Genomic DNA, 60948 nt, shown 5'->3' on the forward strand with positions numbered 1-60948 from the left:
ACACAACATTGCTGTATTTAGGTTTTATTTTATTTATTTTTTATCTTATTTTTGGGGAAATGTACTTCCAGGTCTTTTTACTTTAAATTTTTTTTGGGGGGGGCCCAAGAGAGTGGGGCCCTAAGCTATAGCTTGTTTAGCTTATACGTAAATCCGGCACTGGGTTGCATCTTCTGGCTCACGCCTGCAGGAAGAGAAGGGGATAAGGTCACCTTGCAAAAGGAGAGGGCAAGGGGAAAAGTGGAATGGTGCTTAAAAGTCAAGGAAGAAGGAAGGATGTGAGTCACCGGCTTTGGAGATGGATATCACTTTACTTCTGCTTTTGATGCCTTCAGAGAAAGGGGGGAAAGCTTGTTCAAGCAAGAAATACTTTCAAGCATGGGTAGGCAACCTTAAGGCCCGGGGGCCGGATCCGGCCCAATCGTCTTCTAAATCTGGCCCACAGACGGTCCAGGAGTCAGCGTGTTTTTACATGAGTAGAATGTGTGCTTTTATTTAAAATGCATCTCTGGGTTATTTGTGGGGCATAGTGCATTATTATTATTTTTCCCCAACAAGGTCTGAGGGACAGTGGACCAGCCCCCTGCTGAAAAAGTTTTCTGACCCCTGCTTTAAAGGGTAGTGATGTCATGTGCCCCAGGGCTCAAAGTGGGAACTGTGTTCAGTGGAACTGGCCCTGTTATAGGTGCCACATAATGCCCAGTCCATATTTGTAAACACTCTAACTTTAAGTTTGGCAGCATGTGCCCTTTGGAACTCCCTGCTTCTTGACACCAGGCCTTTGCTGTGCTCTTTTTGGCCTCTGCTGAAAAACTCCTTGTTTAGAGGAACCTACCTGTATGTTTAGAAAGCTGGTGCATGTTTTAACCTGTTAATTCTCCTTATTGACAGTGCCTTTTTCTTCAGGGGGTACACAGCGCCGGCCCCTCTTTTTGTTGTTAAAAAGTATGGCGCTTACTAACAGCTTCATGGTAAGTACTGGCACCTAATTTTCTAGAAAAATGAGCACTGCTTATTTATATATCTTTTTTGTAAGCCCCTTGGAGGGTTATGTTGTTGTTTTACAGTGGAGCAGTCTATAATTTTTTATGAAAGTTTACATTTTATAATTGATGGCGCGGCTGAGGGCATTGGCTCTCCTTAGGCAGCTGTTCAGGGGAGGGCATGATGACAGACATAGCCCCCCCCCCCAAATATTGGGATGGGGCTGGAAAACCGCCCGCCCCCCCCCAATCTTGAGGGGCCGGCCCTCGCTGGGCCAGCCCACGGCTGCCATAGAATGTATTTGTTATGTACTGAAGTTCTCACCCTGGGCCAGCAGGGGGATACGGTAGATACCGTATTTTTCGCTCTATAACACGCACCTGACCATAACACGCACATCGTTTTTAGAGGAGGAAAACAAGGGAAAAAACATTCTGAATGAAACAGTGGATGTATCATTTTTGTGCTTCATGCTGTGGCCACAGACATGTGATCTGATGGTGAATTTGGGGTGACCCAATGCAAAAATCCTGAGAATTCCTGTGGATCCATGCTTTGTAACCACGTTTTTGCACCATTGCAGTCCCAGGCAACAATGGGTGCGTGATTTTTCTGGTGCAGGCTGTAGCCATGGACATGCTATGTGATCTGATGCTGAATTTGGGGTGACCCAATGCAAAAATCCTGAGAATTCCTGTGGATCCATGCTTTGTAACCACGTTTTTGCACCATTGCAGCCCCAGGCAACAGTGGGTGCGTGATTTTTCTGGTGCAGGCTGTAGCCATGGACATGCTATGTGATCTGATGGTGAATTTGGGGTGATCCAATGCAAAGATCCTGAGAATCCCTGTAGATCCATGCTTTGTAACCACATTTTTGCACCATTGCAGCCCCAGGCAACAGTGGGTGCGTGATTTTTTTGGTGCAGGCTGTAGCCATGGACATGCTATGTGATCTGATGGTGAATTTGGGGTGACCCAATGCAAAGATCCTGAGAATCCCTGTGGATCCATGCTTTGTAACCACATTTTTGCACCATTGCAGCCCCAGGCAACAGTGGGTGCGTGATTTGGGGGGGGGGCAGGCTGTAGCCATGGACATGCTATGTGATCTGATGGTGAATTTGGGGTGACCCAATGCAAAGATCCTGAGGATCCATGTGGATCCATGCTTTTTAACCACGTTTTTGCACCATTGCAGCCCCAGGCAACAGTGGGTGCGTGATTTGGGGGGGGGGCAGGCTGTAGCCATGGACATGCTATGTGATCTGATGGTGAATTTGGGGTGACCCAATGCAAAGATCCTGAGGATCCATGTGGATCCATGCTTTTTAACCACGTTTTTGCACCATTGCAGCCCCAGGCAACAGTGGGTGCGTGATTTTTGGGGGGCAGGCTGTAGCCATGGACATGCTATGTGATCTGATGGTGAATTTGGGGTGACCCAATGCAAAGATCCTGAGGATCCATGTGGATCCATGCTTTTTAACCATGTTTTTGCACCATTGCAGCCCCAGGCAACAGTGGGTGCGTGATTTGGGGGGGGCAGGCTGTAGCCATGGACATGCTATGTGATCTGATGGTGAATTTGGGGTGACCCAATGCAAAGATCCTGAGGATCCATGTGGATCCATGCTTTTTAACCATGTTTTTGCACCATTGCAGCCCCAGGCAACAGTGGGTGCGTGATTTTTGGGGGGCAGGCTGTAGCCATGGACATGCTATGTGATCTGATGGTGAATTTGGGGTGACCCAATGCAAAGATCCTGAGGATCCATGTGGATCCATGCTTTTTAACCATGTTTTTGCACCATTGCAGCCCCAGGCAACAGTGGGTGCGTGATTTGGGGGGGGCAGGCTGTAGCCATGGACATGCTATGTGATCTGATGGTGAATTTGGGGTGACCCAATGCAAAGATCCTGAGGATCCATGTGGATCCATGCTTTTTAACCATGTTTTTGCACCATTGCAGCCCCAGGCAACAGTGGGTGCGTGATTTTTGGGGGGCAGGCTGTAGCCATGGACATGCTATGTGATCTGATGGTGAATTTGGGGTGACCCAATGCAAAGATCCTGAGGATCCATGTGGATCTATGCTTTGTAACCATATTTTAAGTGGGGAGCGAAGGAAAAACAAAGAAGGGACATGAGGGGGTGTGCAGAGAAGCAGCTGGCTAAGAATGCAGGAGAGGGATTTAACGGGAGGGAGAAAAGAAAGGCAAAAGTTTTCCCCCACCCAAGCCAGCCATCTCTCTCTCTCTCTCTCTCTCTCTCTCTCTCTCTCTCTCTCTCTCCCCCTCTCTCTCCCCCCCCTCTCTCTCCCCCCCTCTCTCCCTCCCCCCCTCTCTCTCCCTCCCCCTCTCTCTCTCCCTCTCCCCCAGCAGCACCGGAGCACAGAGAGGAATTAGAAGGAACACACTCTGCTTTCCCCTCTGCTTGCCTGGAGGGGAGGGGCTTTCCCTGCTCTTTGTTCCGTTTCAGCAAACACAGCAAGGAAACAGAGACGGGTGGGCAGTAAGACCCTGAGGCAGAATGCAGGAAAGCAGCCACTTCCTCTTTTCAGGTTTCCCTTCTCCGTGAAGCGCGATTTGATTTTTGCCTGATTTTTCGGCTCCAGGGACCACACATTCGCTCAATAACACGCACAGACATTTCCCCTTCCTTTTTAGGAGAAAAAATCTGCGTGTTATAGAGGGAAAAATACGGTAGTTTTCACACAGGTCTACATATGCAAATAAGGGATTGAAAGTGACGTTCAGTGATTGGATAGTTACAGAAAGTGGTTACTGTTACGTTCTAGTGGAGCTCTATATAAGTAGGCTGGCTGAATCCTTCAGTTCAGTTCTGTTCTGTGAATAAACAAGAGCTGTTTGAAAAATCGCTGTGTCGTCTGATATGTTCACCCACAACTTAACAGTATCGCACCCAGTACTTTGTTTCTAGGGGTACGCATACCCCTAAACATTTTGTGAATCTTTGTACTTTTGTCCATTTACTGTATTCCCCCCCCCCGATTTGAACTATAAAATAGGGATTTTCTTCAGTCAAAATGAGAGTACCGCTAAACATTTTTTTTTAGAAAAAAGCACTGTCCTTCTTTTTCATTTTCTTTTTCTTAATATTATTCTTTATTGATTAAAAATTTCCATATCTATACAAACATTATATGCTATCTCTTTACATATGAGGAAAAAGAAAATTATGTAGAGAATAGAAAATTTCTAAAGGAACAAAAAAGAGGGGGGAAATAAAGAAATAACAAAGATACGAAGTAAAAAAACCTCAAAAGAGGAAAAGAAAAGACAAGACAACACTGTCTTTCTGATGCGCCCAAATTCTGCATGCAGAACAGCAGAATTCTGCAATTGGTACCCATTATCATTAGGGCTAGACTGACAGTTCTCCTCAAGGAACTTCCACCTGAATTGAGGGTGAGAAGCGGACAAAAGGAGGCCTATTTTTTTTGCTCTTTCTTTCACTGCTTTTTCTTTTTCTTTCGCTGTTGCTCCAGTTTCAAGCACTAATGGCAGGCCTCCATTTTAACCCCCACCCATGCTCTCATGAATGAAGCTACATTGTCACCTAGCATTTTTCCAAGGGGAGTTGTGGGTAAAAACAAGTGGTGGCCATTTTGGGAATACTCCTTCTGCAGCCCCAGTAAGATCCAGACCTCATTTTTGCTGCCTGGAGAGCTGTTCTGGTTCAGAAAAACAACCGCCACCACCATATCATTAAATACAGATGATAAAGAGTTTCTCACCCACATTAATCACACACCTTCTTGCTTCTAGGCCTGTTGACTGGGACAGTCACTGCCTCTCCCTTTGGTGTGTGGGTAGTTAGGCATGCAAATAGATCTGTATACCTGAAGGAGCATCTCCACGCTCATCATTCTGTCCGGACACTGAGGTCCAGTGCCGAGGGCCTTTTGGCAGTTCCCTCACTGCGAGAAGCAAAGCTACAGGGAACCAGGCAGAGGGCCTTCTCGGTAGTGGCACCCACCCTGTGGAACGCCCTCCCAGCAGATGTCAAGGAAATAAGCAACCAACTGACTTTTCAATGGCATCTGAAGGCAGCCCTGTTTAGGGAAGTTTTTAATGTTTTATGTTTTATCGTGTTTTTAATATTCTGTTGGGAGCCGCCCAGAGTGGCTGGGGAAACTCAGCCAGATGGGCGGAGTATAAATTATTATTATTATTATTATTATTATTATTATTATTATTATTACTACTACTACTACTATTATTATTGGTAAAGGGTAAAGGGACCCCTGACCATTAGGTCCAGTCGTGACCGACTCTGGGGTTGCGGCGCTCATCTCGCTTTATTGGCCGAGGGAGCCGGCGTTTGTCCACAGACAGCTTCCGGGTCATGTGGCCAGCATGACTAAGCCGCTTCTGGCAAACCAGAGCAGCACACGGAAACGCCGTTTACCTTCCCGCTGGAGCGCTACCTATTTATCTACTTGCACTTTGTGCTTTCGAACTGCTAGGTTGGGAGGAGCAGGGACCAAGCAACAGGAGCTCACCCTGTCACGGGGTTTCAAACCGCTGACCTTCTGATCTGTAAGTCCTAGGCTCTGTGGTTTAACCCACAGCGCCACCCGCGTCCCTATTATTATTATTATTATTATTATTATTATTATTATTATCTGAGGGGGAAGTTGCTGCCAGTGTCGCTTCTGTCGCGAAGGTACAGGTGGATTCCTGAAGCACTGCGAAGCAGGGAAATCCCTCTTCACAGTCCCTAACTAAGGTCTGGGGGCAGAAATTGCCTCTCTAGCGAAAGTTGGCAGGGACACAAAACATCCCAGCACTCGCTGTCAAAGCGATTGTGGAAGAGGCAGGCAGAAAAACCACCTCGTGAGCATTTTGGGGAATCATCGCCCCCGTAAACAATGCATTATTTATCTCGATTAAATCTGCACCTCGGAAGACGCCCGAGGCAGTGTGCGTTGCGCCAATCAAATAACTTTTGCTTAGGGCTGCTTATTTTGCAAACCGGTTGATGGAAGGGAAGAGCAAAGGCAGACAACCTTAACATCTCTTCCCCCCCCCCAACCCCAGCTTCTCTGGCCTCATCCGGCATTGCCCACCCGCTTCCTGGAATAGGGGACATCCCGGCAGCCCGGAGGACAATTTCCACCAGGTGCCAGAGCAAACCAGAAAGGGATTGCGAAAGAGGCAAATGAGATCCATCGGTGCGAGTGGGTGGGGGCCTGTTTCTAGGGAGGTTCGCGGCCCAGCTGCTGCCAGGATGTCTGGCTGTCCATCTGGGGAAAGGTCACAGCTCTCTCAGCGCAGAAGTCTGCTCTGCAGTCTGTGCCTCTGAAGGCCAGTTGATGTGAGCAGGACCAGGGAGAGGGCCACTGCTGTGCTCAAATCCAGCTTGTGGTCTTCTGTCTGGCCACCGTGAGAACAGGAAGCTGGGCTAGATTATGGTTACCAGATTTTTTTCAATGAATCCGGGGACACCTCTTTTTTTTGGGAAGCTGAGTAGCAACAGGGAGTCAGTAGCGGGGATGGTGAGGCAAAAGACCCTGGGCCCAAGCACACATGCATATTGTATAAAGGTGCAAAGCCTTTCTTTCGCACCCTGTGAAACATGAACGTGCAGTTTTTTAAAAAATTGGGCAATGGCGTGCCACCCGCCTGTGACTCCCGCGCCTTCCCTGATCTCCTTCCCCCTTGTCCCTTTGTTTTGACAGATCAGGGGAGGCTCAGGAGTCATGGGCAGGTGGCCGTTGCCCAGGAGGGGCCAGCCTGGTAGTGCAGTTGGCTCTGGCTGGCTTCAGGAGATGCTCGCTGCTGTGGCGCAGGAAAAATGGCGGGTGCCACGGCAGCGAGCAGTGCTACCAGGCTGGCTCTGGGCTGCTGTGGCTGCTGCTGCCACTTTTCCAGAGGACAGATTTGCAAATCTGGGGACATTCCGGGGACGGAATTTGCCCAGGGACAGATTTGCAAATCCAGGGGACTGTCCCTGGGAACCGGGGACGTCTGGTAACCCTAGGCTAGATGGGTCCTTCTCATGTCCTTATAATTCATGGACGATCAGGCTACCAATGGTTACGAGCCAAATGGCTATTCTCTGCCTCCACAGGCAGTAATGCAGGCCTCTCTCTGTGTCCCTATTTACAGAAGCCGTCCCAGTTTTTGGTTAGATCCTGGAATGTCCCCCTTTTCCTTAAGATGCCCCTATTTTCATTGTAGGAATTTTGGGCACCCCTATTTTCATCGAAGGGTATGGTGTTATGAGACCCCCGAACCATATGCAACCTTTAGAAGCCGTCTGAAGGCAGCCCTGTATAGGGAAGGGTTTTTTTTTTTTAATATTTTATTTAGGATTTTCTTGTTTTACAGAAGTGTAATGCCTCGTATTTTTTTTCCCATGTAACATTTTTACAAATCCGTTTCATTTGTTGAGGCATTAGGGGGAGAAGAAAAAAGAAAGAAAAGAGAAAGGGGGGGTGGAGAGAGGGAAGATGGATGGGGGTGGGGTCGGGTGGCAGTGTTTCTATTATGCTTAGTGTATGTAGAGTTTGGTGTCAGCGTTGTTTGTGTTGTTCACTTGTGTTCCTTTGGTAGTGAGAGAGTTTGGGGTTGGCGTAGGGTGTGATTGTTTGTTTGTGATTGGCTGTGGTGATCTTTGTTTTCGTGTGTGAGTGAGGTGGGTGGGTGTTTTGGATCAGGTTAGCCATATTGATTTGTATGCTGTTGGTGGATTATTGTCATTGTCTTGTTGGGCTGTGTATGTGATAAAGGGGAGCCATACCGGGGTGAAGGTGTCTTCTTCTGTTTGTCCCCGTGTCAGTTTCAGTTTATTAGTTAATTTGGGAAGGGGTTTTTTTTTAAAAAAATGTTTAATGTTTATATGTACAGTGGTACCTCGGGTTAAGTACTTATTTCGTTCCGGAGGTCCGTACTTAACCTGAAACTGGTCTTAACCTTAAGCACCACTTTAGCTAATGGGGCCTCCTGCTGCCGCCTTGCCGCCGGAGCACAATTTCTGTTCTCATCCTGAAGCAAAGTTCTTAACCTGAAGCACTATTTCTGGGTTAGCGGAGTCTGTAACCTGAAGCGTATGTAACCCGAGGTACCACTGTATGTTGGAAGCCACCCAGAGTGGCTGGGGCAACCCAGTCAGATGGGCAGGGTCTAATTGTAAAATAATAACAACAACAATTACAACAACTATGAAATAGGACGCCCCTATTTTTTTTTCAGCAAAGGTCCATCTAGTTAAAGCTATGGTTTTCCCAGTAGTGATGTATGGAAGTGAGAGCTGGACCATAAAGAAGGCTGATCGACAAAGAATGGATGCTTTTGAATTCTGGTGCTGGAGGAAACTCTTGAGAGGCCCATGGACTGCAAGAAGATCAAACGTATCCATTCTGAAGGAAATCAGCCCTGAGTGCTCACTGGAAGGACAGATCGTGAAGCTGAGGCTCCAATACTTTGGCCACCTCATGAGAAGAGAAGACTCCCTGGAAAAGACCCTGATGTTGGGAAAGATGGAGGGCACAAGGAGAAGGGGATGAGAGAGGACAAGATGGTTGGACAGTGTTCTCGAAGCTACCAGCATGAGTTTGACCAAACTGCGGGAGGCAGTGGAAGACAGGAGTGCCTGGCGTGCTCTGGTCCAGTCACAAAGAGTCGGACACAACTAAACAACAACATTTTTATTGTGGAAATGTTGGAGGATATGAGTAATGTTTCTGAATACCAATTGTTGGAAGCTTCAGGAGGAGAGAGGCAGGGTTGTCACACGTCTGGACATAGCTGGGACAAACTCAACAACTTTTGTGTCCATTGAGGTATCTTGCTGGTCACTGTCAGTTCAGGATGGGCATTTGGCCTGATCAGCAAACTCAACTTATGTTCTTATGTTCTAACTCTTGTACGGAAACCCCTTTAACCTGAATAGCCCCTCCTCCCCTCCAATGCTGTCCCCACCTGCAGAGTGCAGCCTGTTGCACCTTCATCAGATAAAACAGGCCAGTCTCTCTTCCAAAGACCTCAGTTCCTTTGATTTTTCTGAACGGTGCCTGGAGCAAAATCCCGGTGTGCTAAAAAAAAGAGAGAAAAGTCTGGCAATGGGTTCTTCCCACTACCAGCACTTATTAGCCTATGGCTTTCCAGCAGGCTGTTCGCCAGCTTTCCTAGGTCAGTGGGTTACACCCTCTCCTTCCAGCTGCTGATTTAAGGGAAGGAATCCCTGCCAAATTTCTCATCCTGATATTCTGGTGGGGCTTGTTTGTTTCCTTTCGTCTTTTTCTCTTCCTCCGTTCTTTAAAAGGGAGATGAAATGCGCACGTTGTGCCTTCATGACTTCAGTTTAGAGGATCTGTGTGTCCTGGGAGCAGCCACTTCTGAGGATGAAGAGGAGTCCCAAACGCTTTCTGAGCATGTGCAAAGGGCATCGCCTCTGCTGAAGGACTTTCTCTGTTACCAGCTCCTTGGAAAGAACTTGGAAATGTTCCTCTCTGCCTTGATGCAACGGTTTGGAGAGATCGGTGCAGCTTCTCGTGGGGAAGAAAAGTGTGAGCTACGAGGCAGAAGCGGTGGAAAATTCAACTAATCCCAAAGGTATTTCCTTCTCGTGTTTTGCTTTCATCTAGCAAACTCTGTGTTAGAGTCAGCTAAAACTTGCAGAACTTGAGGGGCTGGTTCGAAAGAGAGCCCTCTGGAAGTGCTTAATTGTTCTGTTTGTTTGGCAAGGCCAGTTTTGCTCAGATGGGATGAAAGAGAATGAATGTTTGAAACGAGGCCATCTCAGTCTTGGGTTTGGATTCTCCCCCTGCCAAATATATATATATTTGGGTTTCAGAATTGAATTCTGGTATTTAAAAAGGCTTGTCTCCTGATTGGTTGTGCAAATGAAGTTAGCACAGAATAGTTGACTCAATGCCATTTCAAATAGTTAGCTGATACCATCAAATGTGGTCTGCTGTTAAAAATACGCTGGAAGCCAGGTGTAGATGTTGAGAATAAAATGCGGCCAGAAAAATATTTGCCACCCGGCTTTGCAGAGGAGAATCTGGGGGAGTCCCGCCCCCCCCGGCAACGTAGATGACGCTTCAGCATTCAGCTCTGACATCTGTTCGCCTTGGATTCTGTTCTCTTTTTCTGCCCCCGCTTTCTGCAGAGCTGAACTTCAAACGCCAAGCAAGCACATTTTCTCCTGTTCTGAAGTTCTGTGTGGTTGTGAAATAGTTTAATCGGCAATAAACCTCTGGAAGGGGTGTGTGCACCACAGAGACGCAGTGACTTCACTGCGCTGTGTAATCCAAAAACCATTCCCTACTGAAAGCTGAGACAAGCAGGTGTTGCGAGGGCGTTTTCCACCAGGGTCCAGAGTGCCTGGCTTCGGAGCTGCTTTCGCAACAGAGAATCACAGAACTGGGAGCACCAATAGGTCATTTAGTCCACCTTCTGCCTTTTATTAAAAATATATATATTATTCATTTACCTTCTTTAACATGTCTCGCCAGAGTGGTACATGCTCTGGTTATCTCCCGCTTGGACTACTGCAATGCGCTCTACGTGGGGCTACCTTTGAAGGTGACCCGGAAACTACAACTAATCCAGAATGCGGCAGCTAGATTGGTGACTGGGAGCGGCCGCCGAGACCATATAACACCGGTCTTGAAAGACCTACATTGGCTCCCAGTACGTTTCCGAGCACAATTCAAAGTGTTGGTGCTGACCTTTAAAGCCCTAAACGGCCTTGGTCCAGTATATCTGAAGGAGCGTCTCCTCCCCCATCGTTCTGCCCGGAAACTGAGGTCCAGCGCCGAGGGCCTTCTGGCGGTTCCCTCACTGCGAGGGGCCAAGTTACAGGGAACCAGGCAGAGGGCCTTTTCGGTAGTGGCGCCCGCCCTGTGGAACGCCCTCCCATCAGATGTCAAAGCGATAAACATCTACCTGACATTCAGAAGACATCTGAAGGCAGCCCTGTTCAGGGAAGTTTTTAATATGTGACATTTTAGTGTATCTTTCATCTTTGTTGGAAGCCGCTCAGAGTGGCTGGGGAAACCCAGCCAGATGGGCGGGGTACAAATAATAAATTATTATTATTATTATTATTATTATTATTATTATTATTATTAGTATTATGTTAGACGGGAGCAAAGTGCTATGAGCTCCACCCTAGTCCTGAAATCACTGGGAATCTTATGCAGTCACTCATGGGCTTCTCCTGAGATATCCAAAGGAATTGTTGACACACTTCTAAGTAAACTTTCCCCACCTTAAGGACTAGAAACTTATCTTTAAATAAAGAAGCCTCAATGTCAGCTAACTTCAAGCCTTACTTTGGGGCTTCCATTGGTCACTTGAACAGCCATTATGGGACTAGATATGGACTTGGGGTGATCCACAAGGGCTTTCCTGATGTTTGAATTTATTATTGAATGAATCCTGGCCCAGTAGACCTGAAGGAGCGTCTCCACCCCCATTGTTCTGCCCGGACACTGAGGTCCAGCGCTGAGGGCCTTCTGGCGGCTCCCTCCCTGCAAGAAGCGAGGTTATAGGGAACCAGGCACAGCGCCTTCTCGGTAGTGGCTCCCGCCATGTGGAATGCCCTGCCATCAGATGTCAAGGAAATAAACAACTATTTGACTTTTAGAAGACATCTGAAGGCAGCCCTGTTTAGCAAAGTTTTTAATGTTTGATGTTTTATTCCAGGCATTGGCAAACTTGGCCCGCCAGATGTTTTGGGACTACAACTCCCATAATCCCTAGATAACAGGACCAGTGGTCAGGGATGATGGGAATTGTAGTCCCAAAACATCAGGAGGGCCGAGTTTGCCTGTGCCTGTTTTATTCTGTTTTTAATATTCTGTTGGGAGCTGCCCAGAGTGGCTGGGGAAACCCAGCCAGTTGGGTGGGGTATGTATGTATGTAAAGGTAAAGGGACCCCTGACCATTAGGTCCAGTCATGGCTGACTCTGGGGTTGCGGCGACTCTTGCTTTATTGGCCGAGGGAGCCGGCGTACAGCTTCTGGGTCATGTGGCCAGCATGACTAAGCCGCTTCTGGCGAACCAGAGCAGCGCACGGAAATGCCGTTTACCTTCCCACCGGAGTGGTACCTATTTATCTACTTGCACTTTGACGTGCTTTTGAACTGCTAGGTTGGCAGGAGCAGGGACCGAGCGACGGGAGCTCATCCCGTCACAGGGATTCGAACCGCCGACCTTTTGATCGGCAAGTCCTAGGCTCTGTGGTTTAACCCACAGCGCCATCCGCGTCCCTATGTATGTATGTATAAATAAATTAAATTTCCCAAGGCAGCTTTTAAATTTATTCCCCCCCTCCGCCCAACCACTATTGTGTGATGGGGTGTGGAATTAGTGTGCATACCCATGTATGTGAGCGTGCATACCTGTGTTTCATAGAACCATAGAATTGTAGAGTTAGAAGGGACCCCAGGGCTCATCTAGTCCAACCCTCTACAATGCAGAAATCACGAGGGCATTTTTATTTTTTTTTTATTTTTTGGGGGGCCCCTGGAATTGCATTTATTAATTTTTTTCAAATAAATTTTTATTGTTTTCTTTAAATAACCTTTCCCCAACAATCCATACATTTGTCAAAATATTTACCCTTTGACTCTGCCGAGTCCTGACTTCCCTCTGTCCCTTCAATTGGTATCACCTGTCACATTTTTATCATGTATTTTATTCTTACATCTCTACTATTTTACATTGTAGGTGTTACTTCAGTTCTGTTAGTGTCTTTAAGCTTTTACAGTTCTCCTTTAAATACAGTGGTACCTCAGGTTAAGTACTTAATTCGTTCCGGAGGTCTGTTCTTAACCTGAAACTGTTCTTAACCTGAAGCACCACTTTAGCTAATGGGGCCTCCCACTGCCGCCACGCCGCCGGAGCCCGATTTCTGTTCTTATCCTGAAGCAAAGTTCTTAACCTGAAGCACTATTTCTGGGTTAGCGGAGTCTGTAACCTGAAGCGTATGTAACCTGAAGCGTATATAACCCGAGGTACCACTGTACTCAATAAATTTACTCCAGTTATTCTGGTATCTCTGGTCATCCTGGTCCCGGATCCTTCATGTCAATTTGGCAAGTTCTGCAAAGTCTGTCATCTTCATGTGCCACCCTATAATAGTAGGTATGTCTTGTATTTTCCATTTTTGGGCCAGTAGAGTCCTTGCGGCGGCTGTGGCATACATAAATAGTCTTCGGTATTTTATTTTAATTTCCCTTCTCATTAGACTGAGCAGGAAAGCCTCCGGTCTTTTGGGAAAGGTATACTTAAATATCTTTTAAAGCTCATTATAAATTAACTCCCAGAATTTTTTCACCTTGTCACAGGTCCACCACATGTGATAATATTCTCCGTCTACTTCTTTACATTTCCAACATCTTCTATCCCTCTTCCTATACATTTTAGCAAATTTTGTTGGCGTTAAATGCCATCTGTAAAATCATTTTTAATAAGTTCTCTTTCAAAGCCATACATCCAGTGAATCTCGAACCCTCATTCCATAATTTTATCCATGCTTCCAATTCAATATTGTGCCCAAAATCTATGAGGGTGTTTTTATTTCTTGTGTGTCCTGTGTGCGATTTATGGGTGTGGCCACGCCCATCTTGGGTTTGGTCACGCCCTCTGCTGAAACATGGCCCCTGGACACTTGGCAAATGGGAAATGTGGCCCTTGGGTCAGAAAAGTTCCCCCACCTCTCCATGCAGAAAGATTCCCAGCTCAGCATCTCTGGCTAAAAGGGTGGGGCAGAGGCAAATGTCAAGATGCTGGAAAGCCATTGCCGTAAGAACAGAGGGAGCGGTGTTATACCGAAACAGACTACAGTATTTTTCGCTTTATAGGGCGCACTTTTTCCCCTCCAAAAATTAAGGGGAAATGTGTGTGTGTCCTATGGAGCAAATGCAGGCTCCTTGGCTTCAGCGATAGCAAAGTGAAGCCTCCAAAGCACAGAGGGAGCGCTCCCTCCGCGCTCCGGAGGCTTCGCATTGCTTTCGCTGAAGCCTGGAGAGCGAGAGGCGCCAGTGCGCACTGACCCCTCTCGCTCTCCAGGCTTCAGCGATAGCTGCCTGAAGCCTTCGGAGCGCAGCACGAGTTCCCACTGCGTTCTGGAGGCTTCAGGTTCCTTTCGCTGAAGCCGGGAGAGTCTTGCTCTCCTGGCTTCAGCGAAAGGAACCCGAAGCCTGAGTAACGCAGCGGGAACTCGCTCTGCGCTCCAAAGGCTTCAGGGATAGCCGCATGCAGCCCCTCCAGCAGGGAGGCTTCTTTAGCCCCGCACAGCCTATCCTGGCTGGAGAGGTTGCGCGCGGCTAAAGAGGAAGCCAAGACAGCGAGCGGGATCCATCCCGCTCACTGTCTTGGCTGCTTTGCTCTTTGGGGCTGGGGGGGGGACCCGGGCTTCCCCCGGCAGCCCCAGCAGCTCTGGGAGAAGCGGACAGGCTGCACGCAGCCTGTACGCTGCTCTTTGCGGCTGGGGGGGGGTGAATAAGATTTTTTTTCTTGATTTCCCCCTCTAAAAACTAGGTGCGCCCTATGGTCCGGTGTGCCTTATGGCACGAAAAATACGGTACATATTGGTCCACCTTGCTCTGTATTTTCTGCTGTTTTGCAGTGTCTGTCCAGGATTTCAGACATTAACTGCCCCAAATGCATCCTCATGAATGACTCACGACATTCTGCAGCAAAAAAAGGAAAAGGAGGTTTCTAGCATCCTGTAGTCGTCATTTGTTGGAGAAAGCGGAAAGCATTGGTTGTGCATCTGGTGGGTTTCTCAAATGCTGGCACCAGAGTCAGCCTTGTCGCAGAGAGAACGCAGGAAGCCGGCCTTCTATCAGGCCAGCCTGTTTCCTACGCAGCCCAGGATTTACTCAGACTAGCAGCCAATCTCCAAAGCCTCTGGCTGCTGTATAGGAAGGAGTGACTCTGCCAGATGCACTTTCTCATTTCCCCAGCCTTAAGTGCAGCTCTCCACATCAGGTTGTGAATCGTTGCCCCTCCCCTTCTTCTTAAAGTCCTCAGGAAATCTCACCAGCATTTTAGTTTGAATCTGAAATATACTCGGAGTCGAGAGTGGATTTCATGCTCTTTATTCAGCTCATAGTAGTGAGGAGGAATCGAAGTTCCCCCAGAATGTCTGCTTTATATACATTATTTACACAATGGGCCCCACGTGATTGGCTAATTCCGGGATTCACCTGTAGGCCAATCAGATTGCGGATTCACTTCCACCTGGAGCTGGATTGGGTGGCTCCTGTGGACCAGACCAGTGGCGTAGCGTGGGGGGTGCAGGGGGGGCTGGCCACACCGGGCGCAACATCTGGGGTTAGGGCAAATCCACGGGTTAGGGGGCGCAAATCCATGGGTTAGGGGGCGCAAATTACTTGCCTTGCCCCGGGTGCTGACAACCCACGCTACGCCACTGGACCAGACTGCTGCATTCTGGACCCTATTGTTCTAGGACCAATCAGACTGCTGCATTCTGGACCCTATTGTTCTAGGACCAATCAGACTGCTGCATTCTGAATCCTATTGTTCTAGGACCAATCAGTCTGTTTCTTTTTGGATCCTATTCAACTCAGTACATAACAGAACCCCTCCTAATATACATACTTTTGCAGACCTTTCAAGGGTTGCTATTTTCCAGGGGCCGTCCCAGATTTACAGAAGCCGTCCTGGTTTCTGATTTGATCCCGAAATGTCCCACCTTTTCCATAGGACATCCGTATTTTCATTGGATAAATGTTGGAGGGTATGGAGTTATGTGACCCCCGAGCCAAGGAGATAAGTAACTATACAACCTTTAGAAGACATCTGAACGCAGCCCTGTAGAGGGAAGTTTAAAAAAAAAAGTTTAATGTTTTATTATGTTTTTATATATGTTGGAAGCTGCCCAGAGTGGTTAGGGCAACCTAGTCAGATGGGCAGGGTATAAATAATAAAATATGAGCTCAGTTTGGTTCGGGTACAAAAAATAAATTCCTAGGTTCAGAGGCACCCTATCACTTCATTCTAATTATATGTGTTTTGCACCTGGCTTGGGCTGGTAGATCTTTTGGTTCTAGTAGCAAACATCTCACCCCTGCTGTGCTGGGCTTGTCCAACATTGGCTGTGTGTTCTTTTCTTTTATAATAATTTTTATTTTGTTTTACAAATATTAATTTTAGCAATCCAAATTACATATCCATATTTATAGATTTCTCCAAATCTTTGGACTTCCCTCCTTCCCCTCCACGGGTGCTATTGTACACCCTCTTAACTGCATATTATTTCATAATCCATATTTTGTACTTTTCCATATTGTCCATGACATTTGCTACATTACAAGTGTTATTAAATTCCTGCTAATGTTTTCATCTGTTTACAGTTGTCTCCTACTGTAGATAAATTATAAAATTTCCCCTTCTTTATTGAAGTTTTTGTCTTCTTGGTTCTTGAGCTTTCCAGTCAGTTTTGCCATTTCAGTGTAGTCCAAAAGCTTGATTTGCCGTTCCTCTCTGGTCCGGACTTTTTCTTTTTTCCATCTCTGGGCTAATAACATGCATGTGGCTGTTGTCACATACAAGAAAAGTCTTTTCTGTTCCTTTGGGATGTTGGTACCTAAGTTCCTAATACAGTGGTACCTTGGTTCTCAAAGTTAATTCGTTCCAGAAGTCTATTCCAAAACCAAAGCGTTCCAAAACCAAGGCGCGCTTTCCCATAGAAAGTAATCCAAAATGAATTAATCCGTTCCAGACTTTTAAAAACAATCCCTAAAACAGCAATTTAACATGAATTTTACTATCTAACAAGACCATTGATCCATAAAATGAAAGCAATAATCAATGTACTGTACTATACAAGAAATAAGACAGTATTGTAGATGAAAAAAAATAAAATTATTATTTTTTCTTACCTGCACTGATGATAATCATTGTTTGGATGGGGGGCTTTTATCCACTTCCGTAGTCACACAATCAATCAATCAATCAATCAGTAGCTGAACTGGGTTCCATACAGTCACAAAAACAAATTAACCAAAAAGGCCTCAAAAACAAAAACGCAAAATAAATACCAAAAACAAAAGCCCCAAACTTAATCTTTTCCGGAAGTCCATTTGACTTCCGAAATGTTTGAAACCCAAGGCGCAGCTTCTGATTGGTGCAGGTGCTCCAGAAACAATATCCGACAGCCTCATTGGATGTCCGGCTTCCGAAAAACATTCTAAAACTGGAACACTTACTTCTGGGTTTTCGGCGTTTGAGAACCAAGGCATTTGAGAACCAAGGTACCACTGTAATAGAGCTTCTGGTTTGTTTGTTTTTTACAAAAGTTATTTTAAACATTTTTTCCAATTCATTATATATCATTTCCCAGAATGATTTCATTACCTTACGGGTCCACCACTTATGAAAAAAGGTACCTTCTTTTTCTTTACATTTCCAGCAGGTATTTGTACTTGTCTTATACATTTTTGCTAACTTAAAGTAAAGGTAAAGGGACCCCTGACCATTAGGTCCAGTCGTGGCCGACTCTGGGGTTGCAGCGCTCATCTCGCTTTATTGGCCGAGGGAGCCGGCGTACAGCTTCCGGGTCATGTGGCCAGCATGACTAAGCCGCTTCTGGCGAACCAGAGCAGCGCACGGAAACGCCGTTTACCTTCCCACCGGAGCGGTACCTATTTATCTACTTGCACTTTGACATGCTTTCGAACTGCTAGGTTGGCGGCAGCAGGGACCGAGCAACGGGAGCTCACCCCGTCGCGGGGATTCGAACCGCTGACCTTCTGATCGGCAAGTCCCAGGCTGTGGTTTAACCCACAACGCCACCCACATCCCTTACTTTTGCTAACTTACTAGGATTCAAATACCACCAGTACATCATTTTCATCCAGTTTTCTTTCAGCGTACAACATGCTGAGATTTTCAAATCAATTTCCCATAACCTTTCCCAGTCTGAAAGTTGAATATTGTGCCCTAAATCCCCTGCCCAGTGTAAACATTGGCTGTGTCTTCTGGTGTGGACAACTGGTTGGTGACCCAAAGAACCCTGCTTGCTGCCCGACAAGGCCAGAATTTGCCCCTGGCAGCAAAGATGCTGACCATAGCCTCTTTTTGGAGAAGCGAGGTGACATCCCTGCGATGGCTTATGCAGCTGACTTTGCATGACAGCTGTGGAAGGAAGGAAGACTTCACCACAATTTCTTAGAATAATAAAGCCACTTCCTCACTGAGATGCCAGTAGCAGTGGAGGGTGCTTTTGACTGGAACCTCTGCAGCCTAGATCCAAAAGTCCCTCTCTGCTTTTCTCTCTCTCTTAAATAAAGGGACACCTTGATTTCTTGGCACCAGACAACACACGTCCACTTCAGCAGTCCTCGTAAGAAATGCTGGTTTCATTCAAACGCAGTTGGCCAACTCTCAGCAGCTGTTGATATAGCCCAGAATCAGTTCCTCTGAAGGGTGGACCCAGGAGACTGGCATTTTCCTCAGTGTAGGTAAGCTGATTTTTCATCTCACCTCCATCTATTCTAGGATACATGCGATGATGGGCTGGCCTGATTCTGATCCTGGTGGCCTCACAGGAGCTAGAGATTGGGGTAGTGATGGGTTGGTGTCCAAAAGGGAGAGAAAGAGAACCTCAGTGTCCCTTCTAATTCTGTGTGACAGACAGACACTTTATTTAGTGGTGGCTATAGAGCAGGGGTCCCCAACCTGTGGCCTATGGGCCAGAAGCGGCCCACAGCAGCCGTTTAACCGGCTCCCGAGCTGCCCCCGAACTGAGCCGCCCACTCAACGAGTTCCCATGCGCTGCACTAAACCGGCACAGTGTGGCGCAGGGACTCCCTTCTGCGGCTCCGGAAATTACTTCTCCGTATGCCCAGATGCTGGAAATCGCTTCTGCGCATGCCCAGATGCCGAAAATTGCTTCTGCACAGGTGCAATTTTCAGCGTCTGGGCATGCACAGAAGCGATTTCCGGCGCCGTGGACATGAGCAGACGCGATTTCTGGCATCGCGCTGCACTGGCCCGACCCACGGAGGATCTCCGTGGGAGTGATCCGGCCCATGCCTAGTAAGCCTTGCCAAGCCCTGCTATAGAGAATGGTAACATTGGGCATTTGCTGGTGCTGCTGTGGGTTAAACCACAGAGCCTAGGACTTGCCGATCAGAAGGTCGGTGGTTCGAATCCCTGCGACGGGGTGAGCTCCTGTTTCTCGGTCCCTGCTCCTTTCAATCTAACAGTTGAAAAGCACGTCAAAGTGCAAGTAGATAAATAGGTACCACTCCGGCAGGAAGGTAAACGGCGTTTCTGTGCGCTGCTCTAGTTCGCCAGAAGCTGCTTAGTCATGCTGGCCACATGACCCGGAAGCTGTACGCCGGCTCCCTCGGCCAATAAAGCGAGATGAGCGCCACAACCCCAGAGTCGGCCACGACTGGACCTAATGGTCAGGGTCCCTTTACCTCTATAACTAATAGGAGGATGATTTTGAAGAACTGTTTTGATTTGCAGAAGACGATGCTAGGTCACATGGACCAAAGGTCCTAGGCCAGTGTGCAAAGCATCTTAGTAGGCAGTGCTATCACTTCTAGATCCAACCCTCTCATTACTGGTCCCTTTGGCATTGACTGATGGACCCATCCAAGGACTCTCTACTGTCAAATTTCATAGAATCATGGAATTGTTGAGTTGGAAGGGTCATCTAGAGCAGGAAACAGAGCTTTAAAAAAATCCCTGACCTCTGTTTAAAAACCTCCAAGGAGGAAGAGATCTCCAAAGTCCATTCCACTGTCGATTAGTTTTTACCCTCAGAAAGTTCTTCCCAATGTTTCATCAGAATCTTCTTGTCATTTGAATCTATCAGTTCAGGTCCTCCCCTCTGGAGTAGCACAAAAACAAGCTTGCTTCATCTTCCATGTGACAGACAACCCTTTAGATATTTGAAAATATTTCTTTTTTTATATTCCTGGTTGAAGTTTTTTCTCAGCACTTTGGCTGAGGAGAAGAGTGGTTTTCTTTTTCTCTTTTTTGGGGGGGACGAGGGGGACGGGAATATGTAACCGGATCCCTTCACTTAACTCAGATGGTTTGTGATTCAAAATCACCACAACTGCAGCTTACCCCTTTAAATAATGCTTTGCACTCCTAAATTAGTTCTTCATCTCACCCACTCAACCATTTCCCCTCATGAAAAGGTCCGTCAAATATCAAAAGCTTGTACCGGTAATTCCTTGAGCCTGAACTGAATGTTTGCCCATTTAGATATTTTGATTCAAAAGTAGTGTGGATGAAAATGTCCGTTTTGGTATCTCTCAATGTCTCATTTCTCCCATATTACGTCAAAAGTCTGCACAAAAGTTCATGTCAAAAATCTACACAAGAATGTGTACGGATATTCATGAACATTTCTACTAATATTTTTAATGCAATTTGCTTAATATTGCAAGCAATTTTTTCTTAATATGATTCTTAAAAAAAGAAGAAGCTCAGATAAATGCTTCCATTCACATAATCTCAATGTTTTTTTGGAGGCGGGGGGGCAGGGGGTGGTGTAATGAAAAACTGAAAATAAATTGAGATGTGAATGTTAGAAATTATGTTAATGTAAGCCAATACGAAAGACGTGCATATGAAAAATGGGAAGTTAGCGGAAAGAAAGAGGTGTGTGGGAACAGATTTAAATTTCGTACACTTTTTTCGTTTCTGTTTGGAGAACTGCATTGCAAAATTTGGAGAAGTGTATGGCTGCCTTTCGGTTTGCGAGTTGGTTTGGGAAATGTGAATTAGGTCACTTTGTGTTAGGATGCAAATATTTGAACAAATTTCTGCTCCATCCCTAGTGTCGCAAGGGAGGACAATTTCCTAAAACTCACTACAGTTATGTACAAATTCACTTTCTTCGTTAAAAATGAAAGCAAAAGAAGTTTTGTTTACTGTCCCTTAGTTTCTGGTCTGCTGTGGCTGCTGCCCCATTTTATCTGGATTGTCTTTCTCTTGTTGAGAAGTCTTTGAGAACTTTGTATCAGAAGTTCCTGGCCATTGAGAAGCCACTTGTATGGATGGTAAGTGGGGCATTCCCAAGGCCTCCCAACCCCCCGCTGTGGGTCACCAGCATATTAAAGGTAAAGGTAAAGGGACCCCTGACCATTAGGTCCAGTCGTGGCCGACTCTGGGGTTGCGCCGCTCATCTCGCTTTATTGGCCGAGGGAGCCGGCGTACAGCTTCCGGGTCATGTGGCCAGCAGGACTAAGCCGCTTCTGGCGAACCAGAGCAGTGCACGGAAATGCCGTTTACCTTCCTGCCAGAGCGGTACCTATTTATCTACTTGCACTTTGACGTGCTTTTGAACTGCTAGGTTGGCAGGAGCAGGGACCGAGCAACGGGAGCTCAGCCCGTTGCGGGGATTCGAACCACCGACCTTCTGACTGGCAAGCCCTAGGCTCTGTGGTTTAACCCACAGCGTCACCCGTGTCCCATCAGCATATTACTGACAAAATAATAATAATAATTTATTATTTATACTCCGCCCATCTGGCTGAGTTTCCCCAGCCACTCTGGGCGGCTCACAATCGAGTGTTAAAAACAATACAGCATTAAATATTAAAAACTTCCCTAAACATACTCCAAAACTCTGGATAACCCCATTCAGTTGTTTCATGTAGATGTTAGGCTTAGGGATAATGACAGGGAATAAAATCAAACCCTGAAGTCTCCCTGGGGTCAAAGAACACTCCCCAAGCATCACCCTCTGGAAACAACCACCCAAGTAGGACCAGAACCGTTGCAAAGCGATGCGATGCCACCCGCCCCTACAGTACCGGATTTACATATAAGCTAAACAAGCTATAGTTTAGGGCCCCACTTTCTTGGGGCCCCCCAAAAAGTTTAAAGGAAAAAAAACCTGGATGTACATTTCCAAAACATAAGTTAAAAAACAAATAAAATAAAACCTACATACAGCAACAGTGTTTTGTGTTGTGTAGGCTCCTATGATGTAAGTAATGGGCCCTGCCTGCTAGCCTGCTCCCTAAAACATCACTGGTTTGCCCATTTCTATATATAGGGTGGGACGTGGGTGGCGCTGAGGGTTAAACTACAGAGCCTAGGACTTGCTGATCAGAAGGTCAGCGGTTTGAATCCCCGCGACGGGGTGAGCTCCCGTTGCTCGGTCCCAGCTCCTGCCAACCTAGCAGTTCAAAAGAACGTCAAAGTGCAAGTAGATAAATAGGTACCGCTCCAGCGGGAAGGTAAATGGTGTGTCCGTGCACTGCTCTGATTCGCCAGAAGCAGCTTAGTCATGCTGGTCACATGACCCGGAAGCTGTACGCCAGCTCACTCAGCCTATATAGCGAGATGAGCACGCAACCCCAGAGTCGGCCACGACTGGACCTAATCGTCAGCGGTACCTTTACCTTTACCTATATATAGGTTGACTACGTTCTGCATGTACTGGTTGCATGGCAACATGTGCAAATGGCTTTAGATACCTATTAGTTCCATAATTGACCATATAGCATATATTCAACAACAACAAAAACAGCAACCATTTGTTGTTGGCAAAGGACAGCTGGACATATAAAGGGCCTCATTACGTTCAGTAGCTTAGGGCCTCATCAAACCTAAATCCAGCCCTGCACCCCTAGCTTGGACAGCCACTCCAGAAGGATCCCATAGCTGATGGTATCGAAAGCTGCTGAGAGGTCAGGGAGAATTAACAAGGTCACATTTCTCCTCTGTCTTCCAACAGAGGACACAGTAGACCCTGCAAAGCTGATTAGCTATACTGTTTTCAAGGGAAGCCCCATGAAAAATGGATTACAGTAATCTAGTTAGAAGGCTACTAGGCTATGGAAAGGCTGTCTCAGTCCAGGAATAGCCTTAGCTGGTGTAAGGTAAAGGTAAACCATTAGGTCCAGTCATGGCCGACTCTGGGGTTGCAGCGCTCATATCGCTTTATTGGCCGAGGGAGCCGGCGTACAGCTTCCGGGTCATGTGGCCAGCAGGACTAAGCTGCTTCTGGCGAACCAGAGCAGCGCACAGAAATGCCGTTTACCTTCCTGCCGGAGTGGTACCTATTTATCTACTTGCACTTTGACGTGCTTTCGAACTGCTTGGTTGGCAGGAGCTGGGACCAAGCAACAGGAGCTCACTCCGTCGCGGGGGTTCGAACCGCCAACCTTCTGATCGGCAAGTCCTAGGCTCTGTGGTTTAACCCACAGCGCCACCTGCGTCCCTTTCTTAGCTGGTGTACCAGCTGAAAAATACACTCCATGCCAGTGGTAATAGTGCTGAATCGATGAGGAGCCCCAGGCTACAAATTTGCTCCTTCGAGGAGAGTGTGACTCAATATGGAACAGGCTGTTTACCTAATTTCCAGACAGGTTAACCACCTGCCCACAACATCTCTTTCTTTTTATCAGGATTTATTCTGAAAGATTTCCTTCAAAGTCCCCCTCTAAAGACAGGGAAACTGAGGCGAGGTTTGGCGTGACTTACTGAAATCCCCCTGCTATTTCCTGGTGAAAGTCCAATTTCTTTAAGGCCAGGACTTTTTTCCTTTTGTGCAATACAAAAGACTCCTCACATTTCAGTGTGAAGGGATGGAAAGGTTAAGAAAGAAAGAACGAAGCAAAAAACATAAAAATGCTTGCGGGGATTTTCTTTTGCAGAAGTGAAAACGATGTATTTGCAATGGTTAGACCAGGAAAGCAAAACAAATGGGGGAGGGGGAGTGAAGGAAGTGTAGAGATTTGTGGAAGGTTGGCTGCCGCGACGATTTCAATTCTCTCCTTGTTTGCGTAGTTAAAAGGACATCTGTTCATAGTTCCCTCTTGCAGATTTCTCAGGGAGCGTTTTCATCAGGGCTCTGGTATTGAGGAAACGAGAGTTTCCTCATTTAACATCAACATGTTGTGTTCGGATTTCAGCCCTGTGACTCTGGAGGATTTAGACACACATGGAGGAAGAAAGAGTTGGAAGCAGCCTGGTTTTCAACCAGCTGTGCATTTTTAAAGGCTTTTGTGGGGGTCAAGGCTTGCGCAAAAGAGTAAGCCCACTTTGTCAAGAAAGCTGGAGACGGTCTGAAAGAGGGATGGGTGTGAATACTTTTCCTGCTTTTGATACTCTGATAAACAGATCTGCCTGACTTTTAAAGTGTTTGCGAAGCCTCGATGGAAGGAGACAGTGGGATGAAAGAAATGTATTTTCGCGTGTGCCCAGTTGCCAAGTGTCGCGCAACTCCAGGGTTTCCTAGAGATTAGTGTCTTTGGAATAAAGGTCACTGGTTTGATTGATATTATTTTGATTGATATTATTTTATTGCATTTTCTGCTGCTTTTCATTCAAATGAATCTCAAGGGGGCTTACAAACAATAAACAACATCAGCATCAGAAATGCAGATTAAATCATGTGGAATAGTTAACAAGTCATTGATAAAGCAGTTGCAATTTATAAAACCCTATAAACCAAACAGCAGCTGAAAAATAAGCTGAATATCACAATGACAGCAAAGGTCACATCATCAGAACATAGAACTATAGAATTGTAGAGTTTGACTCATCTAGTCCAATGCAGGAATCTCAGCTAAAGCTTCCAGTGCAGGTGGCCACCCAACCTCTGCTTAAAAACCTCCAGAAAAGGAGTTTGCAACCTCCCAAGGGAGACTATTCTACTGTTAAACAGCTTTTACTGTCAGAAAGTTCTTCCTGATGTTTAGTCGTAATCTCCTTTCTTGCAACTTGAAGCCATTGGTTTGAGTCCTACTCTTCAGAGCAGGAGAAAACAAGCTTGTTCTTGTTAATTATTATTTTTTGCATATATATACAACCTGAACATAAGAGTACAGCATTCGCACAGCAAGAGCTCTTACCTCCCCATTAATTTTCCAGGGGAGCCCCAAGCCACAGCTTTGGGTCTAGCACACAGCAAGACATGCCTCTGTCTCCCCAGCATCCAGAATCAGCCAAAACTCTCTCTCTCACACACAGAACTCCTTTCTGGCTCCTTTCCTAGGATGACGTGGCATTGAGCCAGGTGAGGCGGGAAAAGGCCCACCCATTTGTCTCTATGGCAACAGAGCAGCCTCTTTGGTTATAGTAAATGGCAGAACTTAACTGGCCAGCCAAAGCCATTACCTTAACAAAGGAACTGATATGACTGGTTTGGCAGCCTCTTCTGCTGGATTCTAAACATTTCTTGATTGGCTTGGAAAGGACCCAGGCATCATCCAGCCTGACCCACAACCCAATAAGGTAAAGCTAAAGGGACCCCTGACCATTAGGTCCAGTCATGGCCGACTCTGGAGTTGCGGCGCTCATCTCGCTTTATTGGCCGAGGGAGCCGGCGTACAGCTTCTGGGTCATGTGGCCAGCATGACTAAGCCGCTTCTGGTGAACCAGAGCAGCGCCCGGATACACCGTTTACCTTCCCGCCGGAGCGGTACCTATTTATCTACTTGCACTTTGACGTGCTAGGTTGGCAGGAGCAGGGACCAAGCAACGGGAGCTCACCCCGTTGTGGGGAGTCGAACCACCAACCTTCTGATCGGCAAGTCCTAGGCTCTGTGGTTTAGCCCACAGTGCCACCAGTGTCCTATAGGAAGCGATACCTCCTCTCAAACCACTTTCAAGAGGGATAGGACCATAGCTGGGGGCGGGGGGGGGTAGAGCAGCTGTGCAATGGCTGCAAGGATGCCCACCACTGCAAAGGGGTGATGGGCCAAGGAAGGTGATGGGTCAACTTCTTGGAAGGCAAGAAGAGTGGGCGTTCAGCACCATGGATAGCACTCTTGCAGTTGAGGTCAGGCATACAAGTTGCCTCAGCAAGACCTGGGTTTTATAGCAGGGCTAAGTATGGAGGCCTCACCTCTTAAAAAAATTCCCCTGGCAAGTTAAAGAACTGGTGCTTTCTTTCACAGCCACTGGTTCCCTTGAAGTAATGGTAATGGTGTTTTCAGCTGTGGAAATCTCTTCCTGGGACTCTCTTGTTTGTTTGTTTTTTATAAATATTTATTGAAATTTTCAAAGAAAAAACAAAAAACAAAAGAAAAACAATTAAAAACACATAAAATTTACATTCCTTACTATCAATAACCAATTTCCTTGACTTCCCCACACCTCCCCTTCTTGTATTCCAGTTCCAATTTTTAGCTCAGCAAGTTCTTGTCCCCAAACTTTACCTTGTTTTCTTTAATTCATTTTAGTTAACCAATTTTAACTTATAAATCGGTACTTATTCTTAAAAATCTTTTTCTAAGGTCGACCCCAATTCCCTTCCACGAATTCCCCATTTTTGTATTAGTAGCAAAACAGAATAAAAAGAAACAGACTATAATTGTACACCCTTTGGATTCCCAAAGCCCCACCCCCCCTTTCCCGGTTTCTTCCTGGGACTCTCTTGGTCCCCCAAGAGTCTGGCAGCAGAGGTGTCTCTTTGGGGCTGAAGGGAAGGAAGCCGGCTTCTGGTGCCCCCAGACCTATATGTGGCAAATTAGGAAGTGGACTCATCTCTTCCTCCTCTAAAGAGGAATTGCTGGAGAACTCTGCCTCCAGAGTCCTGGTCTGGGGCCGTGACAACCTGTTTTATGTGCTGAAGGTTCCAGTTTCAAATCCTGGCATCTTCCATTAAAGTGAACCCAGAAGCAGGTCACGTGAAAGGCCTCTCTGTGTCTGAGACCCTGGATACCCACTGCCAGTCAGTGCCGGTAATACTGGCCTAAATAGGGCAATGGTCTGAGTTGGTAGAATTTGTAGCTGTCTATAAAAATGGACAGCTTCAGCCTGAAAGAGTCTGATCCTTAACTCTCTATTTAGCAACATCAAACATCCTAAGGGATGGCAGGCTTTCAGTATGGAACACCTGGCTGGTCAGAATAACGGGCGTGTTAGGAACACAGTCAGGAAGTCACTGACTAGCAGTTGCCGTGGGAGACTTAAGATGATGGAACAGAAGGACATCAGTCTTGAACTGGTTCTGGGAGCTGCCCTCACCCTGTCTCTGGGCATCACCAGCCATTGTGGATGCCAGGCTGATGCTAATGGACAGTCCCTACACAGCACAGAAATCGGGGGAGATGGAAACCACAGTGAGATGGAAACCAGAGAGTTATTTGATAGTTTCCCTTCTTGGAAGGTGATGCTGGCTGGTCTATAAAACAGAGGTCAGGTCTACCCCATCTGTAAATTTAAAGGCTTTTTGGTGCAAGAGTGCATCATTGGTCATCAGTGTGGAGCAAGAAGAGTGATCAGGGCTGGCTGGGTCTATTCTCTAAAGGTCAATATGTCCAAACCAGCTGTGGAGACTGTTGCAGCTGTTTGTTAACTGGGGTCTGTTTGCTGCTCCAAACAAATGCTTTTGGCTCCGTAACTGTCCCTGGATGGATCCAGAGTCCAGCTTCTCCACATGCCAAGCCTTTTGCAGGCTAGGCAAAGGAGGGGAGGGGACACAAGATTTTTGGGATGAAGAACATCTGCAACCTTTTGTGTGTCCTCCTTCTCCTCTCAGCCACCTACTCAAAATGTGTGTTGCATTTGTACTGAGCAGGCAGTTAACAGAGAGCCAACGTGGTGTAGTGGTTAAGAGCAGTGGACTCGTAATCTGGTGAACCGGGTTTGATTCCCTGCTCCTCCACATGCAGCTGTTGGGTGACCTTAGGCTAGTCACACTTCTCTGAGGTCTCTCAGCCCCACTCACCTCACAGAGTGTTTGTTGTGGGGGAGGAAGGGAAAGGAGAATGTTAGCCGCTTTGAGACTCCTTTGGGTAGTGATAAAGCGGGATATCAAATCCAAACTCCTCTTCTTCTTCATCATCATCATGGCAGAACAGGCCCTTTTCGTCCAATGCCAGATGGTAGTCCCAAAAATTCTGCATCGACGTGCCCCGAATCCTGCAGCCAAGTTGACTCTAGGTAAAGGTAAAGGGACCTCTGACCATTAGGTCCAGTCACGGACGACTATGGGGTTGCAGCGCTCATCTCGCTTTACTGGTTGAGGGAGCTGGTGTACAGCTTCTGGGTCATATGGCCAGCATGACTAAGCTGCTTCGGGTGAACCAGAGCAGCGCATGGAAATGCCATTTACCGTCCTGCCGGAGCGGTACCAATTTATCTACTTGCACTTTGATGGGCTTTCGAACTGCTAGGTTGGCAGGAGCAGGGACCGAGCAATGGGAGCTCACCCCATCACGGGGATTCGAACTGGCGACCTTCTGATTGGCAAGCCCTAGGCTCCGTGGTTTAACCCACAGCACCACCTGCGTCAAGTTGACTCTAGAAATAGTTCATTCACAAGGACGTCAACTCTTCATTAGTAGTTGTTGGGAGGTTTTTTTTGGGGGGGGGTTCCCGGTGCTGAACCCAGTGCTGAACCTGCCAACACCTGCTCACCCTGTATTTAGATTGCGGAAAAAACTCTGGTCCTCCTAATCTTGCTGGACCCCATCAGCCCCAGGCAGCACGGCCAATGGTGAGGGATGAAGAGAGCTATAAGGCCACTTCTTCTTCTTCTTCTTCTTCTTCTTCTTCTTCTTCTTCTTCTGCTAATTCTGGATCCACATGTCCTTCCACAGTGGGGACATAGGTTTCCAGGAGGGAGTTGATCGCAGTGAGGGTTTGCCAAGCATGCCTTCCTCTTCGCACATTTCTCCCTTTCATCCTGAGTTTGAGCATCTTCAAAGCCCACGACACCTTTGGCAAAGGCTGTTCAATTGGAGCACTCGCAGGCCAGTGTTCCCCAGTTGTCGGTGTTTATCCTACATTTTTAAAGATTTGCCTTGGGAGAGTCTTTAAACCTCATTTGTTGACCACCAGCATTACGCTTTCCATTTTTAAGTTCGGAATAAGAGTAGTTGCTTTGGAAGACGATCATCAGGCATCCGCACAACAGTCCAGTGAAGTTGATGTTGAAAAATCATTGCTGGTGATCTTTGTTTCTTCCAGCACACTGGCATTAGTTTGCCTGTCTTCCCAAGTGATGTGTAAATTTTATTTTGTTTTTAACATCTGGAGGTCCACAAGTTCCTTAGTCCTGGCTTAGATCATTATGGAACCAGAACAGTTTGTCCCGACATCCACAGAGAAAGCTGTACATGGGTGGACACCCCCACATGAAAGGACAACCAGAACCAGATCATCTGTGAAAATGAACTCAGCATGTTCTCCAATTCCAGCACAAGACTTATTTCCTGAGCAGTGGGCAATATAAGAATCATCGCGGATTTATTTCCCCCCACTGGATGCATTCTCAGCTTGATACTGCAGGAGATGTCCTTAGCGAAGACCTTTTTTTTTTAACACGCACTGCAGACAGTGGATAAGAGCAAAGAAGGAGCCCAGCCTGCTCCAGAGGTTTCTGACATTCCCTTCATCTTCTCTTATTTTGCTATATTGGCTGCTATTAATTTTAGCATTGCTTCCACTCTGCAGATGGTAAAAGAGGCCACTAAAAAAACACCTGCTGGTTTCTGCGTGGAGTGCAGTGCCAAAGATCTGCCTTCGACCTGCCACCTTCTAAAGGTCTGCCTTTTGTGGGGAAGTAGCAATCGAAGCTCAGAAACATGCAAAGGAGCAAATGGATTCCCATGCATGGAAAGAGTGCATCTCAAACACCAGACTTTGCACCACCACCACCCAACAGCTCGCATTTAGCCTAGAGAAGAGAAGACTGAGGGCTTAGCCACCCTTACATTTTGCCCTTCTTTCCAGGCACAGGTCCTTATTTTAAAACTCCATGTTTAACTTTAAAGCTCCGTGTCTGAGAGCCCCCGCACCCCAGAGCTCCCCTTGCAAAAACCTGCTCTTTAAAGCTGATGTGCAACAAATAGCAATTTGGGTTTTCGGAGGATTGCCGTTTGCTCCAATTCAGCTTTAGAGAGTGGGTTTTCATGGGCAAAGTGTGAACAATGCAAGGAAAGCATAAAGGACAGGTAAACATGGATAAGCCCCAAGAGGTGATGTGATAGCCATCTTCAAACACATGGTTCTACCCCTCCTCATGAAATCTCCACAACAACCCTCTGGAGTAGGTTAGGCAGAGAGGTTGTGACTGGACCATGGTCACCATGTGAGCTTCGTGGGCAAGTTGGAATTTGAACCCAGGTCTCTCCCAGGTCGAGGTCTGATGCTGTAACCACTACACCTCAATATATTGGCTCAGTCTGTGCTCTAGACACAGCATTCCCTGTCCCTTCCATTCCTCTGTTGCCCCATCTTTGACACACCTGTCAGCATCAAGCCACCTTTGCCTCCTTCCACGACCGCCCTCTGTCCCTGGAGAAGCAGCCTAACGCAGACTTACGGAGGGAAGGCTTGGAGTTGAATCTGTGTGCAACGCGACCCACACTTCAGGTGAAAAACAGAGCCTTTCCTGATTGAAAATCTCCAGAGATAGGAGCAGCGGAGTGGGAGCAGGAGATTTTTCTCTCCATCTGTGTACATGCCAGTGTGCAAAGCCCTCTCTGGCATTTATCAAGGGAAGCATGAAACAACGTTTTGTCACCCTCTATCTTTCCAGCTGGCAAGTCGGGGCTTGGAAAGTGCTTGGCAGATGCCGGCAGTTTACAAATGTATGGCGGAGCTGCCTGGAGGAAACCACAGAATCATGGAAGGGACCTCGAGGGTCATCTAGCCCAACCCGCCTGCAACACAGGAATCTCAGCTAAAGCACCCCTGACAGGTGGCCATCCAACTTCTGCTTAAAGGCCTCCAAGGAAGAAGAGCCCACCACCTTCTGAGGGAGCCCATTCCCCTCTTGAACAGCTCTCGTTGCCAGAAAGTTCTTTCAAATGTTTAGTCAGACTCTCCTTTCTGGCTGTTTAAATCTGTTGGTTTCAGGTCCTCTCCTCTAGAGCGGCAGAAGAAAAGCCTGAACCCTCTAACAAGTGTTCTTCTGAGGTACAGAACATACTGGAATGAAAGATGTTCCTTTCCAAGGGCGTGCCTGGTATTGCTGAATCAAAGGGATGTGTGTAGGGAGCAAAAATACACACCTGCCTCCTCTCCTCTCCCTCTTTGTGGCTGGAAGGACAGATCGTGAAGCTGAGGCTCCAGTACTTTGGCCACCTCATGAGAAGAGAAGACTCCCTGGAAAAGACCCTGATGTTGGGAAAGATGGAGGGCACAAGGAGAAGGGGACGACAGAGGACGAGATGGTTGGACAGTGTTCTCGAAGCTACGAACATGAGTTTGACCAAACTGTGGGAGGCAGTGGAAGAGAGGAGGGCCTGGCGTGCTCTGGTCCAGGGGGTCATGAAGAGTTGGACACGACTGAACGACTAAACAACCACAAGCCTCCTCTCCTCTCCCTCTTTGTGGCTGTTGTTGCCCTGGGGACTTTTTCTTTTTTCTTTTTATTAACAATTCCTACAAAACCACATTTTCACAACACATCATATTCATCATTTCCCCCCGTTTTTCCCATCCCTCCATCCAATCCTCCCCCCCAAAGACCTCCCTCAGCTCCTCTCTCTGATTTCTCAGCACATGTTGTTCTCTGCATGTTATAAACTTGTACACATCCTTACATTATCTATCTATCATGTTATCGACCAATAAATTTGTGTGTGTTTATTCAAACCCTGCCAAGGAGTCCAGTTCATTTTGTTGTCTATTTAAATAATTTGTAAAAAGCTCCCATTCTGCCTTAAAGTCACAGTTGTCCTTGTTTCGCAGTTTGTATGTCAGTTTAGCCAGTTCTGCATAAGTCATCAATTTCTCTTGCCACTATTCTTTCTTCGGGATTTCCTCATTCTTCTACCCTTGTGCTATGCACTGAGGACTTTTCCGCAGACCCAACACAGAATGATGCAGGAACAGGATGAGGTGGACTTACAATTGAACACCTGCAAAAATGATCTCGGTCCTGTATACCTGAAAGAGCATCTCCACCCCCATCATTCAGCCCGGACACTGAGATCCAGCGCCGAGGGCCTTCTGGCAGTTCCCTCATTGCGAGAAGTGAGGTTACAGGGAACCAGACAGAGGGCCTTCTCGGTAGTGGCGCCCACCCTGTGGAACACCCTTCCTTCAGATGTGAAGGAAATAAGCAGCTATCCCACCTTCAAAAGACATCTGAAGGCAGCCCTGTTCAGGGAAGTTTTTAATATTTAACGCTGTACTGTTTTTAACACTTGATTGGGAGCCACCCAGAGTGGCTGGGGAAACTCAGCCAGATGGGCGGGGTATAAATTATTATTATTATTATTATTATTATTATTATTATTATTATTATTATTATTTATCTGTCTGTACTGGGAGGCAGCAAACAGCAGCAGCCCCAGCTAAGAACCACTTTCAGCTGGACCCCAGCCTAGCCATTGCAAGGGAAGGCCACTTGGAAAAACCAGGGTGCTGATCTCTCCAGCTCTTGTGCAGCAGCCAAGAGATCATGGCAGTGAGGAGAATCCACCTGCCCATTCTTTGCAACCCCAAAATTTCACAGAGTCCACTTCTCTCTCTGAACAAACCCAGAGTGGCAGGCACCTCCCATTAAAATGTATGAGCCGTCTGCAGGGAGTGCTGAGCTGGGCTGATGAGATCAGCATCGAAAGGTTTTAATTAACGGCCGGCTTGGAGGAAATTTATTGAGGAGGAAATTGCCACTCCCAGCCAGTTGCTTGCTACTGTGGGCCGCTAAATCAGGACTGGGAAACGGTTTGAAATCTCTCTCATCTGTCCGGAATCATTCAGTTCATTGGATCTCCAAAAGTTCTTTTTTTAAAAAAAAGATATTTATTAGAGTTTTACAAAATGAAAAAAGAAAAAAGAAAAAATACAAATAAAAAACAATTCCATCTTTCCATCACATTCTTTCATTTGCTTGATTCCCGAACCTCCTCAAACCTCCCTTTTTGTATTCCAATTTAATTTGTTAGTTCAGCAAATCCTTCCCCTCTTTACTTATCCTAATCTTTAATCTTAAAATAATGTAACATTAAATTTTTGTCTATTAATAATCCAATATTTTCATACTCCTTATAGGATCTCCAAAAGTTCTAGCGAGAGAGGAAGGGAAACCTCTCTGTATCCACTTTCTTCATGGCAGGCTTAATTTGATAAACTTCTGTCATGTCACCTTTTAACAAGACTTGGGGAATGACCAGCAACGCTCCCACAGGTGATTTTAGCGAGCGAGCTGGGATAGAAGGGTTAGGGTTATCCTTAGGGTACCCTGGACCTAAGTTGTTCAGGGCTTCATAAATTAATACAGTGGAACCTTGGTTCTCAAATGCCTTAGTACTCAAACATTTTGGCTCCCGAACGCCAAAAACCCGGAAGTAAGTGTTCCGGTTTTTGAACGCTTTTCGGAAGCTGAACATCCGATGCGGCTGTCGGCTATGGTTTCCAGGGCGCCTGTGCCAATCGGAAAATGCATCTTGCTTTTCGAATGTTTCGGGAATCGAACGGACTTCCAGAACAGATTACACTTGAAAACCAAGCTACCACTGTACAAGGAACTCAAACCTAGCTCTGTAGTAGATGGGCAGCCAGTATAGAGGCATTAAGAATGGTGTCCTCTGTTCTTGAGCAGATGTTCCCACCAGCAATCTGGCACCTATATTCTACACTGCCTGGAGCTTCCAAACCAGGCCCAAGAGCAGCCCAACGTAGAAAGCACTGCAGTAATCCAGCCTCAAGTTTACTAGCACATGGGCTTTAATATTTTGTTGGGAGCCACCCAGAGTGGTTGGGGCAACCCAGTCAGATGGGTGGCTAATAATAATAATAATAATAATAATAATAATAATAGGCTGCAGTGGTCAGGGTGTTGCCCTGTCATTACAGTGAAGTCTCATCTTGACCTCAGAACCCTGGATTTTGGTCCTGTTTTTCTTCCCCCTCTGTTCCAGATATCTTTTGAGCAGAGCCAGCAATGTTAAGTTGACAAAAGCCTCCCCAACTCTGCGCACATCCTTATCTCCATTCTGGAAAGTAATGACTTTGGAAAACAAACAGAGAAGTCTGTATTGTATCTTGAAAGATAAACATACTCTAGGGCTTAGAGAGCTGTGACAGATTGCTGGTACCAAATGGGAAATTGGGATGGAAGGAAGAATGGGAGAAACATACTGGTCCATGGTTGGGGTCAGATAGAGGATCTGGGGCAGTGGGTCCTTGCCATTTTGGTTGCTCTGTCTGTAGAGAGATAGAATGAGCAGTCCTCTGAATTATGCGCTTCTCAAGTGGTGACTCATATATTCAGACGCTCCTCATGAGATTTATTTTTTAAAACACGCACACCCACCAACCATCTCACTTCAGTATATAAAGTAGCAAGTCAGGGAGAGGGACGCATGAAACCTTTCTCCCTGCTGTACTAGATTTCTCCATGCAGGGAACATTAAAAATACGCCTTCTCCAGTTTCAGCCTAAAGCTGTGTGGTCCAGAATTCTGTGGTCTGGTCTACCACTCAAGGGTAGATTGGCTCTGAATTTTAAGCCATTGTGGTGGTGAAAACATCACAGTCATTCAGAAGGCCTTTGTTCAAGAGACCTGTGCTAGGCTTGAATCCCTCAAATTCAGTGAGCATTATTTTGCCTTTGGTGACAACAGGTCTGGATTTGTCTTAAAGCATCTCTTCCGCTGCTCACCAAGCACGGTTTTAGGTTTGCGTCTAGGAAACAGGTTATATTTTTGGCAGTCTTCTCAGCCATCTGAATGCCAAACCCTTCCAAATATTGTTGTGAGTGGGTGGGTGGGGGTCTGTTTGGATGATGCCCTGAGTCCCTCCCGATTTTTGGGATCCTGTATCTGTGGGAGTAGAAGGTATATCCTGAAGACACCACAGTCTCTGTGGACCTTCATCCCAAGGAAACTGAACCCTGGGTAAGTGCAGGAAGCCTTGGGAGTCTCTTGCCACTCAAAGGTTGGGCTGATGTGCAACAATATCTTTTCGGAATGTGAATGGAGTCCTTGACAGAGGCAGGGAGGAGCAACTCTAGCATGCCAGGTGGAAAATGAGCAATAGGATGGCCTGATGGGAGGAAGTTAACAAAAATGGACGTCGCCAGCTGTCTATTTGGGGAACATCACATGAGGCCGTTGCACTCACGTTGGCCTCCTGCTTCTACCACATCTCGTGCAATTTTATTTTGTTGTTTTGTCGCTCGAGACATGATTGTGTCTTTCCCACTCCCGGGAAGGACTGATGCTCACATGTCATCTACAGCCATTCCTCAGGCTGAAGTTGTTGAGTGCCTTCGGGTTGCGCTCCACGGCGACCCAGAAGTAACGGAACGCGTTACTTCCGGGTTTTGTCGCTCGCGCATGCGCGGACGGTCAAAATTATGTCACGCGCATGCACGGAAGCGGCGAATCACGACCCGCAGACGTGCAGTTGCGGGTTGCGTTCGCTTCAGGATGCGAACCGGGCTCCGGAACAGATCCCGTTCGCATCTTGAGGTACCACTGTATTTGAACCTGGAGGAAAATGGCTGTACAGTCATACCTTGGGTTATAGACGCTTCAGGTTGCGTTTCTTCGGGTTGCGGACTGCCGAAACCAGGAAGTACCAGAACAGGTTACTTCTGGGTTTCAGCAGTCGCACATGCACAGAGGTGCTAAATCACGCTTTGCACATGAGCAGAAGCGCCGAATCAAACCCGCGCATGCGCAGATGCGCCACTGCGGGTTGCTAACGCTGCAGGTTGTGAACGTGGATCCTGCACAGATCACATTCACAACCCGGATGTCCACTGTATTGTAGGTCTTTCTCAAGGCGTTGGGGTGAAATGGAGAATAGAATCAACAGGTGTTTGAAGTCCAAATGGACTGCAACTCATAAGGATGTTAAGAAGAGCCTGGTGGATGAGGCCAATGGCCCATCTAGTCCAGCATCCTGTTCTCACAGTGGCCCACCAGATGCCCTTTATGGGAATCCCATAAGCAGGATTTGATCTCAAGAAGACTCTCCCCTCCTGTGTTTTCCAGCAACTGGTATTTTCAGAAGCATTGCTGCCTCGGACTGGGTAGGCAGAGCATAACCAAATGTGGTTATTAGCCACCTGTGCTGGGCCTGGGGGTAACCCAAGAACCGTGGTCCGGGTCTGGTCCAGAATCCAACGGTTCCGCTAGGAGTCGGTCTGACAGGGTCAAGGCAGGAGACTTCATCTTTCCAAGGATGAGATGTAGCCAGCAAAATAGGCCCTGGCTGATGCTGTAATAAATGTCTTTAAGGTCCTGCCATATCTTGAAAGGTTGTTGCCTTTGGAGAGATATTTGCCTTAAAAGACCTTTCAGTTTCTTCTGACTAATGGATTCCGCACCCCCACCCCATAACCCCGTAATTGAGCTAAATTATAGGCCTGCAGTCAAATGCGACATTTCCTGTTTATTTGAAGCTCACCTATGAAAGTTGGCCTTCTTTAGCTCCGCAGCCCATGTATATGAGAGACTATAAATAGAGAAGGATGTTGGACTGGGTGGTTTTGATCATTTTGGTAGCCCTTTCCTGAACTTTCTCCAACTCTGCTTCACTCTTTCTGAGGTGAGGCAACCGGTGCTGTACAGAGTGTTCCCAAGGCAGCTACACCAGAGATCTGTATAATGTTATGGATTCTTCCACGAGGGCCAAAAGAAACACAAAGGCTCATTCAGTACGGAAGGTGATGTAACTGCTGGAGACGTGCTATCTCCATGCTTTAATGTCTAAGCATGAAGCATTTGACGGCAGAAAGTCTGAAAGCAGCTGGCTGCGAAAAGGAAAGGGTGCTGGCTGCATCAAGTTCTGTCCAGGAAGGAACAAAGCCAGCTCTGACTTTGGGAAAGGAACCACTCTGTTGGCCGCTGGGCTTTATGAGCAGCGTCAGAAATTCAGGCCAGCCAGTGGGAGTGTGAGACCTCCCGACAGATGTTCTTTCCACATCTGCTTGCGATTGCCGTTAATTACATGTCCGGACTGCCTCGCAGCCAAACTCCAATGACAAAGTTTCTTTGCGTGTTTATTCCGGCTTGTTGCTTTCGGGTTCTGATGTTGGTACCTTTCTGCTTCCACCCCATCAGGGGCGTAGCACTGTCTGCCAGTGCCCGGCGTGTGGGGTGGCTCAGGCTGTGGGGTGGGGCAGGGGTGGGGCATGGAATTGAAGAGCATCCTTTACGTTCCCCAGCCCTCACCACTGATGGGCGGGTGCACATGGGCTGGATCTCTGTGGATGGCACCTGGTTTACACCCCCTTATGTGCGCCCAGGGCACCCCCAACACTACGTCACTGCACCCCATCCCTCCCCACTCCGGAAAGTCGCCGGATTGCAGATGCAGAAGGGACCGGTTGAGACAGGCTTGTGCTTTAACTAGTTAAGGAAAAGGTCCTCCATCTAGCTTGGGAAGGACACTGGGAAGGCCAGCCCCACCATGAAGCAGAGAGGGGCGTGATGGAAGAGCTGCAAATTGTCAGTTGTTTAATTAATTATTAGTGGATTTTTACTCTCAGGTGCCCAGGTAAGTTGGCCAGCCTTGGATATGATGAAGTTTGACTTTGGGAGGGAGATGCCTGTGTGTTGATGTGGTTAGAGTGCTGAACTAAGTAAAAGGTAAAGGTAAAGGACCCCTGGATGGTTAAGTCCAGTCAAAGACAACTACAGTAGTACCTCTGGTTAAGAACTTAATTCGTTCTGGAGGTCTGTTCTTAACCTGAAACTGTTCTTAGCCTGAAGTACCACTTTAGCTAATGGGGCCTCCCACTGCTGCTGTGTCGCCGCCACGCGATTTCTGTTCTCATCCTGAAGCAAAGTTCTTAACCCAAGGTAATATTTCTGGGTTAGCGGAGTCTGTGACCTGAAGCGTATGTAACCCGAGGGAAGCGTCTGTAACCTGAGGTACCACTGTATGGGGTTGTGGCGCTCATCTCTCTTTCATGCCAAGGGAGCCGGTGTTTGTCCACAGACAGCTTTCTGAGCCATGCGGCCAGCATGACTAAACTGCTTCTGGCGCAACGAAAAACCGTGATGGAAACCAGAGTGCACAGAAACGTCGTTTACCTTCCCACTGCAGTGGTACCTATTTATTTACTTGCACTGGTGTGCTTTCGAACTGCTAGGTTGGCAGGAGCTGGGACCGAGCAATGGGAGCTCACCCCATTGCGGGGATTCAAACCGCTGACCTTCCGATTGGCAAGCCCAAGAAGCTCAGTGGTTTAGACCACAGCGCCACCCGCTGAACTAAGTAGGACCTGGGGGGGGGCAGTGTCCAAATCCCTGCTCAGCCATGAAGTTCACTGGGTGACTTGGGCCAGCATTTCCCTGCTTGCAGGGAGTAGGCCAAGATGGTCCTCAGGGTCCCTTCCAACCCCACAATTCTATGATTCTATGTGTGAATGTTAAAGGATAGCTGTAGTTCCCCTTCACGTGTTGTTTAGGGACGTGTGAATTATGTATGCATTAAAATGCAACCTAACCCTACTACAAATCATGGGGGATTATAAATCATGGGGTAGATTACAGGATAAGAAGTAGGGGTGGAGGAGAAGGTCGGTTCATTTGTGCAATGGATGCTCTCTGCCTTACAGAAGAAGAAGAAGAAGAGTTTGGATTTGATATCCCGCCTTTCACTCCCTTTAAGGAGTCTCAAAGCGGCTAACATTCTCCTTTCCCTTCCTCCCCCACAACAAACACTCTGTGAGGTGAGTGGGGCTGAGAGACTTCAGAGAAGTGTAACTGGCCCAAGGTCACCCAGCAGCTGCATGTGGAGGAGCGGAGACGCGAACCCGGTTCCCCAGATTACGAGACTACCGCTCTTAACCACTACACCACACTGGCTCACAATTCACAAAATAATTTCCCCCCCTTTCCAGTAGCACCTTAGAGACCAATTAAGTTTGTTATTGGTATAAGTTTTCGTGTGCATGCACACTTCTTCAGATACCATATCTGATATCTTCTGCAGATATCTGAAGAAGTGTGCATGCACATGAAAGCTCATACCAGGAACAAACTTAGTTGGTCTCTAAGGTGCTACTGGAAGGAATTTTTTTTATTTTGTTTTGAATACGGCAGACCAACCCAGCTACCTACCTGTAATTACAATTCACAGGCAACCAAGTGTTTTGTCTTTTTCATTGGCACTGAAATGTCGGAGACAAGAAGGCCCCCTTTGGCACACAGACTGAAAATGCTGCTTCAATAGCCTGTTTTGTGCTGCTCCAAGAGGACTTTCCCTTACGAAAACCGTGTTGGAGTTATTCCCTGGCCCTGTGACACGGGCATTCTCGCTGCCTGCTTGTTTTCTCGCCGCTGCTAACATGGTGGGCAGCAGCTGAGTCAGGAAGTTGGAGGCTTCTAATTTGGGACACACTGTCTGGTGGTTTAGCAAATGTGCTGAGGCAGCCTTGTGGGTGAGAGAAGAACTCTGCGAACTCTGACAAGGCAGAGGAACCACAGTCAGCCTGCCTGCCTTGTCATGTAGGTGTGTGTGTGTGTGTGTGTGTGTGTGTGTGTGTGTCTTCTTGGGCTTTGCCCTGACATTGCCTGCAACCAGTGGCGTAGCGTGGGTTGTCAGCACCCGGGGCAAGGCAAGTAATTTGCGCCCCCTAACCCGTGGATTTGCGCACCCTAACCCGTGGATTTGTGCCCCCTAACCCGTGGATTTGCACACCCTAACCCTAACCCCCAGATGTTGTGCCCGGTGTGGCCGGCCCCCCCTGCACTCCTCACGCTACGCCACTGCCTGCAACTGCAAAATTGCGGGATGGGGGAGGTGATAGGACCATAAACCATGGCAACACCTTTGACTGGCTGTGCAAAAAGCAGACGACAGTAAGCCTAAGTTCCTGTGAAGCAGAACTCAATGCTCTGTCATTTTCACTCATGGATTGTGAATGGTTGATGCGACTGTTTCAGGACATCAAGGTTTCTGTGAAATGTCCTATACAGGTGTATCAAGACAATAGATCCTTTTTGGCTTTGCTGAACTCAGAAAGTTGCAAGCAAAGAACCAAATACTTGCAGATAAAGTTACATCGTGCAAGAGAGTGTATTCAGAAAGGATTCATTCAGGTGTCCTACATGCCAGGAAACGAAATTCCTGCAGATCTGTTGTCTAAAGTTGTTACCAGAGAGCAACTTAAGGTTTATGTACAGAGGTTGCAATTGGGTTGAACCACAGGTACTACGGATTACATGGAAAGGGGGAGGATGTTAGGATATAGTTCCGTTCCACCTTAAAAGGAACAGGCATGACTGTTGTGTGTCACATGCCTGTTTACTTCCAGCACAGGCTTGCTGGGAACTTCCGTTTGTATATTGCTTTTGCTATACTGCTGTTTTGCTGGACATGAAGGGAAGCAGACATGTTTTTCCTTTGTTCCTGAACTTTGCTGAATAAACACCTGTAAATAATGCTTACACATGTCTCTGTCCGCCACTTCCGTTGTGAGGATTTATTTACTCTGCTGATAAGAGCATGCACAGGTTCTGAACTTTAGGAGGCTCGTGTCGCCGATTGATGCTGCTCCGGGAACCGGAGTTTGCCCAGCTGGAGACAGCTTCCCAACACTTTCTTCACAGCTTTGCTTCCAGACACCCTCTAATGTAGGCATGTTTTGGGAGTCTAATTCAGCCTGCTGGTCAGTTAAAAAGCTCAACAACTTCAACCCTAAAAAAAACAACGTTCAATAACTTTGGGGTAAAATCATAAAAAAAAGCTCAACAACTTCAGTCCTTAAAAAAGCTCAACAGCCCTTTAGTTGGCCCTCACGGCCCTTCACTTCATCAAATCTGGCCCTCTTTGAAAAAAGTTTGGACACCACTGCTCCAATGAGTCCATTAAAAAGGACAACTGCTCAGAAACACAGAAAATATAGCGGGGCTTATTTCTGAGTAAGCACAAATAGGATGGCACTGGGGCCCTCAAACTCAGTAGGACTTAATTAAGTAAGGGGTCAATAACCCCCTGTGGCCCTGGAGAAGGGGCGCCTCTGCATCTGAAAAAAACTTCACTGGTCTCAGCCCAGAATTCGGCCGGAGACAAAAGGAAAAGTGCTATAAATTAGAATGCTTTATCCTGACTCACTTTCCCAGCCACACTGTTGGGTTTTTGGTCAGGCTGCACTACCACTTCATACGCACATCTCTATTGTCTTCGACATCGGTTTTGAATATTGCAAATGATGCTATTAGTTATCATCATCTGACTTGTAAACCACTCCAGGGCAAAGGAAAAGCCACACTAATCTCCTTATGTCCTTTCCTAGAACACTCCCAACACTCCTCTGTGCATTGCAAAGAGAAATCTGCAGTAGTGAGAAAGGTGTCTTGACTGCCCTGATTGATTTTGGACTGCGCGTCTGTTTTGTATTGTCCGAGGTTCAATTCTCAGCATCAACGGACAGGACTCATGCAAACATAGAATTGTATGCTGGAAGACTCAAAAAGGTTATTGCCTGAAACTCAGGAGAGGTGTCAGTGTGGTCAGTGCTGTACGAGACAGAACAGTTTTCTAACTCAGTAAAAGGTAGATTCACATGTTTATATATTTCCATGGGAAAACTCCAAATACACTTTCAATGAACTCAAAAGTTTCACAACCACTGATAACAAGAGTGAGAGAGCTGATTGTGTGTAGCTTGAAAAATCTGGTGGAAGGAATTCCAGGAATGTAGGGCTTGGAATCTTCATTGGATATATGAAGTCTTATATCTTCCCGTCTTATACGCAGTAAAACCGGTATACCTTCTCTGTAACTCTTACTTCCTTTTGCAAAATTATTTTGAGGCATGTATTTTTAGGACCTGCTTTATTTTTACGACTGCAGGTTGTTTTAATTGGTTTTTAATATTGTGTTTTAATTCTGTAATCCAACCTGGGATCTTAGGGTGAAGATCGGGCAATAAATATATTGAAGGCTCCCAGTTCTGGCCTTTGAAAACCCTAATTACTGGTGCTCTGTTGCCACCATAAAAACACCATTATCTCTTGATAGCTTGGCCAAATATGAGACGTGCTTGGAACAGCAAAACTTTATTACTCAAGTAAAAGCTGAATACAGCAGCTTCTTATGTGATTTGTTTCTAATACCTGTGTTGGGATACTTTGTATTTTAACATATAATTAAAATGCTATTCCTAATGCAAACCCTAATGCTAATCCTATCCCCTAATCCTCAGGACCCACAACATCCTCCTTCTCCCCCGAAAACCCAGCTCACTCTTTCCCCACAACCTGTTCCAGCTGTCACAATCCACCCTTAGCCAATCAGCACACAACACTCCTCTTACAAATATCTCCCATGAAGAATTTTGCTGTGTATCTCTTGTCCCATCTTGTCCTTTGCCTCGGGTAACAAAATGTCTTGAGCCGGCCCTTACTGCAACTCTCCCTCTCCTTTGTCAGTTAGCCTCTCTTGTCTACAGCTGCAGTCTCTAAACCTGTTCAAGCATCATGTTCACCTATGCAGGCAACATACAGGTAATCAGGGCAAGCCAAACTTTGCCCTCCAACCTGTGCAGAGTGGTGGGCATAGTGGCATGGCTGTTAGAAGAAGAAGAAGAAGAAGAAGAGTTTGGATTTGATATCCCGCCTTTCACTCCCTTTCAAGAGTCTCAAAGCGGCTAACATTCTCCTTTCCCTTCCTCCCCCACAACAAACACACTGTGAGGTGAGTGGGGCTGAGAGACTTCAGAGAAGTGTGACTGGCCCAAGGTCACCCTGCAGCTGCATGTGGAGGAGCGGAGACGCGAACCCAGTTCACCAGATTACAAGTCCACCGCTCTTAACCACTACACCACACTGACCTTAGAGGGCTCATCCCCACTTGCATAGAGGCACTACATGCAAGTAGCATGCTTGAATAGAGCTCTCCCCAATCATTCAAGGAGCCTACGACCAGGGGCAAATTTAGGGGGCTCCAGCTGTCTCTGCTCCTCTCCTTTGGAGTCTGCCCTGCAAGTCGTGCTTGCACAAAGTTAACTTTTTCACCAATCTGTGTTCCAACAGGTCATGGATCTACCTGATAATTTTACGGACTACTACGATGAAGCAAGCCGCTACTACAATGACGACTACTACGTCACCACTGATGAAAGCCACCGGACAAAGGAATCAGCCCAAGACTTTACATTCATCACTCGAATCCTTGCTCTCCTAATCTTCACGGTCACTTGCATCCTGGGCCTCCTGGGCAACGGCGTGGTCATTTCCGTCATCACGCTCAAGATGAAGAAGTCTGTCAACGCCATCTGGTTCCTGAATTTGGCGGTGGCCGACTTCCTCTTCAATGTCTTCCTGCCCTTGAACATTGCCTACACCGCCATGAGCTACCACTGGGTCTTTGGCAAAGGAATGTGTAAGGTCAACACCTTCCTTCTTATTCTCAATATGTACACCAGTGTGTTCTTGTTGACCATGATCAGCATCGATCGTTGCATCTCGGTGGCTTTTCCAGTCTGGTCTCAAAACCACCGGAATCCTAAGATTGCTTGGTTCCTGTGTGCCCTCATCTGGGTTCTTGGCTTTCTGTTGAGTTCTCCCGCCCTTGCTTTTCGGGACACAGCAGCATATCAAGATCGTATCATTTGTTTTAACAACTACTCTTTGTCCAGCCTTCCAGCTCACCACCATCTAGATGAAAAGAGGCACAAGACAGTCACCATTCTGCGATTCCTGGCTGGTTTCATAGTACCAATGACTGTCATCACAGTGTGTTACATTATCATTATTGTCCGTCTGAAAAGAAACCGCCTCGCCAAGTCCAAAAAGCCTTTGAGAATCATCATTGCCATTATAATGACTTTCTTCTTCTGTTGGTGCCCATACCATGTGCTCAACCTCATGGAAACCCAACACCACTTTCTCAGCAAAGCCGTCCTTGAGAATGGAATACCAATTGTCACGGCCATTGCTGTTTCCAACAGTTGCATGAACCCTGTTCTTTATGTCTTCATGGGCCAAGACTTCAAAAAGTTTAAGGTGACTGTCCTCTCCAGGCTGGCCAATGCGCTGAGTGAGGACACTGTCCATTCAACTATTGCCCGCAGGAGCTTCACAAAACCCTCTTCAATGACTGAAAAGGAGACAATTCTAGTCTGAGCTGTAGAATATACGCATCTGTTGGTCTGCTCACAGAGGCAAGGAGGAGGTCGGATATTGCAGAGTGGGTTTTCCAACTACAATCTGATATTCCCAGGGCTTCTAAATTTTCAATGGTTCCAAAAAAGGAGTTTTGCATCCTATCAATACAATCCTGTCATTCATCCTCATGGGATAAATCGCAAAGGCCATCCCATAAACATTTGCCCATAGTCACCCATGCAAGCTTCAAGGCCAAGTCTTCAAAATTAAACTTCACTGCATCAAACCATCCTTCAATAATGAAAATACAGGAACTATGGAATAAACTCTGTTGTTTATGCTCCCTTGCTCTAAGCATTTGAAAGTGTAGGGCAGATTTTTAATAGGCTGGAGCAGAGAGAACACTGTAGGCTTTGTTTTTAAAATAGCAATAAACTGATTGCAACTATGCATGTTGAAAATGGCACAGAAGCAGGCAGGCAGTGCTGCTTCCAAAGCAGTATTCATATCCTCAAATTCATTTATTATTTCATTTATTTAGACCACTTGTACCCTGCTCTTCAGCCAAAAAGGCTTGCAGAGTGTCTTATAGGCAATCAGTCAAAACAAGCCAATTCCTGCCCACAGGTTTACAATCTAGAAAACAACAGCAACAACACGACACACAAGGGGTAAGGGCAGGGGAGGGAAGAGGAAACAATCAAACTCAGGCACCTATTCTTTAAACAGTGGTTCCTACAATGACCAGTTGAGTGCAGTTCAGGGGCAGGAGATGCCTGACAGAGGCGGGCCTCCAGGGAAGCCAATGAAATGAGTCCTGCTTCCTGTCTCTTCTGCTGAAGCCGTCTGATGGAATGGCTGCCCATTCATGCCCCGACTGACCTCTTAGCAACTCCACCAAACCATGTACAACTGGTGTAGCCAAAATGACAAAAAAGCACTCATTATTCTGAATATCTGCAATGTAGTTCAGCTCACAGTGCATTCGCCCCCATTGTTGACCCCCAATGACAAAGCCAAATTCTCACAGGAGGGCCATTTTTCATATCAAAATGGGAACAAAATAGGATCTGCAGCTGGGCATGCTGCTGTTCGGAAAGCCAGCCAGCCATGCTCTTTTCACGGAGATACTATTCCATTCCCCCTCCCCCTGGTGAAGAAGAGGAAGAGTTTGGACTTGATACCCCGCCTTTCACTCCCCTTAAGGAGTTTCAAAGCGGCTATCAATCTCCTTTTCCCTTCCTCCCCCACAACACACACTCTGTGAGGTGAGTGAGGCAGAGAGACTTCAGAGAAGTGTGACTAGCCCAAGGTCATCATCATCATCAAACCTTTTATTGGCATCACATACAAACATCCATGGGATGTTAAACCACAGAGCCTAGGGCTTGCCAATCAGAAGGTTGGCGGTTCGAATTCCTGCGACAGGGTGAGCTCCCATTGCTCAGTCCCAACTCCTGCCAACCTAGCAGTTTGAAAGCAACTCAAAGTGCAAGTAGATAAATAGGTACTGCTCTGGCAGGAAGGTAAACGGCATTCTGGTTCGCCAGAAGCGGCTTAGTCATGCTGGCCACATGACCCGGAAGCTGTACGCTGGCTCCCTCAGCCAATAAAGCGAGATGAGTGCCGCAACCCCAGAGTCGGCCACGACTGGACCTAATGGTCAGGGGTCCCTTACAAACATCCATAGCAAATCAATATAGAATTACCGCCTTCCCAGTGACACAAAACATTTGTCAAATGGAAGAGGCAAAGCAGTCTAACATTACATCTCTAGGTCTCCAGGGAGATCAGACGTCTGCAATGTGTTTCGACGACACGTGGAGGAGCGGGGAAGCGAACCTGGTTCGCCAGATTACGAGTCCACCGCTCTTAACCACTACACCACTGCTGGTTCCATCCCCAGAAAACAGTGCAGCATTCTGAACCCCCTGGGCACGCTCCGTCGTCATGCGGCTGTGCTGCATCCTAAGAATTCCCCACCCCTCTCCCGAATTCATTTTAACCTTCTGCCAACCTTCTGCCAGCGGGCCCAATTTTCCACATGAGGCCATTTCCTCCAGACCCGCCAGGCCAAACCACAAGCAGCTGACAGTCAGCTGGTGCCACTGGCCGATGTCTGCTGATGGGTGGGGTGGGGGCAGAGTTCAGTCCTGCTGGGTCCATGTACCACGCAGAATGCAGTGGCTAAGCAGACACTCCCCCCCAATGCCCAGCCATGGGTCCGTGGATGGGACTGCCCACCTATAAATCACCTGACATCAAAGCTGACCCATGGGCTGGGCTTAGATAAGGGTCAGGGCCCTCCAGGCCAAAATAGTCTCCAACTTCTGGTGCATGAAAATGGCTCAGAAAATGAAACTCTGGTGCTAAAGGAAAGACCATCTTTTGGGGGAGGGTCCACGAGGGTGCGCTTCTCCTGCCTCCAGGCCAAAGGTCCAAAACCTGCTTCAAACACACACAGACAAAGATTCAGGCAGAATCTTCTGCCCTGTACCCAGTGTTGTAAACAAAATTGCCCTTTCCCCTTATGGGGTATCCAAGAGCCCATATAGAGTCCTTACATGGGTTCCCTACTGGTAGGAGAAAATAACAGAGGCCAACCAGAGAATATTGAGAAGCAAAGCAGCTAGTAAGCCTGATCTTTATTAAACTGTTGCAACAGGGTCCTCGCTTACCACACGCAGGAGGGAGGAGGAACCCAGAACAATGGCGCACTAGCTCATATATAGACTTTTGAAATTGCCCCCCTGTAGATCAAGACCACCCCCAGAAACATCATACATACATCACAGAAGGGGTGTAACCTAAGACCCCCCCCCCCAGATACATCATACCTACATCACAGAAAAGGCGGTCTAAAACAGAAATTTGAATTACAGAAAGGTAGCCGTGTTGGTCTGCCATAGTCCAAACAAAAATTTTTTTCCTTCCAGTAGCACCTTAAAGACCAACTAAGTTAGTTCTTGGTATGAGCTTTCGTGTGCATGCACACTTCTTCAGATACACTTGAAACAGAAGTTGCCAGATCCCTCTATATAGTGAGAAGGTGGGGAGGGGTATTACTCAGAAGGGTGGTGGGAATGGGTGATTGGCAGATAGCTGTGATGAGCCTGTTGACGACTCTTAACGACTGCAATAGGTCTTACAGGAAAAAGCAAGGGGTGAGAAGGTGAAAAATGGCTTTGTCGTGTATAATGAGATAAGAATCCAATGTCTTTGTTCAGGCCAGGTCTCTCCACGGTTTTAAGTTTGGTAATGAGTTGCAATTCAGCAGCTTCTCTTTCCAGTCTATTTCTGAAATTCCTTTGTAGTAAAACAGCTACTTTGGCAACTTCTGTTTCAGTGTATCTGAAGAAGTGTGCATGCACACGAAAGCTCATACCAAGAACTAACTTAGTTGGTCTTTAAGGTGCTACTGGAAGGGGAAAAAAATTTTGTTTAGAAATTTGAATGTTGTTTTTCCTGTTTGCCAGGTTATCTGATTGCCTTTCCTGATAGCCTGTCACCCATTAAAATGCTGATTACTCAATTCCTGAGACAATGGGACGGCTCCCTGACTCCCCTCCCTCTTTGCAGGGAAAACATTTGGTCAGTTTGGGAATCAAAAGGGTTTCAACTCAGACTTCCTGTGCTGGTTTATGTACATGCTTGGTTGGTACACTTATGAACATTACCATATATCTAAGACCTCAAAATTCCTGTCACACCAGAGAATGTTTCATTTTGCTCCTTTGAGATGCCAAAGGGAGAGTCGTGGTTTTTTAATGATGGGTGAGAGGGTTTTATGGTTAGAGCAGGGGCGGCTGAATCTGGGGTCTCCAGGTGGGAGTTCTAGCGCAGCAGCATTTTGAGGGGGGGGTCACAGGTCTTCACCGCTATGCCAGGAGAATGATTATAGATAAATAAAACGGGTTTTGTAGACATGTGGAGCAACACAGCTCCATCCTCTAAACACCAGAGCTGCGCACTGCCTACTTGTTTTCAAAGTTATCTGACAAAGCATGAGGGCTAGCTACTTGAGTTTCAAAAAAAGAAAGGCAGGATTCTTAGGCCCCAGCTGATTCTACCACATGGACAACTGGTTCTTGGTGGTTTGAATCTCCCACATGAATAGACCTATGTGAGATGACCGTCCCTGAGTTCTCTAATACATATTCAGGAAATGTCACACACACACACACACACACACACACACACACCGCCCCCCCAGTGGAGGATTTGATTGAAGTGAAAGGAGTGTGAAGTCCCGTGGGTATAAATCATGCTTCAGGGATTTGTTGTTTCATAGAGCCTGTCGAGCAACTTTCTTGCTCTTCTTGTTGTCTTTTCTGTTAATATTTCATAGTCCATTAATAAATCTTTTCTACAAAAGGTGGGCTGAGCCAGTCTGTCTATCCAATTTCACATGCAGTTAATCCGGGAGATAATTCACGATTTCACCGACGGGGCTGTGGCGGCGAGCAAAAACCAGCGGTGGGATTATATGAAGATCGATTTGACCGGCGCACTTTCTCGCAAAGAATTGTGGCGCAAAAGCACATTGAAAATGTGCTGCCCTGAGGTGACGGCTCTGCCACCTCCATACAGGAGTCCCGAAACCTGGCGCGCAGTTTACTTATGCGATCGCAGCCTTGCACGCTCCATTGAAAAATATAGCGAATCAATAGAAAGAGGGCGAAAGAACTGCCAGAAGGGGTCGCATGAGAGATCTCACGAGAGCCTCCGGAGACTCGTGGGCTTAAAAAGCTCTTTCTGCACGTACAGCTGAAAACGATGGCAGCATTAAAATAAATTCATCAGAGTAAATAATTTTTGATGGATGTAAAAGTGGGAAATTGATTCGAAGGGATGTGGTAAAATATGCAGGCATGTATGATACGTGAAATGGAACCACGGAAGGAGAAGAAGGGAAGTCACTGGATATTTTAAAGTTTGTAAAATGTTTATTTGAAACTGTAAAACAGAAAATGCAATGAAAATTATTACAAAAATAAATAAAAAGCTCTTTCTGCAAGGCGGAAGTGCCAACTTGCTTAAAATTTGGGGGGGCCCAGGTAAGCCCTGCGGTCCCCCCAATTTGGGGGGATCAAAGGGACCTTGGCCCCCAGGAGTTGGCTCCTATGCTGCAGTGAGAAAACTAGGAATGAAAAGAGCTTTCCAAGCCCCCCCCCTTGTCAGCCAGCCTCCATGGCTCCAGGCATAAACTCCCCCATTTTAATGGGCATTGCCATTCAAATGGTGTGTGTCCGATTCATTATTTCAGGTGGGGCTTACTTGCCCCCTCCCCAATACATAGCTGTCAACTTTCAGATTTGAAAATAAGGGATCAGAAACCTCGAAAATAAGGGATCAGCAGCCCAAAATAAGGGATCGGCAGCCTCACCTGTCCCAGGCACTCCTGTCTTCCACTGCCTCCTACAGTTTGATCAAACTCATGCTGATAGCTTCGAAAACACTATCCAACCATCTCATCCTCATGGTAAAATGTTACTAGTGAGCAAAGTTACCCAGTCAGGATTTGAATCTTTGTCCTAACTTTTGGGGTTAAGTTTCTATTTAGCTGTCCATTAATACTGACAAACCATATCTCCCATTCGTCTCTCAGATCCCCTTGCAAATTTAAAGTACTGACCTCACCACATCCTGCGGTAAAAAAAATCCCCAAGTTAATTACACATTATGTGAAGGTAAGTGTGTGAAGCTACAGCATTCCTACTATCACCTTAAGTGACACATTCTCTCTCTCTCTCTCTCTCTCTCTCTTTTTTTTAATAAATTTTTATTAATTTTCCAACACATATTAAAAGACAATACAAAACAATACAAAAACAAACAAACATATAAACACGTATAATTTCTTAACCTTCTTTTCCTTAAGCCTTCTTTCAACGACTTCCCCATACCTCCTTTTTCTGCATCCCTGTTTCTCTCTCTCTCTCTCTCTCTCTCTCTCACACACACACAGTAGAGCCAAAGGCCCAAAGGCAGAAAGCTCAGCCAGCAGCCAAATGAAGCCTCAAGCGGTGGTTCCCACAGTGCAGCAACCCGGCAAAGGGGATGCAGCAAGGAAAACCACCATCAGCTCTCCGCTGGGAAGCGCTGAGCAAAGGCGAGTCCCCAGGCAACAAGGCCGATTTGATCGGCACAAGGCATGCAAGCTCCACCCTCCAGTCATTCTTAGACTCCTTATTGGGTGAGCAACGCAGCAGAGCAACGCAGTTGAGGAGCCTCCCTGGCCGGCAGGCAGGGAGCTGCTTCCTTTGAAATTCGGGGAAAATATGTGATATCAACAATCCGGGATAGCAGCAGGAAACGGCGCTGGAATAAGGGAGTTTTCCGCCAAATAAGGGAAGGTTGACCCAATATTTTATTCAAGTTGGCACCAGGAAAATCACACTAGGCCTCTGGGAGGGCCCTGCGAGGCTCCCAAAGGCCAGCAAGTATGGCCCTCTTGGCACACTGCCTTCGAACAGGTGGGAGGGGGGACATATCCAGGGGTCCTTCTGACTTGGCACAATTTTGCCTTTGTGCCCAGACCCCTGGAATGTAAACACACAGATTCATGTAAGCTGCAGGCCTGCTGTTACAGCTGATATAGAAAAAACCTGCTCCTTTCCCCTTATGGAGTATCCAAGAGCCCGTATAGGCTTAAGTGGGTTCCCTATTGGTAGGAGAAAATAACAGAGGCCAACCAGAGAATATTGAGAAGCAAAGCAGCTGGTAAGCCTGATCTTTATTCAACTGTTGTAACAGGGTCCTCAGCACATGCAGGAGGAACCCAGAACAATGGTGTGCAAGGCATTATATAGACTTTTGAAATTGCCCACCCTGTAGCTCAAAGGTAAAGGGACCATTAGGTCCAGTCGTGGCCGACTCTGGGGTTGCGGTGCTCATCTTGCTTCATTGGCCGAGGGAGCCGGCGTACAGCTTCCGGGTCATGTGGCCAGCATGACTAAGCCGCTTCTGGCGAACCAGAGCAGCGCACGGAAATGCCGTTTACGCCATGCTTTCAAACTGCTAGGTTGGCAGGAGTTGGGACCGAGCTCAAGGCCACCCCCAAAAAACATCATACATACATCACAGAAGGAGGCGGGCAACAGCAGAAATACATCACAAGAGGCTATCTCCAGCAGAAATCCTGTTTGCCAGGATATCTGTTAATGGTCACTGATTGCTTTATCTGGGCAGCCTGGCCATTCTTTTGTGATGGTAAATACTTTAAATTCCTGAAACCAGGTCACAGGCTCACCTTATTCATACACAAATACACCCTTAAGACAGGTAAGCAAAAGACAATGGAGAGGCTTTCGCATCTCCTGGTGCAACTGGACTTCTCCGCGACCCTTCCCCTCTGCAGGGAGGTGGGACCAATTCGGATGGTCCGCCCCCGCCACTTAATGGATCCAATTGGCTTCCAGAGAGTGGTAGGGGATGTTTTATCCCAAGTTGATGGCCTTTCAGCTGATTCCCTGGTGGCCCGCTGGAATGCGGAGTTAACCAGGGCTATTGACTGTCTGGCTCCGAAGCGCCCTCTCTGATTGCGTGGTTTCCCCCGGAGCTGAGGGTGATGAAACAATCGTTGAGACGGCTAGAGCGCCGGTGGCGGAAAACTCATTCTGAATCAGACCGGACACGGGCTAGAGCTCAACGTCGAGCCCACCAAGTGGCAATGGCGACGGCGAAGAGGGCCTTCTTCACTGCCTCTATTGCATCTGCAGAAAACAGCAGCAGGAGACTTTTTCAGGTGGTTCGTAATCTATCGGAACCACCTGCCCCACCGGGGCCTGGTAGGGACCCCAAGATCTCCTGCAATGCTTTTGCAAAGTTTTTTGCAGATAAAGTCGCTCAGATTCAGAAGGAGGTAGACTCCTTCTGTCTAGTCCTGTTACATGGGATCAATTCCAATCTGTTACCTCCGAGGATGTGGACAGGCTGCTTGGACAAGTGAAACCGACCACCTGTCTCCTTGATCCTTGCCCATCCTGGCTGATAAAAGCGAGCCGGGAAGGGCTGTGTGATGGGCTCTGCGGGGTGGTGAATGCTTCCCTCTGTGAGGGAGCCTTCCCAGACCCACTGAAAGAGGTGGTCATTAAACCGCTTCTTAAAAAAACATATTTAGACCCAGCCAATTTGGCCAACTATCGCCCAGTCTCAAATCTTCCATTCTTGGGCAAGGTGATTGAGTGGGTGGTTGCTGAACAACTCCAAGCACGCCTGGAGGAAACGGACCATTTGGATCTCTTCCAATCGGGATTCAGGCCTCACCATGGGACTGAAACTGCCTTGGTCGCGCTGGTTGATGATCTCCGGCGGCGGGCTAGGGACAAAGGTGAGAGCTGTTTCCTAGTTCTGCTGGATCTCTCAGCGGCCTTTGACACCATCGACCACAACATCCTTCTGGACCGTCTAGAGGGGCTGGGAGCAGGGGGCACTGTTATACGGTGGTTCCACTCCTTCCTCCTGAGCCGTGTCCAGAAAGTGGGGGGGGGATGAGTGTTCAGACCCCTGGGCTCTCACTTGTGGGGTGCCTCAGGGTTCCGTCCTCTCCCCCATGCTTTTTAATATCTATATGAAGCCGCTTGGAGAGATCATCAGGGGGTTTGGGCTGGGTGTTCATCAGTATGCAGATGACACCCAGCTCTACGTCTCCTTTAAATCAGAACCAGTGAAGGCGGTGAAGGTCCTGTGTGAGTGCCTGGAGGCTGTTGGAGGATGGATGGTGGCTAACAGATTGAGGTTGAATCCTGACAAGACAGAAGTACTGTTTTTGGGGGACAGGGGGCGGGCGGGGGGGATTCCCTGGTCCTGAATGGGGTAACTGTGCCCCTGAAGGACCAGGTGCGCAGCCTGGGAGTCATTTTGGACTCACAGCTGTCCATGAAGGCACAGGTTAATTCTGTGTCCAGGGCAGCTGTCTACCAGCTCCACCTGGTACGCAGGCTAAGACCCTACCTGCCCGCGGACTGTCTTGCCAGAGTGGTGCATGCTCTAGTTATCTCCCGCTTGGACTACAGCAATGCACTCTACATGGGGCTACCTTTGAAGGTGACCCGGAAACTGCAATTAATCCAGAATGCGGCAGCTAGACTGGTGACTGGGAGTGGCCGCCGGGACCACATAACACCGGTTCTGAGAGATCTGCATTGGCTCCCAGTACGTTTCCGAGCACAATTCAAAGTGTTGGTGCTGACCTTTAAAGCCCTAAACGGCCTCGGTCCTGTATACCTGAAGGAGCGTCTCCACCCCCATTGTTCAGCCCGGACACTGAGATCCAGCGCCGAGGGCCTTCTGGCGGTTCCCTCATTGCGAGAAGTAAGGTTACAGGGAACCAGGCAGAGGGCCTTTTCGGTAGTGGCACCTGCCCTGTGGAACGCCCTCCCAGCAGATGTCAAAGCAATAAACAATTATTTTACTTTTAAAAGACAACTGAAAGCAGCCCTCTTTAGGGAAGTTTTTAATGTTTGATGCTGTACTGTTTTTAATATTCAGTTGGAAGCTGCCCAGAGTGGCTGGGGAAACCCAGCCAGATGGGCGGGGTATAAATAATAAATTATTATTATTATTATTATTATTATTATTATTATTATTATTATCTCCTTGCAGAGAAAAATTTGAGGTCAATTTGGGAGAGTCAAAATGACTTCAGGACTGCTCTCCTGTACAATTTCAGAAACGTGGTTTACATATTTATGTATGTGTTTGCCTTGTACATTTATGAACGTTTCTTTTACAGTGGTACCTCTGGATATGAACGGGTTCCGTTCCGGAGCCCCGTTCGCGTCCTGAAGTAAACGTAAGACGTGACTGTGCGTCTGCGCGTGTCGCGTCTTCCCGCTTCTGCGCATGCGTGCGACATCATTTTGAGCGTCTGCGCATGTGCAAGTGGCAAAACCCGGAAGTACTGTGATCCATTCCTACCGGGTCGCCATAGAGCGCAACCCGAAAATATTCATCCCGAAGCTACTTCAACCCGAGGTAATACTGTATATTTGGGACCTTAGAATTCTTATAATGTTGCAGATTTTGGTGACGTTCCTCCAGCTACTCCCCCCCCCCCGCAAAGCATCCCTGTTGAACCCGCCAGCCCTCGGTGCCTGTTTCTGACAGAAGCCGACATGGAACCTTCCGGGTCTCCACGGGGCGCTGCCACCCGCTTCTCTGTTGCGCAGCAGGCCTCTCTCAACAACAGGCAGTGCTTGGCGCCTCGGCTTTTAATATGCAGGGCGTTTAGCACGCTTTTTGCTAATTAATCAAAGTGTCAGTTGAAGAGGGCAAACCTGGTTCCCTGGAGGAAGATGAGGAGGCAGCCAGCACCATTACTTGCTGAATCAGCTGCCTTGCACTTCACTGTGGGGATGAGGGAGATACGAAGAACCGATTCCCTCCAGGAATGGTACATGAAACTTCACCTGAGGCGGCAATTCCACAGGTAGCTGTAGCTCTCTCAGTCTGTTTATTTGCTTCAGTTACTGATCAGTCACTTTTTCAGGCTGTGCCCTCGCAAAGCAATGTGCAGGAGTGGGTGGGCAGAGAAAAATAGAATTGTAGAAGGGACACCAAGAGTCATCTAGTCCAACCCCCTGCTGCAATGCGGGATTCGTCCCTGAAAGGCAGCTGTCCAACTTTTGTGGAAAGGCATGGCATGCACATGTATGTTCTAAACGAAATCTCTGCCCTTTTTTCCTTATGGAGTATCCAAGAGCCCATATAGAGTCCTTATGTAGGTTCCCTATTAGTAGGAGAAAATAACAGAGGCCAACCAGAGAATATTGAGAAGCAAAGCAGCTAGTAAGCTTGATCTTTATTGAACTGTTGCAACAGGGAGTTCCCCTCACCCGCAGGAGAGAGGAGGAACCCAGAAAAATGGCTTGCAAGGCCTTATAAAGACTTTTGAAATTGCCACCCTGTAGATCAAGACCACCCCCAGAAACATCATACATACATCACAGAAGGGGTGTAGCTCAAGACTACCCCCCAGATACATCATACCTACATCACAGAAGAGGCGGTCTACAACAGAAATCTGAGTGCGTTGTTTATCTCCTGTCTGGCAATTTACCTGTTAATCGTTACTTCTTGATTGGATTCCCTGGGGAGCCTGGCCAGTCTTTTGCAATGACAAATACTTAGTTCCTGAGCCAGGTCACAGGCTCACACCCTATTCATACACAGACATACCCTTAAGAAAAGATTTGTGAAGGAAAAGACAATGGGGAGTCTCTTCCATTTTCCTTTGACCTTGCAGAGAAAACATTTGGTCAGTTTGGGAATCAAAAATGGTTCTAGGTCGGTCTTCCTGTGCTGATCTATGTACATGCTTGGTTGGTACACTTATGAACATTTAACATATAACTAAGACCTTAAAATTCCTATCACAGTAGTAAGCCTCTTTGAGCACGGAAAAGCAGCAAACAAAATTACGAAGGAAGGAATGACGCAAACAGGCACTGATAATTCTCTTTAGAGACCATTTGTCTTTTCTTATGGGATTGCAGCAGTGTTCCCTGGGTTCTGCTTGGGAGCCTCCCAGAGAAAGAACCGCAGCAAAGCTCCGTTTCACAATATAAATAGACAACTTGGCACAGGTTCTTTTAGCAGGAGATCTTATTTTCCTGGGGCATATTGATGTCTAACACCCCACCCACCAAGCAGACATAACTTGCATTCTCTCATGCTCCAGGAGACCACTCCAAAATAAGCTCTTGGTGACAAGCAGGACTCAAAGGTGCCACTTATCCCCCCAGAGAGTTGAAGCAGAAGGTTTCTGACTAATGGGAAACCTGCAGCTGGAGATAAAGGAGCTTATCTGATTGTTCCACCTTGTATTGATGCTTGACGGCACAACAGTGCGCTAGGAGCAGTGTCAACAACGAGAAGTGTTTTCCCTTGTAAGGAAAAGAAGGAAGGAGACGCTATGGACCATGCCAGAATTGCCTCTTGAAGGGATTGCTCAAGAAGCACAAGCATTTCTCAATGCCAGTCTCAAGCGTTACACTCTGGAACTACCTGCCTCTTGACACCAGGCAAAACATTTTCTTTCTTTCTTTCTTTCTTTCTTTCTTTCTTTCTTTCTTTCTTTCTTTCTTTCTTTCATGTACTGAGTTGAATAGGATCCAAAAGGCAGCAGTCTGATTGGTCCTAGAACAATAGGATTCAGAATGCAGCAGTCTGATTGGTCCTAGAACAATGCAGCAGTATGATTGGTCTGCAGGAGCCACCCAATCCGGCTCCAGATGGAAGTGAATCCACAACCTGATTGGCCTACAGGAGAATTCCGGAATTAGCCCATTGTGTAAATAATGTATATAAAGCAGATTCTTTGAGGGGACTTTCATTCCTCCTCACCACTATTTGCTGAATAAAGAGCATGAAATCCACTCTCGACTCTGAGTATATTTCACCGGCAGGGACTTTCAGGAGCTTTAGATGCTCAGGACTTCACCCCTGGAAAGATCTGCCTGGCAGATTGCACCGTCAGGGCAGGAAAGACGACGCACTGTTTATTCGGCTACCTTGGGCTTGAAAATCAAACTGGTTCCACTATAACCCAAGCGGTTCATGACTGTAGCAGGGAATGTGTCACCAAGTGAATAGGAGAGAGATTGCTGCCACCTGTTGGACATTTTGCCCAATGACTGTTGCATTGCAGAGAGAGTGGAAGCATGTTTATTTTGGGAAAAGAGAGAGGAAAAAGGGACACAGGTTATCTAACAACCCTGGAATCTACTTTGACTTCAGAGTTGCAAATAGGGGTCTTTCTCATTCTGTCCCAGGGATGCTGAGGACTGAACCAGTGTGCTGGTTAACCGTGAGGCGAGGTCCGAGTCCAGTCCGAGGTCGAGGGTGCAGCAGGGAGGCTGTCCGTCAAAACTGAAGCTGGGTCCAAGGCAGGGAGTCGGGTGAGGTCAGGAGCTCCGGCAGAAGAGCAGGACAGGCTGCAGGCAGGAACAGGTTACCAACAATGTTGCTCCCGCAACTTGGGACTGGGGCTGGCTGGCTTTTATCTGCCCCGAGGCATAGGGCGGCCCCGGTCCACAGGTGACTCGCCTCTCCTGGCCTGGAGGCGAGCACTCCTCCTGGGGGAACTTAGTTCCCTCCGCCTCTCTGCCCTGAGCCTCTGCAGCTCAGGAGAGGCTGGAGGGTTACCGGACCCAGAGGCAACCTCAGCTTCTCCTGACAGGGCTGAGAGTGGAGCACCTGCAGGCAATGGGTCCTCCATCACCTCAGGAGCCAGACTCAGCTGATGCCTGCACCTGAGGACCCAGCACAGGTGAGGACCCTTCAGGCTCAAGCCCCAGCCCTGGCTCAGCTGGTTCTGGTGGCAGGGAATCCTGTGCAGGCTGGGATCCCTCAGGTTCAGCCTCCGAGTCCAAATCTCAGGCCATCATACCCAGGGACCTTTGGCCTACTTATTTTATTTTGTTCTTACATGGATACCCCAACTTTCCTCCAAGAAGCACCCGGGGATGTACATTTCCCATTTTATCCTTGCAGTAACTCTGTGAGGTCAGCTAGATTGAGAGACTGTGACTGACCCAAAGCTTCATGGCTGGTTTTCCAGTTCATAGTCCCAGCTCTGAGGGGAGACTCATCCAGAAATCTGGAGGGCACAGAGTTTGTGAAGGCTAATTTGCAGTATTAGGGATGTGGGTGGCGCTGTGGGTTAAACCACAGAGCCTAGGACTTGCCAATCACAAGGTCAGCGGTTCGAATCCCCGTGACAGGGTGAGCTCCCGTTGCTCGGTCCCTGCCCCTGCCCACCTAGCAGTTTGAAAGCACGTCAAAGTGCAAGTAGATAAATAGGTACCACTCCAGCGGGAAGGTAAACAGCGTTTCCGTGCGCTGCTCTGGTTCACCAGAAGCGGCTTAGTCATGCTGGCCACATGACCCGGAAGCTGTATGCCGGCTCCCTCGGCCTATAGAGCGAGATGAGCGTTGCAACCCCAGAGTCGGCCACGACTGGACCTAATGGTCAGGGGTCCCTTTACCTTTTAAAATGCATTTTAAATAAAATATGCATTTTAAATAAAAGGGCACATTCTACTCATGTAAAAACATGCTGATTCCCAGACTGTCCGCGGGCCGGATTGAGAAGGCGATTGGGCCACATCTGGCCCCAGGGCCTTAGCTTACCTACCCCAGGCTTAGAAGTACCGTCACTCACTACAGTCTTCAGCTCAAGCTCCTGTAAAATGGCATAGGAGCAGTGGCCAGGATGAAAAGTTGGCAACCTTTCTGTTATTAGACCATATATCCTTCTCATGCCTTTGTCAGTTGGGAATAAAGGTATAAACTGGTGTAGGACTCTGGGAGGATGTGCTGGATTCTCTCTCTCTCTCTCTCTCTCTCTCTCTCTCTCTCTCTCACCTCCCCCTTTCCTGTCTTTTCCTTGAAATTCAGTCCACCTGTTTCTAAACAGCAGGGGGCTGAGTGAGAGGGATTTTGCTTATTCTGTGTTTGGCAGCTATAGGGAGTCTTTGTTTGCTGTCCTCAATGGAAGATAATATTTAATTAAGTGCTAAAAGGTACGTTTCCAGAATCCTATTAACTCAACATGAGTAGAGGTCGAATGCTTGTCTAAATCACGCTGAAAGCACAGGCAGTTTTATAGCTGGCAGAAGGTGGAGATGTCCTCTATTCAGTGCTGAAAAGTCTGGGGCGTATCCTTCTCTCCCAGAACCACCAGCCACCATGGAAAGCACCAGGGAGAGCCATGGCTGCAATCTGTGCTGGAGAACATCATTCACAATTCACCCAATGGAGCCCCAAATCTAGGTAAGGTAAAGATAAAGGACCCCTGGACAGTTAAGTCCAGTCAAAGGTGACTATGGGGTAGTGGCGCTCATCTTGCTTTCAAGCCGAGGGAGCCAGCGTTTGTCCACAGGCAGCTTTCCGGGTCATGTGGCCAGCAGGACTAAACCGCTTCTGGTGCAACGGGACACTGTGGCGGAAACCAGAGCACATGGAAATGCCGTTTACCTTCCTGCCCAAGCGGTACCTAGTTATCTACTTGCACTGGTGTGCTTTCGAACTGCAAGATTGGCAGGAGCTGGAACAGAGCAATGGGAGCTCACCCTGTCGCGGGGATTTGAACCACTGACCTTTCCAACTGGCAAGCCCAAAAGGCTCAGTGGTTTAGACCACAGTGCCACCCGCGCCCCTGCCCCAAATCTAAACATACTGAAGTCCCATTGGTAAAGCAAACAGAGAAAATGTTCTTTACCTTCAGTTTCTTCCTACTTGCAAGGGTGGCTTTGTGGAAAAATGATGCCCCAGTCAAAATAGATACCGTATTTTTCGCTCTATAAGATGCACCAGACCATAAGACGCACCTAGTTTTTGGAAGAGGAAAACAAGAAAAGAAATATTCTGAATCCCAGAAGCCAGGACAGCCAGTGGGATCACTGCGTCGTGATCCCGCTGGCTGTCCTGGCTTATGGGATAGCCGCGCGCACCCTCTCCCGGACAAGGGGAGCCCTCATGCACGCAGCTATCCCCCAAGAGCCGCGTTCCCTTTTCAAGAGCACATGGAGCGTGTGTGTGGCTCTTGGGGGCTTTTCCCTGAGGAGGGAGAAGGGCAGCCCTTCTCCCTCCTTGGGGAAAAGCCCCCAAGAGCAGCACACACACTCCTTGCAGCTCTTTAAAGGGAACGCTGAGCTGAGCCTCCCGCGTGCATTCGCTCCGTAAGACGCACCCACATTTCCCCTTACTTTTTAGGAGGGGAAAAGTGCGTCTTATAGAGCGAAAAATACGGTAATTGCTAGGTGAGAAAACAGTTAGGGCTCATAGCTGATTGCAGCTACAGATGCAGAGTTTCTTGATAGAGCTTAATGGACAGTGATGGAACGGCAACACAGGTGGAGGCGTCTCTAGGGACCACCCATTGCAAGAGGGGAAGCCCTGCAGGTATGTGGTGCCCAGAAGCAGGGCTCTCAGGAGGCCCGCTGTGTCATTGGAGCAGCAAAATCAATTCCATGCTTTCACCTCGGACACCGATTCTGGGCCAGAGGAGCTAGGACAGCAGTTGCACACCTCAGAATACACCGAGGTTTCTGTGAAAGGTGCCTTGCGCAGAATAATTCCTGCCACCCATCAGAGGAGGGAGAGACAGGAGGAGGTGGACTCAGAAGAGTCTTTTTCCATTCTTGCTCCTGAAGCCAATCGGAAGCTGTGGAAGCCATGCCAGACGTTTGGGTTCCAAAGAACGTTCACAAACCAGAACACTCACTTCTGGGGTTGCGGCGTCTGGGAGCCAAAATGTTCGACTTGCAAGGCGTTCGTCAACCAAGGTACGACTCCACTTGCTACCTTCCAAGGAAATTATATCAGAGAAAGGGAATTGCAGTCTGGAGAGGGCAAGTTGAGAGGAAGGTGTAAGAAGCACTCGAGCCATAATGTTTTCTAAGAGGAATAAAAGGTAAAGGGACCCCTGACCATTAGGTCCAGTCGTCGCCGACTCTGGGGTTGTGGCGCTCATCTCACTTTATTGGCCAAGGGAGCTGGCATACAGCTTCTGGGTCATGTGGCCAGCATGACTAAGCCGCTTTTGGCGAACCAGAGCAGCGCACGGAAACGCTGTTTACCTTCCCGCCTGAGCGGTAGCTATTTATCTACTTTCACTTTGAGGTGCTTTCGAACTGCTAGGTTGGCAGGAGCAGGCACCGAGCAACGGGAGCTCACCCCGTTGCGGGGATTCGAACCACCGACCTTCTGATCGGCAAGTCCTATGCTCTGTGGTTTAACCCACAGCGCCACCCGCGTCCCTAACCTCCAAGTACCTTGCCTCAAATTTTACGTCAATTTAAGTTGATTGTCAAATTACAGAACAAGTCCACTTCTCCAATATCTCAGGAGAGGAGGTCCCAAGTCCCACCTTAGCAATTCCTGTTAAAGGAACTTCAAGTAGCTCAGCAGGACATGAGGACCTCCTCTGATTTCAGACACTGATAGCCAGCCAAAATAGGCAACCCTCAGCCAGCCTAAGCCAG

At 47.5% G+C, this 60948-nt stretch overlaps 1 protein-coding gene across 4 annotated transcripts; it reads left to right on the top strand.

Moving 5' to 3' along the window:
* The first annotated feature begins 8909 nt into the window (after positions 1-8909).
* CMKLR1 (chemerin chemokine-like receptor 1) lies at positions 8910-45267 on the top strand. 4 transcript variants are annotated; one of them, XM_053401238.1, is made up of 3 exons: positions 8910-9570; positions 18291-18457; positions 42884-45267. In XM_053401238.1, exon 3 carries the CDS (start codon positions 42887-42889, stop codon positions 43973-43975), a length of 1089 nt encoding a protein of 362 aa, XP_053257213.1. In that variant the 5' UTR covers positions 8910-9570; positions 18291-18457; positions 42884-42886; the 3' UTR covers positions 43976-45267. The 4 variants fall into 4 exon arrangements, with proteins under 4 accessions (XP_053257213.1, XP_053257210.1, XP_053257212.1 ...); XM_053401235.1 differs by having other exon boundaries at positions 8912-9570; positions 18291-18461; XM_053401237.1 differs by lacking the exon at positions 18291-18457 and having other exon boundaries at positions 8912-9570.
* The last annotated feature ends 15681 nt before the right edge of the window (positions 45268-60948 follow it).

The sequence above is a fragment of the Podarcis raffonei genome, chromosome 8, assembly GCF_027172205.1.
Source record: "Podarcis raffonei isolate rPodRaf1 chromosome 8, rPodRaf1.pri, whole genome shotgun sequence".
NCBI classification, from domain to species: domain Eukaryota; kingdom Metazoa; phylum Chordata; class Lepidosauria; order Squamata; family Lacertidae; genus Podarcis; species Podarcis raffonei.

Excerpts from the sequence above, each read along its gene's own strand:
- CMKLR1 (XM_053401238.1), top strand. The coding sequence starts at position 42,887 with ATGGATCTACCTGATAATTTTACGGACTACTACGATGAAGCAAGCCGC.